Below are 70,951 nucleotides of genomic sequence, written 5' to 3'. Positions count from 1 at the left end.
TCCCTGTGGGTGGCTCCTGTCCTATATCTCATCTGACCTTCACAACAGCCTCGTGGGGTCGACGTTATTCTTACTCCCTAGTTTTCTTTTTTTTTTTTAATTTTTTTATTAATTTATTTTGATTTATCAACAATCACTTCCGTATACTTTTGAGTTTAAAATTTTTCTTCCCTCCCTTCCCCCCTTCTTCCCCACGACGGTGTGCAATCTGATTTAGGCTCTACATATACATTCCTATTAAACATATTTTCACATTAGTCATGTTGTAAAGAAGAATTAGAACCAATAGGAGGAACCACAAGAAAGAGGAAACAAAACAAAACAGAAGGAAAAAAAAGAGCAAATAGTATGCTTCGATCTGCATTCAAACTCGATACTTCTTTCTCTGGATGTGGATAGCATTTTCCATCATGAGACTTTTGGAGATGTCTTAGATCCTTGTATTGCTGGGAAGGGTTAAGTCTATCAATATTAGTCATTGCACAACGTGGCTGTTACTGTGTACAACATTCTCCTGGTTCTGCTCACTTCACTCAGCATCAGACCATACAAGTCTTTCTAGGTTTTTCTCAAGTCTGCTTGTTCATCATTTCTTACAGCACAATAGTATTCCATTACATTCATATACCACAACTTGTTCAGTCATTCACCAAGGGCATCCTCTCAATTTCCAATTCTTTGCCACCACAAAAGAGCTGCTATAAATATTTTTGTACATGTGAGTCCTTTTCCTATTTGTGTGACCTCCCTGGGATATAGCCCTAGAAGTGCTATTGCTGGGTCAAAGGGTATGCACATTTTTATAGCCCTTTGGGCTATAAAATTGCTCTCCAAAATGGTTGGATCATTTCACAACTCCACCAACAATGCATCAGTGTTCCAATTTTCCCACATCTTCTCCAACATTGATCATTTTCCTGTTTTGTCATGTTGGCCAATCTGATAGGTGTGATGTGGTACCTCAGAGTTGTTTTGATTTGCATTTCTCGACTCAATAGTGATTTAGAGCATTTTTTCACGTGACTATAGGTGGCTTTAATTTCTTCATCTGAGCCCTGCCTGTTCATATCCTTTGGCCATTTATCAATTGGGAAATGACTTGTATTCTTATAAATTTGACTTAGTTCTCTCTATTTTTTAGAAATGAGGCCCTTATCAGAGAGACTGTTTGTAAAAATTCTTTCCCAGTTTTCTACCTTTCTTCTAATCTTGGTTGCATTGGTTTTGTTTGTGCAAAAACTTTTCAATTTAATGTAATCAAAGTTATCCATTTTGCATTTCATAATATTTTCTATCTCCTGTTTGTCATGAATTCTTCTGTTCTCCATAAATCTGACAGGTAAAGTATTCCTTGCTCTCCCAGTTTGCTTATAGTATCCGCCTTTATATCTAAATCATGAACCCATTTTGACTTTATTTTGGTATAGAGTGTGAGATTTTGGTCTATGCCTAGTTTCTGCCATACCCTTTTCCAGTTTTCCCAGCAGTTTTTGTCAAATAGTGAGTTCTTATCCCAGAAGATGGGGTCTTTGGGTTTATTCTTACTTCCATTTTACAAGAAGAAACAGAGGCAAATAGACTAAGTGACTTGTCCAGGGGTCACACAGCTTGTAAATGTCTGGGGCAGGATTTGAACTCAGATCTTCCAGACTCCAGGTCCACCATTCAGGTGTATCTGAAGTACCATTTATGGGCCCAGCTGCCTTCAGTCCTTCCCACCTCATGAACCAAATGGTCCAAATCATTCTTTTCCAGCATTTTTCTTCTCTTCTGGATTCTTCCCATCTGGCTGTCAACATGCTCAAGTCTCTAGCTGAGAGGCAAGGTAGCCTCAGCCTTGTCATCTGTAAAATGGGGATTGTATTTTCTGTCGTACTCAACCTCGTCGAGCTATAGTTGAGGTTTGAATGAAGTAATGTCTGCAGAACACTTTGCAGACTTCAGATGTCTGCTGTTATGATGATGGTGACTCTTAGCTGTCTCTACAGGGCTCTCCCCCGACCTTTCTTCCCCCTCCAGCTACTGGCCCATTTCTTCCCTCCCCTAACCTTCAGGTCTTTTGAAAGAGTCGTCTACACTCCAAAGTTCTCCCTAGCCCTGGGGAGTTCCTCGTCCAAGCCTAACACTGCACCGAAACTGCTCGTCCCCCTTTTCCCTAATAATTACAACTTTTAAAAAAAATGTTATCTCGCATTTTCCCCTCACCTTTTTTTCTCAATAAGAGAATTCTCCTTGAAACAAAGAATAAGGAAGGAAGAGGGTAAAAGCCAGTTCAGACCGCAGGTGCTCGTGGTCTCGGTGCAGAGAAGGAGGGACGTTCTTGGAGGCCGTCTTCAGCGCGGCATGGTCGCTGTTGATGGGCCGTGGTTGGTGAGCGCTTCCCCACTGCCGGTCACTTGTCTTTGCTTAGGGCCTGTGGCTTCTCGAGCATCCCTCGGTGGTTCACGTTCTCCCTGGGCTCCTGACACTCATTTACAGCCTTGGTTCAGTTGCTCCCCCATTTGAAGGGTGCCTGGTTTCTCCCCCGACCATGAATATTTCAGGTTTGTGGGGACTTTCCTGCACTGACCTCTGGGATCGAAGCCGTGGTCAGTTTAGTCGCTTTCTCCGCGTGAATCCGCCCGCTCTTCAGCATTGTTTGGCTCATTCTCTGCTCGCCCAGAATGCCCGCGTCTTCTCCCACAGTGACCGTTCCCGTCTCGTCCCTCTCTGTCTCTCTTCTGGTTGGGAGGCCGAGCGTCCTTCATCTGGCCATCCACAGTCTGCCTTCCTCTTTGCTGCCCCCTTCCCCGCAGTCTCCTGTGTGCCAGGCACCATGCTGGGCCCTGAGAGTGCCCTCCCTGTAGGGGGAGACAGCATGGGCTTTCCAGCTCATTGTGTCTTTTTTGGAGCTTGTCTGGCTCAGTGCGCTGGAGGCGCTGAGGGGACGCCTGTGGTTCTTCTGCCTAGGACGTGGAGCCTTCATCCCCCGCAGCCCTGGCTGGGCTTCAGCCCTACACTGACTATGTGGTTGGCTCCGACCAGATTCTCCAGGAGGTAAGAGAGCCCCCGCCCCCTGGGCCTCCTGCCAAGGGTCGGGCCCCTTCCCCCGGGTGAGCAGGAGGCAGACTCGGCCTTGACTTCCGCTCCTCGGACTCTCTGTGTGCTGGAGGGAAGTCCCGTCTGGCCCCCCCGCTGAGGGGGGTGAAGGAGCGTCGGCCTTGGGGCCGAGGTGTTGACGCGTCCCACTTTTCTTTCAGTCGGAGGACTTCTTCACACTCATTGAGTCCCACGAGGGGAAGCCGTTGAAGCTGATGGTTTATAACGCTGAGACCGACTCGTGCCGTGAGGTGGTCGTGACTCCCAATGGCGCCTGGGGTGGAGAAGGCAGGTACTGTCCTGCCAGGGTCCTTCCAGCCTTGCAGACAGGGGTGGGCGAGGCCTTTGAGAGAGGGATCTTGGCTCATCTCCTTACTCGTCGTCACATGGGGCTGTCTTGTCGATAAAGTTACTGCGCCCTGATGCCAGGAAGTGGCAGGAACCCCACTCTTCATTTGACAGGCGCCACCAAGTTGCCATCCGCATCACGCGACTGCCTGGGCTGCTGATTCCCCAGAGGGAGGAGCAGGAGCTGTCTCCTAGTTCCCCAGCCTGGGGAGGGGAGGGGAGGAGAGCCAGGCTGAAAGCAGGAGGACATCCCTAGAGTCCGAGCCAGGCTAGCGAGAGCCCTCTGGGTCCCCAGAGAGCTCAGCCAAGGGCTGGCATCTTGGCGTGAAGTCTTGATTTGCAAACACCTCTTCTGGGCAAGTCATGGGTTCTAAAATCTGCTCAGGCCATGTGGCTAATTTCTAGCAGCACACATTGGACTGAATTAGGGTTCTGGATCTGGCATCAGCCCTGCTGACCAGGCGGGGAGAAGGCCCCTGTCCTAGAGGGAGGGGATGGGGGGACATGGACCATAGGGAAGAAGTCTTGGATTCCATTGTTATTTCTGGTGTCCCACAGTCTAGGATGTGGAATTGGATATGGCTATTTGCACCGGATCCCGACTGTCAGCCCAAAGAAACCCCTGGACACTACTCCGCCTGTGGCCCTCCCCACTGAAACCCTGTTGCCTGGCCTGGGCCAGGGAGGCTACACAGAGGTAGGAGAAGGGTCTGCCCGCCGGGGTCTGTCTGGTCAGGTGGGCAGCCACAGGGCTTCCTTGGTTTTCTCATTTGTCAGATGGATATTTTCTGTGGCGCATTGTATCAGTCGCCTGTAGGGTGGACCAACTTGTATTTTAGTGGGAGGGATGAGAGGGGGGCGCGGAGGACTTGCTGCCATTGGGGTGTTGATAGAGTGGCCAGGGAGACAAGCAGGGAGGTGGGGGAATCTTGGATTTTAGATTCAGAGAGTGAGTGGGGGCTTTGGAATGGCCCAAGTTCTCCTGGAGACTGAGGGCTGGCTTTCAGAACCTTTGAAGTTTCTTTCATTTATAGGACTATTTTAACAGACTTTAGGAATACACATTAGCAGTTTATTTTATGGTAAGGGCACCTCATGTCCTTTTACATTTTTTGATGTCCTTTTACATTTTTTAAACAAAATAATAACTGCAATTTATTCATTCTATGTCCACTTCCTTCTTTGTCTTTTTACTTAAAAAGTATTATGAACTTGTTAAACACAGACATTTCCATGCATGTTTTAGTTTGCCTTCCTCTAAGTCGTAATGATTTGGGTCATTTTCCCCATGGTTGTTGATACTCTATATATAGTCTTCTTTTGAGGCTCGCCTGTTCACATCTTTGACCATTTGTCTCTTGGGGAGTGGCTCTTGCTCTTATAGTATTTATATTAGTTCCCTCATATCTTGACTATCAGAACTTTATCAGGAATTTATTTGTAATTCTGTGTAGATTTTGTTGATGTAAAACCTTTTAATCCCTTGATACTTTTCAAATATTTCCTGAGGCATTATCTGATTTGATTCTCCTGCCACCCCAAGAGATAGGTAGGGCAAGTGGGCAAAACCGATTCTGCCCAAGTGATTTGCAGGAAGTTACGTAGCAGTGCCAAGTCCTTGGCAGAACCCGAAATGGGGCCTGCGTCTTCTGACGCAAGGCTAGTCTGGTGTCACTGTTACTTGGACTGTGCCTTTGGGACAGGAGTAGATAGAAGTGTGGGCAAGGAAAATGGAGGAGGGGGAGGGGACTCCCAAGGTACCCCAGGGGAAGCTGTAAACCCGGCTGACGGCCTAGCGTTGGTCATGTGCCGTTCTCTGCGGTGCGTGGCTTCACATTCTGTCCGCCCTGTCAGCACTGGATGGCTGTCTTTGTTGCAGGCTTTTCTGCCGGGGTTCTCCAGCGTGGGAGAGTCAGGTGAGACCTGAAAGTGCAGGGGGTGGGCTTCACCTGGCTGTGGGCGGAGGGGCGTTCTCCTTGCCTTGTCCACAGAGGTGGCCTCTGGTGACCCACCCAGAAAGGGCTGCTTTCCCTGCAAGCACCTCTGGGGGCTCCCACTGGGCTCCCCTTTGTTTTCTGTGATGGTCACTTTTACACTTGGATGCTTGTTGTTGTTATTGGCAGGGCCTGCTCTGAGGGGCTGAAGGGGTGGGGGCAGGGGCGTGGGCTAGTCTTTCTTGTGGTCATCACCGCCCCAGCATCGTTGTTCACCTCAAAGGACAAAAAAGGGACGATGGCCCCATGGAGGTTGCCATAGCTGTGGTCCCACCAGTAGGAAGCAAGACTCACGCTCTCTTGGGTTCTTGGTGATTTTTAGGCTTCGCTGCAGGCACCAGATTCCCCATTTGATGGGGCTGTGGACGTCCTCGATGTGGACCAGTCCTCAGCCTCAAGGACGGATGCTTATTCCATGGAGACGTCGCTTCAACCACCTCCCCCTGTCCAGCGAGTCATGGACCCAGGTATCTGTAAAGGAGACGGGGAGACACGAGTACTTCCTTCTTTTGAAAATAGTTTGTTGATGTATTAGCTTTTTATATCATCACCACTCCCCCCGTAAAGGGAACCCTTTATTACCACAATGCCAGCAGCAAATAGTGAAACAGAACTGAATGTTACGACAGTGTCTGACAACCGGGCAACACTCTCCCTGCATCGGGCGTTACTGTTATTGAGATGAAGGAAGGGTAGGCGATTTCTTGAAGAAATCTTGAAGATTTCTTCCTCGTGACACCCCTGAAGATGCTATGCCTCAGAGTGGCTTCTGAAAAAGAGGAGCATCTCAGATAAGGCCATCAGATACAGCTCTGTGTGGGAGGACTGCGTCTGAGAAAATACCCACCGATAGCAGCGCATCCGAGATGCCTCACCGTAGGCGGCCATCATGCTCAGTCAGTTTTTACAGATGGTGGCCTCCCCGTGGAGGGGTGGGGTGGGTGGTCGCCTTTCCAGAGTCCTCTTTTAGACCAGCCTGTGACCCCCAGTCCCCGTCCCCACTCCACCAGGCTGCCATGTTTATTTTCTCCCTCACTTACCGGGTTTAGAGCTGTTCCTGCCCAGCTCTGGGCTTCCGTGGCAGAGGAGGGATATTGCCGCCTTCTTTTCCATCATGTCCAGTTTCTGTCTTCTCACTCCCAGCAGCTTAGAAACACTCTCTTTCAGTGTCAGGAGTCCGGATGGTCTGGCTGGTCTGCAGTCAGGGCTCGTCATTGAGCTGGAGCGATGAAGCCCAGGTTCCCTCTTCCTTCCTGCTGAGTCCCTTAGTCAAGTCTAGACTGATAGGGAAATCAGCCGCATAGGAAAGAATTTCAGTGTTCAGGGGACAGTGTTTGGGAGGGAGGAGGCCCTCAGAAATGACTAAAGAAAGGTGAAGGCTCAGGAGAGGGCAGGGAAGTTGGAGGGAGGCTTGGGTCCAGTGGGGCCTCGAGTACTTGGATTGGGGGCAGTGTCTCCCATGGGTGTCTGAAGGAACGTGTTCCTCTTTCTCCCCAGGGTTTCTTGATGTTTCAGGTATCGCCCTTTTGGACACCACTGATGTCACACCCCTGCCCAACACAACTTCCTCTGTCTCCCTCCGCTCTTTGGGGGAGTCTGTGATAGGAACTGAGGGTGGCCTCCCCAGCACAGAGCCACTTGTATACAAAGGTGAGTGACCCCTGGAGCCTGGTAGAGCTACCCAAACTCCATTCCTTCCTGGTCGATAGGAAAGGGGTAGGAATTCTTTAACCGGCCCACAGGTGACGTGGAGGGCCATACCCATTGGAGGGTACTCCCTTGCTGCCCTGTCCATGGAACATGGGCCGTGGGCCTGAGCCATATGCCCTCTCATCGAGTCTGCCCAGTCAGCACCCACAGAATTTTGAGGGCTGCAAGGGACCTCAGTGGCCACGTGTAAAAAAGTTTGCCCAACTGCAAATGTGACAAGGAGCCTTTGCTTGGAAGCCTCTAGGGAGTAGAGCCCCTGCCTCCTGAGGCAGCTCCAGTGGTGTGCAGGGTCTTCCAGACCTCCCAATTCAGATGGCCTCTTGGTCGCTTTGACTTTGTGCTCTCTCTGGGGCCCAGCAGAATGAATCTCCTTCCTCTTCTGGGTGACGGCAGTGACTCCATCCCCACGTAGTCCTTTCTAGGCACAGAGCTACTCGGTTGATCCGTGTCTGGCATGGAGTGAGCCTTTTAAGGCCCTTCCCCAGCCTGTGTGCCCTCTGGTTTGCTCTCTACCATCACAGTGTCTTTCCTAACCTGGGGCGCCCAGAATGGTGCTCACGATGTGATCTGACCAGGGTGGAATAAAGGAGGATTCTCCCTCCCTTATCCTGGATACTCCGAGTCCTAGAACACTGCCCATGATGGCATTAGCCTTCTAGGCCACCAGGTCACCCTGTGGGCAGCTATCAAGTTTGTGGTTCACTAATCCCCCCAGGTCTTTTTTAGACAGACGGTTCTCTAGCAATGTTGTCCCCATCTTGGATTCATGGAAGTTAGATTTTTGGGATTCACATTTATCCCTCATTAATGTCATCTGATTGAATTTGGCCCCGCATTCTGTCTTGCCAAGGTCTTTTTGAATCCTGACTTTGTCACCAGTGTGTTAGCTATGGTTTCCAGTTTTTTGTTATCTGTGAACTGGATGAGTGTGCCCTCTGCCTTTATTCAGATCATTGACTGAAATGGTAAACAGCATGGTGCCAGCCAGGGATCCCTGGGACCTCCCATCAGAGATAGAGCATTGGTGACTGTTCTTTGGTGACTGGCCTTTCCTCCAGGTCCACTCCGCCTAACTGGCCTTGTCATCTGGTCCACAGCTCTCCATGTTTTCCATGAGAATTAAATGGAAGGATTCCTATCGAGTGCTTTGCTAAAGTCTAGATAAACTCTACTGAAAGCATCCTTCTGATCTGCGGCTTTAGTCAGCCTGTCCGGAAAGGGACATGGTCAGTCTGGCAGGACTTCTCCCTTTTCTGGATGTTCTCTAACCATCCCTCTACTAATAGGTTCTAGAATCTTGGCAGTAACTAAGAGTCAGGTCCAGCTTCGAGCTTGTAGATGGGGCCATGTGCCCTTCTGCAGTTCTTCAGGACGTGTTTGTTCTCCAGGATTGTTCCACGAGCTCTGATGGGGTGTGCACTCACAGCTGCCCCATCTTCTAGGAGCGAGGCTGTCGTTCACCTGCGACAGGACCGTGACAACGTCAGGGGCAGCTCGATGCTCTCGCCAGCCCCCTCCTTAGTTGTTTTGTTCTCTGGTGCCAGCGGTCACTCTCTTTAGCAGAGAACAGGAGAAACAAGAGCTGAGCTCTTCTCTCTGCTGTCGGTTCTCATCTGCCCACACGCCCAGAGCAGAGTTCCCGCCCCTTCTCGGGCAAACCTCTGTTCCCCAAAATATCCCAGAAGAGCCTTTCTTGTTGGCCCTAGCTCTCGTTCTCAGGCCCAGCTTATTCTGAACTCACTCTCTAGCATAGCAAGATGCATATTGGACTGTGCCAGCCTGTTGGGTCTACCTAGTGACCCCCATCTTGGCTTCTGCCTTCAGTGATGGAGCTTCCTCTGTATCTGCCTCAGGCTCTGTGGACAATTCCTCTCTTTCCTACTTTTTGAAGTTGTTTTTTGTGTCTTCAGACATTCATTATTGAGAGAGTCCCATCCCGTGGGCCGATTAAGTTTTACTGGAATTAATTACCATCTCTGCACTGACCATTCTCAGATCTACCTGGTCTCTCTGCTGACCTCCAATCTTGCTTTTCTGAGTGTCTTTCAGACATCTCAAAGTGGATGTCTAGTAGACATCTTAAACTCAACATGTGCAAAACAGAATTTATTATTTTTCCCCCAAATCCCTTTCTCCCCCGCTTCCCTGTTACTGTAGAGGGCAACACCACCCTCCCAGTCCCTTAGTCTCCCAATCTAGGAGCCAGCCCGGATTCCTCACCGTGTGCCCCCTGGCCCCTTATCCAATATGGTGGCAAGGCCCATTGATTGTACCTCTGAAACATCTCTCTTCTGACACTGCCACCCCTGTGCAGATCCCCGTCACCTTACGTGGACTATGGCAATAGCTGCTGGTGGGTCTGCCTGCTTAGGGTCTCTCCCCACTACAGTGCCTCCTCCACTCAGCTACTCAAGTGATTTTCCTAAAATGCAGGTCTGATCATGTTACCCCCCACCTCCCCTGCCCTCAGTAAACTCCAGTGGCTCCCTATTGCCTTTAGGACCAAGTAGAAAATGCTCAGTTTGGCATTCAGGGCTCTTCATGACCTGCCCCCTCCCACCTTTCCAGTCTTCTTACACCTTCCTTCCCAACACAGACTGTGGCCCAGTGATCCTGGTCTCCTGGCTGTTCCATGCACAAGACCCTCCATGGCTCGGCTCTGGGCATTCCCTCTGGCTGTTCCTGTCCCTGAACCGGTCTCCCTCCTCCACTCCTGACCTTCCCAGCTTTCTTTAAGTCCTGACTAAAATATCTTCTCCAGGAAGCCTCCCCCAACCCCTCTCAATTCTCATACCTTCTCTCTATTAATTATCTCCTGGATGGACCTCGCTTTGTCTATATTTGTTTACGTGTCTCCCCCATTAGATTGTAAGTTCCTTGAGGACACAGACTGTCTTCTGGCTCTTTTGGTATATCCAATGCTTAGCACAGTGCCTGGTACATAGTAGGAGCTTAATAAATGTTTACTGACTGATTTTATCTCTAGAATTTTAATCTTGAACCCTTCGAGATCTGTTCTCCTAAATCTCAGGTGCTTGTTAGACCCTTCCTAGCTTTCTTCTCCATCTCAGTCCTAAATTCTAACATGAAGTGGTGCCTCATGGTTTCCACCCCAGTAAACAGTTCCTCTGCCCTCCATTGGTGAGAATCGGGCACAGAACAGAAGTTCCCTTTTCTGGTCCCTGTACCTTTAGGAAGAAGTTATCATCAGGGCAAATCAAGTCATTGTTGGTGCCATGCTTGTTTTTTTTTCTTTTCTTTCTTTCTTTCTTTTTTTTTTTAAAAGGCAATTGGGGTTAAGTGACTTGCCCAGGGTCACACAGCTAGTAAGTGTCAAGTGTTTGGTCTGAGGCCGGGTTTGAACTCAGGTCCTCTTCACTTCAGGGCCGGTGCTCTCCACTGTGTCACCTAGCTGCCCCTTGGTTTTTTTTTTTCATAGAACAAGCATTTATTTCCTCTTCCCACCTGCCGTAGCTGCTCTTGCAGCGAAGTCCCCGTGACTGAAGCGTCCCAGCTCTGTGCCGGGCCTGCCATCTTGTTAGTCTTTAGGTCGGCACGGCTGCGATGCCCCAGGAGACTGTGTGCACTCGTCTGGTCTCTGCCTCCGTGGGTCTTCACCTAGTTGTCCTCTGCTCTGCACCCTCTGAGGATATGGTGCTCACCACCCTCTTCCCTCCTTTGTTTTTTTAATTTAACTGTTCTTTGAGATAAAGATCATCCTTCCAGAGGGTTAAGACGAGGCCTCCAGTCCCTGCTGCTTGCTGCCCATGCTGAGTAGGAAGCTGGAGGCCGGGGTTTGCCGTGGTGCGTTCCTGGATCTCGTCGGCTTCTGGGCATCTCGGCTCTTCTTCCATTTCAGCCGCTCTGCTTGGGCCTTTGGGGCCTTTTTCTTGGGCTTATGCAGGCAGAGCTAGAAGGAGCTTGGGAGGTTGAATTCACCCGCCTCGCCTCCCACCTCTCCCACTGCCCTCTTTTTTTTGCGGGGGGGGGTGAGGTCAATTTGTGGTTGGGGAATCCCTCCAGCGGTGCAGGTGGCCTTTGTACCTCCAGTGCCTGGGAGTGTGTAGGTGCTTAGTGACCTTGGCATTCTTAAAAGGCTGATGGAAACCACTGATCTAAGCTGACATCCAGAGGGCCAAAGGTAGGCCAACTGGCCGCTGGGGATTCTGACCACGCGGCTCCTCGCCCATAGCGGGTGCTTAGTGCGTGGCCAAGCAGAGAACAACCAGTGCCTCAGAACTCAGAGTTCTGAGGGTCAGTCTCTGAGATTCAGGCTGGAGTCACTGACGGTGCTCCAATTTTGACCTGCTGACCAGAGTCCACAGTGACCGTCCCAGGTACTTGTGGTCAGCGGGCCCTGCCCCATGTCTGACCTCCCAGTTAGGATATCTTTCTTAACTGTTGCTGCCATTTATACAGTGTCTTTTGTCTTTTCCTAATTAATTACCAAACTCACTGTCTTTCAGATGAAGCCACAGGGTTTGGGTCGGACCCTGAGGGCTCTGTACTGAATGGCTCGGGGCCACGTTTGCAGCAGCCAGATTCTGGCTCACCTGTGACCCTTCCCAACGACGTCTGCTCCAAGGCAGTGCTTGAGACCGATGAAGCCCCCGACCTTCTACCGGCCGAGGCCGACGTGCCACCTGTGGAGGAGAGCAGGGTGCGAGCTGAATCAGAGGGGGCAGGCACTGCTCTCAATTGACGCACCTGCACAGCTGGCCCCCCACCCCTGGAAGACTCCCCTTGGCTTCGCATCCTCCCGAATGTCCCCACGCCTGCCTGATTGAATACCAGTGACCTCTGGTGATCACAGTTCTTGCTGTGGATTGGGAGACTGTGTATGGTCAGGAGCCCATGGCTCCCAGGGCTGTCCACAGCCCCGACTTGGCTTCTCTGCTGACCTTCAGAGCCTTGGGCCTTAACAGGGCGTGAAGGACACGTGGACTTTGTGTAATCAGAGCCCCCTGACTGAGTTCCTGGATCTCTGGGGTAGGAAAACAAGTGGGAGAACCTTCCAGGCCCTTCCTGGGAGGCCCCCCTGAGCCACAGATAACAGGGAGCATTAGAAGCCTGGCTTAGCCCTGGTATCAGTTTTTTTCCACCATTGTGGCCCAGGAGGTGATTCTAAGCAGCTGGCCCATGTGAAGGGCCTGGACAAGGAAGCAGCAGGTTGCTGATGAGCTGTGGGGCCTTCAGGAGGCATGGGTTCAGGGGGAGATCCCAAGGGGCGTGAGGCTGCACCTCGCCCCAGGCACAAGGTTGCCCAGATGGGACTGTCATTAGGGGCTGCTTTTGTCTCACAAGGAGGCTTGCTGTCATTCAGTCTGGGTCTAGATTGATTATTTAGAGAGAGTAATAGAGGCAAAGCCCCCCCAGAGGGGATGGGCTGCACGTTGCAATCATGAGGCGCAGGGAAAGGGGAAGTGGCTGAGCCGCACTTCCGACCGGAGGGACCCTGGTGCAGGACGTGGGGTGGGGCTGGCCCACGCTGTCGGGGTGACCCCAGGGGGTATTCTCGGGACATGAAGGACATAGGGGTGGGATTTGGGGGAGGGATCAGTCCTTTGTTCTCCCCTGGTGTGAGAAGCACAAGCCAACTGGATGGATGATGGCCCCCCCCCTCCCCCCCCCCCCGGCGGGAGGCTCATGTTTTTGTGATTCCCACTTCTGGGGTGGAGTGTGTGTGGTGCTGGTTAACACTAATCTGATGCTGGGTGGGTTCCTTGGCCTTTCGATAAAGACGTTCAGTTTGCCAGGGACTGTGCTTGTTTTCTTCTTGGTTCTGGTGCACAAAATCCGCGGGGCCCGTGGGTGGGAGGGGAGATGGGACACAGGAGGGCATGGTCCCTGCGCTCACCCAGGGCAGAGTAAGCCAGGGGAGCCTCAGATGCCAAGCAGGCATGGGATGCGGGGAGGGAGATGGGGACGGAGCCAGGCCCGATAATGGGGAAGCTCATTTCCAGGGATGAGGCTCAGAGACGAGGATGAGAAGATGTTCAGGGAAGAGCACAGAGGTGTGGATTTATCTGAGGGGACGGCCCGGCGAGGCTCAACCTAAGCTCATCCTTGTCCAGGGAAGGTCGTGAGGCACTCTGTGGTCCACTCGATGAGGTCGCTGCAAAATGCTCAAGATCGTGGACTCCAGGTGGTCCAGCTCAAGCTGGCTGCCCGTGTGGGGGCCTTCTATGATGAAGTCACTTGGCCTCGACCTGCCCCAGTTTGCTGACAGCAGCACCTGCCTCTTAGCAGGGCTGGGAAGCTCGGATGAGATCCTGTTTGTCAGAGGCGCTTAGCATAGGGCTTACGGGGCACACGGTAGGTAGTTCTTTGCCCCTTCTCCCAAATACTTAATTGCTGTGGGTCCTCAGGCATGTTACTTTTCATGCCTGGGTCTGGACTTGGTCTTTAGGCTCCCCCAGGCTCTAAGTCAGGGACCCGACGATCTTAAGAATGGACCAGACATTTGAACTTGGACCCTAAACTGAAATGGAACCTTGCCTGAACACCGAGCTACTTAGTGGCAAAATGTGGGCCAGGACCCATTTCTTTCCTGGGGTCAGACCTCACCTCTGACTGTCACTAGCTGTATGGCCGGGGCACGTCTCAGTTCAGGTCCTCTGCAAGACGGGGATACAGACCGCCAGCTCAGGTGACGCTGCTGTGAACGTGTGCGATCCTCCGACGCTCTCGCTGCTTCCCGGATAGGCTGCTTTGTGACTGATGGTAACCCCCACAAGACACTTCCACGTGGAGATTTTGGGGAGGGGGGAGAACAGTCTTTTTTGATGCATATGGTAGAGATAGGTGTCGATCACTGCTGCCCGGCCTCCCCAGGCCTTGGCACGGGTGCCCTCCAAGGACACTCCTGTCTGAAGCCAAGCTCTCCACAGGGATGCGGTCACAGCCTTGACTGCTGTTGCCATCAGCCACAAATGCACCACTTGCACGTTCGTGAACTCTGACGTTCCTTCATCTGATCGCCATTTGTTATCGTCCCGTCCTGCCTGGCGGCCCCAGACTCTGCTCTTCACTCGCTGCGGCACCAAGTACACTCCTTGTCTCCGCCAGCAGACCGCGCCCCCTCTCATCCACACACAGCCGCCGGTCTTCGGTCTCCCCCACGCTCAGACAACCTTCACTTGCACCCGTTTGTCCCCCAGATGCTCCCTTTGGTGGCTAACCTTCGGAAGACCACTTCCTCTCCTTTCACTCTCTGCAGTTGCTTCTGGCCTTACCACCGATCCCCCAGTTACTAGCGGTCTCTTTAATTTTTCTCAGTCCTCATCCTTTCTGACCTCTCTGTGATCCTTCATCACCTTCTTCTCCATAGGTTTTGGTGACACTCTGGTCTCCTGGCTCTCCTGCCTCTGAGTTTCCTTTGGTGTATCTCCCTCCATACTTTCTCACAATTGGTACCTGGGGATTCAAGAATCATTTCTGTGCCAGTGACTTTCAGATCTATTTGTCCTGCCCTAATCTCTGCTGACCTCCAATCTGGCATCTCCAACTGCTTTTCAGATACCTCTGAAAAGCAGATGTCCAGTAGACGTGTCTAAAACCAAGCTCATCTTTCCTTCAAAAGCTGCCCACTTCCTCCCTTCCCTGTTACTGTCCAGGGAAGGCATCACCAGCCTCTCACTCATCCAGACTCGCAGCTTCATCGTCGCCTTCCACTGTTCATTGCCCCTCATGCCATCCATTGTTAGATCCTGATCATGCTAACTTAAACCTCCAACCCTGCCCCCTCATCACCTCACCTCTGCCTGCCTCAGGTCTCTCCTGCCTCTAGTCCGACCTTCCTTTACTCAGTGGCCAAAGCGTCAGGTCTGACTGTGCCACCTTCCCCTTCTCCCTATGACCTCGAGGATCAGATAGAACATCCCTTCACAACCTGGCCCCTTCCTCCTTTTCTAGGCCCCTCTGCATACTCTGGGATCCAGTGACGCCACTATCGTGGCTGTTGACCACGAACAAGACCCTGCATCTCTCTCAGATCTCAGCTAAGATCCCCTCGGTGCGTGTACTCTCTCTCACCTGCCTGTCGCTGCTCTGTACGTAGCCATTTGCATGGGGTCTCGCCTGTTAGATCATAAGCTCCTGGAAGGCAGGGGCTGTTTCTACCTTTGTGTCACTGGGCTGAACACAATTCCTGGCACACAGTTAAGTGCTTAAAAAAAACCAGCTTGTCTTTACTTTAGTCGGTTCCTCACATCCCACAACCTCCCCCTTCTAGATTTAACTGCCCTGATCAACAGATGGCAGATAATTCTAGCACCAACCTGAAATCAGGGAACTTAAAAGACACAAAACTGTTTAAAGGGGAAAATGGAGACAGTGAGTTAAAATAAATGCAACACAAATCTGAAATATTTTAACTAAAGCCTTTTATTCTATACAACTGTGAAATACAGATTATTTACCCTTTTGGCATTGCAGACTCTGTCAAACTTTCCTGAAATTGCATTACTGAGTTGGTTAGAAGGAAAAGGAAGGGAGGGAGGGGAATGAAAGAGAACCCTGGTGGAATTTAGGTCCATGAAAGTAACCAGGAAGCAGCGGCTGTAAGACTTCGGCCCCCATAGGATCTGGAAGAACTCCCTTCCAACAGGAGAGCGGCCCCTCCTGCCAAGAGGATTTAGGATCAGGAGCCAACTGACGACTTCCCATGGCATTTATTTTTTCCGTTTAATTCACAAACATTGCTAAAAATGTGCCACCACGGCACACGAGGCATCACACCGAATACCCCGAGGAGCACATCCGAGTGGCCTGGAGAGGGAGCACGGTGTGTCTGTTTAGCTCCTGCGAGGGCAGGAGGCATGAGCTGGCTGCTTTCCAAATGACGCCTGATGGGAGTGAGAGAGCTCAGTCCTTGCAGGAGTGTGAACCTGCACCTTGTGGCCCGAGTGGTCTGCTGCCCCACCCCCTTCCCCAACACCCTCCCCTCCCCCTCCCCTACAGGAGGGGCGGGGGCAAGGCCAGGAACAAACCACCCTCCAAAGGCACTTGTGCTTCTGGCTTGGGGCAGTTGGGGTGGACCTCGGATCTGTTCTGCATACAAACAGCCTTTGGGGAGAAGCCAAAGTTACGTTTTTTTTCCCTGCCAAAAGTTGAAATGTTTTTTCCCCAATAAGTTAACTCTATACAAGACCCAGATGACTGACCGTATGAAAGCTTTAGATCATTAGAAAGAACAGTGAAAAGAAGATCTAGGTATAACAACAAAAAATGCATATAAAACTCTGGAAAAACAAATAACTACTTTCAGATTATGAACATCAAATTAATCTGCTATGATATTTCTTTACTCCGACATAAATTCTAGGTGACATTTAAATGAAGCTAAAATTTCAGAATGCTCTTAAATTTTAACAAAGTTCGGGTTTCCACCTGGAGCTGTAACCTGAATTTCAGCTGGCGAGAGTTACAACTGGACACGGTGCAGGAAGGAAGAAACAAGACGGCTAAGTTTTAATTACATCCTGCTGAAAAGTGTGTTGACTCCATTATGAGGCCCAGCATCACTGGACTGACCCTGCAACCGTGTTTCTGGAGTGTTCTGACTCAGGATTTCTGAATTCCAACAGATCTTTCTACAGGAACACATCTGAAGTACAGTATTAAAAAACAAGTCTAATATTGACCCTCCATTTTGTAATTACATGGGCTGCCCTCAAGGGTGCAAAGGTGTTTCCCCATTTTAAAAAAAGATCTTGTCTTTAGTGAAAATGATTTGATTTTTTTTGAATGACCAGCTTGAAAGGTCATTGCAGGTGCTCTCTGAATGGAATGTGCTTTAAAAAAAAAGACGAGACATCGTGCAGGTCTGAATTACATTTGGAACACAGTGACAGATATGGCCCTCAAGTGTCTCCTAACAAGCATGAAGAGACGAAGATGAGTCCCTGGCAGGCGCTCCTCGCACCCCTCCCTCCACCTGCGCACGCTGCCTCCCTTGGGACAGACTGGAGTCTAGGCCGCAAAGACTGTGTTGCTATATTACATCTCTATTAGTCACTTCAGGTAAAGGGGTAATCTCGGTCCGTACCGAATCGATCCTTAGAAGTCTCGCTACTGTGGGGGTTCAGTGGGCTTCACTAGGTAGTACTACTCTCAGGACCACAAGAGGAAGGTCAGTAAATGAATACCCAGGAGTGTTCGCCCTCATGGCCTCACGTGGACTTCTGGCGGTAATGGAGGGTGAGGTCACCGCCACTCTTCCATATGAAGTGTTTTACTGTTCGAAGGTCCATATTTGGGTCCAAAACCTGAAAAGAATGAAACGGTGTTGAACCTGGGTGTCTGGCTCTCCAACTGGGCGGGGGTGGGGGATGGGCATCAGGGAAGGTGGTTGCAGCTCCAGCATCCCACAACACCCAGTACAGTGCCCTGACACATAATTAACGTTGGGTGGGGCAGCAGGCACGTGTTTGGTTCTATCTTGTGCTCTGATGAAGACGATGGAAGAGTCTGCGTTCTGTGCAGTGGCACCGACGTACCTTCCCCCAACTCTAGGGCCAGAGATGACAGAGGCTCCAAAGGGAGGCTGCCAGTGAGCTTGCCAGCACACCCGAGTGCCTCGAGCCTTGGGCCCCAGACCCCAGGGAGACTGATCATGCCCTTATGCTGCAAGGGACAGGAAAATCCAGAGCAAAAGCAGCCAGAGCTGCCTAAAGACCTTGGTGAGGAAGCATGCGGAAGGCAGCCCCGGCCAAACCAACCCCAGCTGCCTGCTTACTTCCCCATGCTTGTCAACGGCTTTGCCGTTCACCCACTCACTCATGCGTAAAAACCTCGGGTTTCCTCCCCCTGCCAAGAGACAGGACAGAAGGTAAGGAAACAAGCATTTATTAAGCACCTAGGCTGTACCAGGCACTGTGCTAGGCCCTTTAAAAACAGCATCTCATTTCATCCTCACAACAATCCTGGGAGGTAGGTGCTATTATTATCCCAATTTTACAGGTGAGGAAACTGAGGCAAACAGACATTAGTGACTTTCTCAGGGTTGTACAGCTAGTGAGTGTCTGCAGCTGGATTAGGACTCAGGACTTCTGGCTCCAGGCCCATGCTCCATCTATCCACTGCACCATCTCTCAAAGGAATCTCCCCGCCTCCAACATCTTTCACACCCATCAGATAGTCATCCCATCAGAGGTCTTTCACTGACTCCCCAATAAGCCAGATTCCTTATTGCACGTGGACGGAGGTGAGATGTGGCGGGAATACTGACAAGTCTGGAGGCCCTCTGCTCTCACCACACCCAACACGAAGCTCTCAACAATTTGGACACCTGAGGTCCCCCACTTACCTGCCTCTGCCCTAGGCCTGGCAAGCCCTCAGCCGCCTTAAGGCTTAAAGACATCTGTTTCCCTGGACCCTAAATTTGCCTTCTGAGCCCCAGAACAAGTTTTTTAAATCCCCTCCCTACCAACACTGAAGAGCGGCCCACTCATCCTGTTGGCCACGCTATCCTGCAGGGCAGGCCTCTTGGGGTTGGGAGCAGGGCTCAATTCACAACCCGAGTCCCCAGGCCCCAGGATCCACCATCTCTTAATCTCTCTCCCAGGGGAAAGGCCCAGACTGAGGTCCTCATGTCAACTCACTTGGTCCTGGCACAAGAGTTCAATTTTCTCCTCTGCCAGTAAGGCGATGTCCTCTTCTTTCTCCTGCTCTCCAGTTTTTTCATTATTTGATGAGCTGGTGGTCTGAGATTCACTGTCCAAATTTATGATTTTCTCGTAAACATGCTCCATCACCTTCCTGACTTGGAGCATGTCACTGGCAGACAGTCTATCTCTGGGAAGGGGAAGGGAAAGGTCATGTTGTCAGAAAGGTGAAAGGCAAAGAGAAAATTCATTTTCTACCAATCAACTTTTGGGGGGCTGGCTCCAGGAAAAGCAGACACCAGCAGGGAGGGAGGTCTTCCAAGGACTTTCCCAGGGGTCCCTGCTAAGACTCACGTACTGCCTTTCTGGGCTGTCTGTGACCTCATACAATTCACCCTCAAATGGACAACACGGGGAGACGGGTTCCTGGATCTCAAAAGCCCTGGAGAGTGACCTCCTTTACATCATGGCTTTGGTTAAAAATGGATCATGAGGGCACAATGAGGAACCCCAGCCCAGATTATTCTAGAAGAGACCCATAACTTTCAGCTTTCTAAGGGCAGCCTTCTTTTCTCTGACCACAAAACATTAAAGGAGCCTGTCCCAGCTAACAGGACTTAGGAAGACAAAAGGCCCAGCACTTCACTTACTTCTTTAAGGTTTTTGCCCCTGAAGATGAGTGAGGTTGGAGGTAGAAGGGAATTTTGTTGAATTTGGGCATATTTTTCTGAAAGAAAATATGATATTCATTACAATTGTATACTAATTATTATAAAAGAGAAAGCTACCTTGAAGCGCAGATTAAACTCACAGTTTTTAATTAAAATTTATTTTACAATTTGATATGATTTTCTCATAACAAAGTACCAGACCCCATAAATAGCCTTGAAAAAATTCATCAGAAAAGTGCAGAAGTTCATATCGGAATCAGAACAAAGACAGAAGTACCCCGATGGCGAGCACACGACAACACCAAAGTTATAAACACTTTTCTCCTCCGACACATACGGCAGTCTCTCAGAGTCCTTTAAAGAATCCCCACAATGTACATTTCATGTCATCTCAAAAGGGGAGCCTCTTTCTTGACCGGGGCTCGGTCCCCCAGTGAGACAAGAAGCCCCCATGACTCCCTCTGCTCTCCTCCTCCTCCTCCTCTCTAAGCAGCAGCAAGGCCCAGGGAAAGGAGCCAGCTCCCCCCTCCCCTTCCACGCAAGGTGGACAGTGTCCTCGTGCTGATGACCTCCTCACAGGGTGCTGCTACGAGCAAAGGGCTTCAAGGTGCTCGAGCGCTCGGCCGGCGGCTCTCGTGACTGTCTCTGAACAAGCTGGTGGACCCCCGCTGGTGCGGGACATGAAGCGGAGGGCTGCCTTCCACTCTGCAGACGTCTGGGCGCTGTAAGCCAAATTGCCCACACGCAGGGCCTGAACCGTGCCCTTTGTCTTCAGGCCTCTCAACTGGGTGGACAAAGCCCGAGCCCCGCAGAGCCCTCTGGTGTCCTCCTCCCAAGGAGTCGACCACAGGCCTAGAGGCAGCAGGAAAGCTGTCCCTTCAGGGCGGCTCCCATACACAGAGAGGAGACAAGAGCTGTCGAGAGCCAGATGGCTTTTTAAGGCTTGGGGGGCTTCTCGGGGCTGGAAATGCGCTTTTTAAAAGTTGTAAGAGATTAAATTCCATTTTGGTCCTGTCAGGAGGGAAGGCTGGCCCTCTGCAGGCCTGACAGTCACCATTACAATGCTCTTGGCTATTCAAGCCCTGAGCGGGCTTTCATTTCTTTCCTCAGTGTTCTTTAAGAGGACAAAGCAGAGAAGAGGCAGACACTTACATCCACAGTGATGTCAATCACCCACTGGGGCACTGTCTCGTTAAGCAGCATCGACTCAGTCTCCCCTCCAGAATCCCGACACAGCAACCTACACACATAGAGAGCAGCAGAGAGCCCAGTGACCCACTGGCCCTGCAGGAACCCAGAAACACGGTGCCAACTCCGACACAGGCACCCCCTCCGGGCCTCTGGGCTTGCAGCAGCAACAGGCCTCGGGCTGTGGGTCAAGACAGATGGCTGGGAAACAGAGCCTTGAGGAGCCTGAGGAAAGGCCATGGGGCAGGTCCTCCTCCCTCACAAAGCCCAGTGAGCTGCATCTCTGAGAGGAAGGCACAGCCTCTTTCTCCTTAAGGGCTCCACTCGCCATCTGGGTAATTTACAGAGAGGGGTCCTCTCCCACCTCCATCCCCTCCCCCCTCCCCCACCCACTGAGCTCATCCCCAGGCCCAGGCCCCAGGCAGATCCCAGCAGCCTCACCATGGGAGGGTGGAGCCTCCGACTCAAGGAGGGGGCCCAGGGCAGACATCACCTTGCTTCTTACCTGGCTGTACCACTTTGAGGCTCCTTGGACTCCTCCCCCCCGGTCCTCTTGTTAGGGATGTTCCTTGTTGCCCCCTCCCCCACAACTTTTGAACTCTCTTGGGTATGCTGTCTTTCCCTATTCGATTGTATGTTCCCTGAGGGCAGGGACTGTCTGTTTCTGTATCTGTATTCCCAGTATTATTTGCACAGTGCTTGGCACATAGTAGGTGCTTAATGTTTATTGACTACTGACTATTCCATCTCTGTGATGTGAAGAGAGGACCGGCGGGGAGCCCCGGAGGTTCCAGAGCGCTAACTGGAACCCAGCCACACACGAATGAGCATCTTCCTAAGTGGTTCCTCAGCTTCTGCTGCTCACTCCCAACATACCTGACTCCCGGCCCTGCCCGGCCCCTCCAATTCCTCTACCTGAACAGGGTACGGCCTCCAGCCTCGCCAAAGATCACTGGGGTGTGTGGAGGGACCTGGAAGTAGCCATTCCCCTTCTGGACTCGATTCTCCTGCTCGCCATTCACTGTGGGAAGATGCACATGAGATCCAGAGTCAGATCTGCAGTTGTCCTATCTTGTCCCAGGCAACCATGGGAGCCTCTTAACAACCAAAGTCAAAAAGCTCCAGCATCAGAAACACAGGGAAGAGCTGACTAAAGCCTAATTTGGGGAACCAGAAAGTCAGGCATTCTGGGAAGGCTCCCTGAGAATGCACCTCCTTTAAGAAGGGCCAAACCAAAGGGGCAGGGGCTTCCTCCCTCCCCCTCCCCATGCAGCAGCAGCAGGGGAGGTTCTGCCCCTTGGAGCCTTGCTCGGTCACTACTCAGCTGGTACGGGCCTAGGGAAGGACCTGAACCCAGAACGGCCTAATTCCACTCCACCACATCTGCCTCTCAGAGAAAGGGATGAAATACAACATTCTGAGCACCAAAGTGGCAATGTCAGTAGCTGTCGCTTGACAGGCCTGGAGCAAGACTGGCCAGCTATGGGACTGACCACAGCCCCTGCTTCTGTCTCTGCCGAATGTGTGAGGTGAGAAGGGGCCTTTGCTGAGAGGAGTGCTCTGAGGACTCCACACTGCTCTCCCCGCTCAGTCTCACCCTCTCACCCCCTGCCTTGCGTGTCTCGGCCTTGCAATCCCCCTGGCACCCTCATCCTGGTGCAGGAGCCCCCGGCTCCCCCACAAGCCCTGCTCGGTCTCACCCCCAGCCCCATGTGTCCTGGCCCTGCAATCCCCCTGGCACCCTCATTCTGGTGCACTGGAGCCCCCGGCTCCCCCACAAGCCCCACTCATTTCAAATGCTATTCTCTAGGGTGGGTCAAGAGATGGGAGCAGCTTGCTCCTTGCTCCCATGGTCATTTCCCTGCCCCTGGTCTGCTGTCTTTCCTCAACAGCCTCACTCTTCCCAAGTTCATAACCCTCTCCTAATCTTTTTCATGGACATCTACTGACTTTGTGCCATTCTCCAGACTAGGTGGCTGGGTGGCCCAGTGGATAGACTGAAGAACCAATCCAGGCTCAGACACTTACTGGGTAACCCTGGGCAAGTCATTTCACCTCTGTCTGCCTCAGTTTCCTCAACTGTAAAATGTGAATAATAATAGCGCCTCCCTCCTCCCAGCGTAGCTGCGAAGATCAAATGAAGTGTCTGGCACATAGTACGTGCTCCATAAATGCTTCTTCCCTCCAAACCTGCCCCTGCTTTTAACTTGGCTCTCTCTGTTGAATTAAGCAACAAGATGGTGGACTAGACATTTCCTCCAGTCACCGCAACCTCCCAAACTCCTCCAAAACAGAAATTATGTACCAAAGATAAAAGCAACTTCAGCTGTCTCCATGGTCCAAAAGAAAGTTAAAAAAAAAAAAAATTCCTCAAAATCCAGAACTGATGCTCACTGACTTGAGCTCACTCAGCTTCACCGTACTAGCAGACCCAAGGCCATGACACAGGCTCACATCAAAACCTACCCCTGCACCCCAGCCTCGCCCCCCTCTTTCCAGTGTCATGGAGGCCCCTGCTCCAGGCTGCAGAATGTTGCCCTGGCCTCAGTAGCCAGTTTGGCCACAGTCCTCACGGAGCAAAAGCCTGCCTGTGACTGCAACCCGGAAGCACCAATGCTGCCAAGCAAGCTCTGCCCATGCCAGAACTAAGGAACAGAGGGAGTGGGACAGGTTACCAGGACAGGACACCGTGTGTGGGTGGGCAGCTATGCAACACTCCACCATGACAGAAAGAGCAGAGCACCCAGCTGGGGCCAGTTCTGACCACCCAAAAGTCAGCTGGGGCAGAGGCCTAGGCTGGTAAACCACCATCCTCTAGAGGGGAGGGAGTCAGGAAGTGAGTGATGAAGAAAAGGATTTCAGGAAGTAGAAAACTCAAAGACCTTGAAGATAAACAGAAAAGTCAAAAGGAAAAACAGTAACAGCAGAAGGAAATATGGCCTCCAGACCTAGTAAGAGACCTCAGGCATCTATGAATGAATGCTGTAGAATAAAGGAATGATCAGGAATTTGAGGAGAACAGGAACCACGACATGCTGTTCCTGAGTGATTTAAAAGATCAATGAGAATCGGGAGAGCAGGATTTATGGCCCGCACAGCAACAACAGTGAACATGAATCTGCAGCAGCCCCCCGAGACCAACAAAAGAGAGAGCAACAGACTGAAAATGCAAATACACAGCCATGAAGGACAACCCAGAAAAAGAGAGGCAAAAAGTGAGATCATTAAAAGAAAATCTATTCACGATGCAGCAAAACCTACAGATCTCAAAGACAATCTAAGGATTGCAGTGCTCCTAGAAGAACCTAATAGGACAAAAAAGCCTAAACACCATAATGAAAGGAATAACAGAAGAGAATGCCCAGAACCTCTGAACACAGAAAATGAAATTCTAATGGAAAGAATTCACAGATCACCTCAAGAAAAAAACAAGAGACAGAGGCAATTACAAAAGATAAAACGGATCCTTTGGTTACATGAAGCTGAAAAGCTTCTGCAAAGACAAAATTAATGCACCCAGGATAGGAGGGAAAGTATTTGAATGGGGTAAAAACCTTTGTATCAAATTTCTCTGGCAAGGGTTTGGTATCTAAGACACACACACATTATATATGACTAAAAGCAATTCCCCAAGAGATAAATGGTCGAAGGATATGAATAAACAGTTCTCAAAAGAAGGAGTGTGCCGTATTCACAGCCATGTAAGAAAATGCTCCAAATCAACAGTAATAAGAGAAATGAAAATCAATACAACCCTGAGGTTTCACCGCACATCCTGCAAATTGGCAAAAATGACAAAAAATGGCAACAGTCAATGTCGGAGGGGTTGTGGGAAGATAGGCACATTAACACAGTGCTGCTGGAGCTGTGACAAGGCACAACCATTCTGGGAAACAATTTGGAATTATGCAAATAAAGTGACTAAAATATCCATATCCTTTGAACCAGAGACTCCATTACTGTGTTTATACTCCAAGGAAGCCATGGATAAGAAGAAAGTTCTTATATATACCTATGTGTGTGTGTGTGTGTATGTGTGTGTATATATATATATATATATACACACACACACACACATATATATATACACATATATATATACATATATATAAAAATATCAGCACTTGTGATAGCAAAGAATTGGAAACAAAGTTGATGCACATCAATTGGGGAATAGTTAAATACACTGTAGTACAAGAATGTAATGGAAAATTACAGAGCTGAAAGAAAGGATGTCTGTGATGAATACTGAGAAGCCTGTAAAGATCTCTATGAACAGATACACAGGGAAGCAAGCAGAGCCGAGGAAATGATATACACAGTAACTTCAACAATGTAAATTGGAAGAATGACCCATCAAAAATCAAAAGTAGATGTAACAAAATTACAAAGCTCAGTCAGGATTCAAATGAAGACATAGGAGAGGACACCCCAACCTGCCCCTTTGTGGAGGCAGGAGGCCTACAGGTGTTACATATTGCACGTGGTTTTGGACTTTTTCAGTGCATTGCTCAGTTGTACTTTTTTTCCTTTCTCAAAAAACAGGGAGGGAGAGAGGTACCTGGGATAACTATGGTGATGTACAAAACAGAAATCACTGAACTCCTGTGGCTCCTTATCGCCTCCAGGACACAATACAAAATGCTGTTTGGAATTTTTTAAAAATGTGACTGAGAAAGAGTTAACAAAATAAAAGTGCAACAGGAAAAACCAAAAGAAAGCTGATTCCCCCGGGGCAGTGGAGACATTTGGACTTCTCTCTCCACCTCTAATCACATCCCAAGTTCTGCTTAGTCTCCTTTTGCAAAGTTTCTCATGTCTCATTCCTCCTTTCCACTCCCAGTGTCACCTCCACATTACTTCTTGCCAGGACATCCCCTGTCTCCAGTCTGTTGCTTCTCCACTCTCTGTCTCCTCCCCTACCCCTAAACAAAACACACATCTGTCTCTCCTTCACAATCAAACTCCAATCAACTTTTCGTATTGATCTTCTTCATCCTCCTTTAAATTGTTCCCAAACTAGATGACCCTAAGCCTCCTTGGCGAGTCAATAATTCTGTGGCTCAAGGCTTCTTGAGAGCAGGGACAGTGCCTTATAACACTTAGAACAGGACTAGCACAGAGGAGGCTCAGGTAGGCAGCTGGTGCCACCACAGTGCACAGAGTGCAGGCCCTAGATCATAAGACCTGAATCCAAATCTGGCCACAGACACACTTAACTGTATGGTCCTGGGCAAGTCACTCCATTACTGCCTGCCTCGGTTTCCTCATCTGTAAGATGGGAATAATAATAGCACCTATATGGTTGTGAGGATACAACGTGGTTGTATTTGTTAAGTACTCAGCAAATCTTCAAATGCTCCATAAACGCTGCTGGCAGGGCTATTAACTATTATAGCAAGAACCAGAGAAGATGAGAGTCCTGGCCCTAGGCGGTGTCAGAGATCATGAGAGCCAGCTGACAGCCAGGCAGGCATTCTCTCCACACCAGCCCTGCCAGTGCTGGCCAGCCGGCCATTCTCCCCTGGACAATGGCACTCTGCTAAGCCACTGCTAAGACAATGGTGTTTCTGCTATGCCCCAATCTGCCTCTCAGTCGATTCCGTTCCCCCGTGGCCTTGCATGATCGATCCAAGCCCTCTTTCCCACAGGAAGGTCCTTTGGACCTTTGTAGACAACTGAACTGCCCTCTCTCCCTCCTTCCATCCAACTTGGTAGCTTAGGATTTCTTGTCCCTGCACTTGGTCCTCTTCTACTGGGTCTACTCCAGCTGATCAAGGTCCTTCCTAAAATATGGCATCCAGGACTGAAGCAAGTACTTCCAATGGGTCTGGTCAGAGTTCATTCCCTTTTATCACAACAGGCCTGTCACCTGCCCCCCTCTGGAGATTTCATGTCTATCAATGCAGTTTAAAACCAAATTGTTTCTTGAGTTGCCACGTCACCCTGGGGACTCAGAATGAGCTCGCAGCGTATGAGAACCCCCAGGTCTCCTTCACGTAAATGGCTACCCAGACCCTTGTTCGTATGCTGGCAGGGAGCCAGGAGACCCTTCGACTGTCTGCATGTTGACTAAAAGCAGGACAGCGGAAAAGGTCCTTGCTGATAGTATCATTGGCTCTTCTGTGGCAGGCTCTGACCATGAAGGAGGAACTAAGGCCAGCAGAAATCCACCCCCTCCTTCTGGACACATTATTTCTGCGAATGCAGCCCGAGGTTCTTTGGCTGCTCCATTAGACTTCTGATGAACACTGCCCTTGTGTAATCCACTAACCGCTGTGGTGTGGCCACGGGTGCCTCCCCCCTCCCCCCTTTTGTGTGAACCAGACATCTGGTCTGATTCGAGCCGTACCAGTCTCGCCTGGCCAGTCCTTTTTTTCACCTGGATCCTGTCCTCCAAATGTGTTAGCCCTTCTTGCCGGCTTTGGGTAATCTGTAAATTGGAGAAACATGCCATCTAGGCTTTCATTCAAGTCACTGATAATGTTGAACAGAATGGAAACAAGGATAAATCTTCCTAATAAAATCAAATGTTTAAACAACTAAAAATGAAAAGATGAAACTACTACCCAACAAATGAGGATTTACAGAATCTCAGGGCCAGAAAATGCCTCAGATAGCATTGGTGTGGGCAATGGAAAGGACAGCAGATTTAGAGTCAATAGACTAGGGTCCAAATCCAAGCTCCAACACTCACCATTTACTTTCTGTGTGACTTTCCCCCTTCTTCCTCCCTCTGGGCCTCACTTTATTGCTCTGGAGAATAAGGGGGTTGGATTGGCCAACCTCTAGGCTCTTGTACAGGTCTAGAACCACTGTGCAATCTTTACCTGAATCATAAATCCCCTCTACAATGTTCCTTCCCATGGTCACCCAGGTTTTGCTTGAGGACCTCCAGTAATGAAGAATTCACTGCTGATCAAGGGAACCAAGCTGTCATGCTCTTGGTAATGTCTAATTATTAGGAAGTCATTGCTTATATTGAGTTTAAACCTGTTTCTCTGGGTCTTCTACCCACAGGTCCTGGTCTTGACCTTTAGGGCCAAACAAAACCAATCTAATCTCGGTTCTCCACGACAGCCCATCCTTCCCACATTGAAGATCTCCATCAATACTCTGTACTCCTCATTTTTCAAGCCTTAATACTGTTAGGTTCTTCAGCTGGTCCCTTCATGGTCTGGGTCTGGATCCCTTCACATCCACACATCCTCCTCTTCCGGGCTTGGTTTCCAGAACGTGGCATTCGAGATGAAGGGTGTAGGACTGCAAGCTCTGGTTCTGGATATTCTGCCAAGTCACACATGGGTCTTCCTCATGTGTCCCTTGCTAACTCCTCCTGGCCTGCACTCTGAGGGTCTTCAGAGCTCTAGGGTCACCCCTTCTAGGATCTGAGGACCAGGAGCTCTGTCAACTCTGCTGGTAGCTGATGGGTGACTTTGGACATGTTCCTTCCCCTCTCTAGCTATCTCACCTCTAGATGGAGGTTGTGCTGTGTATGAGCTGGTTTCTAACTCTGTGTCTCAGTTTTCCATGTGTAAACTGGAACCATCCTATTTATAGTAAAGTGAAATTTTTCTTGGTAACTGTTGTGTCCTTGGGCAGTAAAGAGGTGAACTAAAGACAGGCTGGTTAAATATACTTTTCGCAATTTCTGTTCTTAAACTGTTCTGAAGTTAAAAGGGAGATAGATTCCCAGACAAATTCTGATGTTTTTAAATGGAAATGGATTGAACTTTATTGTTTTACAGACTGAAAAGAGAGTCAATTGAAAGGGCTTACTTTCAAGCTAAATGGTGGTTTTGCCCCAAAAATGGTTTTAAAGGGACTAAGATATACAGTAGAGTTCAGGAATGGTTTTGAAAGATACAAGTGCAAATGAGAATCCCAATTTCCAAATGTTTAGTACTTTTCTGTGGGCCCTGCCCTCTTGGTTATTTGTCTGGATGAAAAGTTACAAGTGTTCTCTTCTCCACTACCCTTGGGGCCACATCTTCTGTTCAAATATTAGAGTTCATTAAGGTCATATATAGATCCAGAGTAAGAAGGTATCTTAGAGGCTATATTTAGTTGAACCTTTTCATTTTACAGATGAGGAAACTGAGGCCCAAAAGGTTAAGTGACTTGCCCAGGGCCTCACAGGTATAACCAGGAGAGTATGTGGAAGTTCCTGACACTTTTCTTTGCAGCTAACTTTTGCCTTAGGGGGAGTTCTTGGTTGGGGTGACACAGAATCAAACCAAGGCAAGTTGGATCATGAAATCCTGAAGCTTTGAAAGGGACTTTAGAGGTTATCTATCTGGTACAACCTATTGATTTTTACACATGAAGAAAATGAGGTCATAAGTATCTATTACAAATTGTCCAAAGCTGTGCCGCCACTGGCCACATATTAGAAACTAAGCAGACATTCTTATTCCAATAGTTTCTGTAGTATATTGGCTTTGCTCTCATGCATCTAAGGCAGAAGAACATGAGATTCCACTGGCTTTGACCAACAATCTGCCCACCCCAAAAACTCGCCTTTGAGAGTAACTGAACTCCCAACATCCTCTCTCCCTAGAATACCCGTTAGAAAAGTGGGGCCATTGCCTGTCATGACACTGTCCTCCCAAGTGTGGAGTAAATATCAAAAGTCCCTAACTTCCCTCTAAGAACATCACTATGGAGAGCGATGGTGTCATGGGAATTTATCTGGGCTCTACAGAAGGAAGGGGAGAATACAACTGCTCAACCTAAAAAGACATCTGGAACGTGTCGTTCGTAAAGGACCATGGCTAACTTTAACAACCAAGTGAGAATGGACTTGGCCACTTTAGTGATGCCCCATTAAAGCAGTCCCTCTGAAAAAGCATATATGTGCACTTCAATAATATGTCAATATTCAAGACATCTGGGGAACTTTGTTAAAAACTGCTTTCAGAAGGCAGAGCCTACGCTCTTGAATGTCTTCTATGGGGACAAACTTTCATCCTTGGAGAAGAGGTTTGATTTTTTTGAAACAGCCCAGTTACATTACTCTAAGTCTTGGGAACATGGTGAGAGGACCAATATTTCGGTCAAAAGTGAGGTGCGATTATAAAGTGAGGAGACCAGTTTTCTTCTGGCTCATAAGCTGGACAGGAAGACAACATCCAAATGGCTTTCCAAAAACATTAGCTTCATACTTCATAAGCTATTTTATGTCTTTAGAAGCTCATTTTCGATTGGCCAAAATATTTAGATCATAAGGCAGAGACTGTCGGGTCTTCCATTTTTAAAAAACTGGCACAAAGGAAATATTTAACAAAACAGGTTTCAGCAAATGTTTTAAAACTGAAAAAGCAAAAAGCTTAGAAACCAAAGTCTTCATTCCTTGGACATACAGGCAATTTGATAAGTACCTGCCATGTATTGTCAAAACAGAAAAGTGAAAAACAAATACACTCTTCATATCACATGCCAAAGTTGCAGGGAATCTGTAGCTATGAAGATATGTCTGGGCTTAATGGAAAAACCAGTGGACTCCATGCTCTGGCCCCCATCACAAGTGGCTATGTGATCTCCTTGCTGCACAGCCAGCCTAGGTTTTCTCACTGAAGTCTCATGTACTCTGCTGGCACGACCTCAGAGAGCCACGGGGCACCTCTGGGCATGAGGCAGCTAAGCATGACACTCAAGAGATTCTCTGTATCACTGGGAGAAATCTTCAGAACAGTTATAACCTCTCTCTGTATCATTATGGCCATAACAACAACAGTAACTTACATTTACGTTGTGCTTTAGATGCATAACTACCCTAGCCATTATTTCCCCTGATTCTGCAATGCAGAAGTGACCCAGAAGCAGACCTAAGGTGCGTGGAAGAAGAAACTCTCTCATTTAATGTGAGCCTCTGGAAGGGGAATGAGCTGCCTGGGGAGGGCCCACGCCAAGAGAGGCTGTTTGGATGTTGGAGGGGGTTTCTGGTCAGGCCCAGATGGCCGTGGGGTCCTTTCCAACCTGGTGATTCCATGGCAACTGCATGAAGGTGTGATGAGGCTCAAAGGAGAATGTGACAAGGCTATTAATCCATAAAGCACAATGTAAATGGAAATTATTGGGGCATAACCAAGAGGTGAAAAGGGAGTAGAGGAATTGGGATAATTTTTCCGGGAGATATAGAAAACCTCCATGAAGTCCTGCTGCACCATTTGCTGGGGGTGCCCTTGGTTTTCAAAGGCTGGCCCAGCTCTAGCCAGAGCCCCATTGTTCCTGGATTGTCCTAGCTAATTTTGGAGGCTCTTCTCCTTAAGCCAAGTGACAGTAATTTAGGGAATCACTTATCACTAAGGTACAGAGAGCTGCGATCTGGTCTGTGGAGAGAGTACCCACACTGATGAAAATTCTGGCTCTTAGGAAATAAGTGCAGAAAACACTAACCATGGTTTATCTCATTTTCCTCTTCATCCATTGGATTAACATGGGTTCTGGGCCAATACTCTAGGAGAGCTTGCAGTAAAAGCCCTCCCAAGTTCACTGTAAAGAGAGTTCACATTATTCAAAAAACAAAAGAAGATAAGGATTATAAAACATAAATTATGTTCCCACCTATGTCACTGTGCAAATGCCAACAGAGCTGTGAGGCTGTTGATACAAGCCCTCCTCAGGGACCTCATTCATCCTGTGCTCCTGGAGGCAGCAGTGCCAGCCTCTGAAAGACCATGCCAGGGGAGGGACCCCCATGTGAGTCAGGCCCTGCCAGGTTGCAAATGTCTTGGAGACTGGGCCTGCTGTCCAAGGGCCACAGTAAGTAAAGAAAATGGAGAGCTTTATCATAAGCAGGCTAGTTGCTGGGGATTTCATTCTTAAACTGCAGTTATTTCAGTAAGAAACTTAAAATTTGAAGATATGCAGACAAAATTAACATTCTGAATAATCCTGAAAACTGTTTGATAATACAGGAAAAACTTATGTTACTAAAGCTTATATACTTGAATTGACTTTAGCCCATCATTATGAAAGTAACATGACTTTTGTCTGCTTTATCTTGGCCAAGAACGAGTTACTTTCAGCTGAACAGTAATGCTAAGTAGTGCTACTTTCATATACAGTCATTTAAAAGAAAATTAGCAACTGCTTCTTTTGAAGGGCTACTTCTGAATGAAATTGCCAAAAACCTCTCTCAGAAAAGCATTACAAGAGGCAGCTAGGTGGCGCAGTGCATAGAGCTCCGGCCTTGGAGTCAGGAGTACCTGAGTTCAAATCCAGCCTCAGACACTTAACACTTACTAGCTGTGTGACCCTGGGCAAGTCACTTAACCCCAACTGCCTCACCAACCCCGCCCCCCCCGCCCCCCCGCAAAAGAAAAGCATTACAAGACAACTTAAATTCTATACTCCTGTCCTTCCTGAATGAGGTCTCAGGCTTGGGAAGCCCCGGAAAAAGCAGAAGGAGCCCTTTATTGGAGCAGGGGTCCTCAGCCTTGCTCCATCACTAGGAGGATGGTTCTTAAAATTCCAGGGCAACCCATATAACAAAGAAAGTTAACAGCAACTCACATTTTGGATCTGACCCATCTGGGCTGCTAAAACCAGCATCTTTTGCTGAAACCCAAGCAGCAAAGCAGTCACTCTCATCCAGTGTAATTGTCAACATCTGTTAAGATAAGATCATCGGAAGGCATTTTTCTAACCTCGCTGTTTTTCCTTACGTGACAACCATGTATTTGGTTAAAAACAAATCAACTTTTAACCTGTTTTACATAATCTGATTAATCTACAATGTATTACTTACATTTGAAAGTTCTAACTTGTATGTTCATAGACTGTGTCATTGTTTATCTTTGGATCCCCAGTACCTAGGCAGTACCTTCCATGAATGTCTAGTGTATCAGACCATCCGTGTATCGGATGCTAAGCTTAGTGCACCATGTGGCTCGTAAGGACTGAAATAAACTCCCTTTAGACTCTTCAGTCCCCATCTCTCTGTCAGTAACAAAGCCCAACCGGCTCATCTATTTGAGAAAAATCACAACTGCCGCAGGATGTCCAGGCTGCCCAGCTTCCCACAATGTTTATAAACTTACCCCAGTTTTTAAATCAACTGAGAACCAATTTGGCACATACACCATTTTAAATCTTTTCTTAATTTCTTCTTCAAAATCCACTTTGCCAAGATCTTCAACTTTACATGCCTGCATTCCAAAAATTTTAAGAAAAGTAGAGCAATTACTGACTGGACTCAAGAACATCCAATTTTGAATATGCAGCCTGTGCTTTTACAAGATGTTTCTTTGGAGAAGAATGGAGTTTAAAATGCTTGCTAAAAAACAAAACAAACCATGGTAAATCATTCCAGTTTAAGGCATTCCTGTACAGTAACTAACCACTAGCCAAATTGTATCCCTTAAAACGTCTTTAAAAATGACCCTCCTCGGGGCAGCTAGGTGGCACAGTGGATAGAGCACCAGCCCTGGAGTCAGGAGGACCCAAATTCAAATTCAGTCTCAGATCTGACACTTGACACTTACTAGCTGAGTGACCTTGGGCAAGTCACTTAACCCCACTGCCTAGCAAAAATAAACAAACAAAAAATGACCCTCCTCTTTAATAAGCCTATAATATGTTGAACCCTGACATGGGCACAAAGTGATCTAGAGATTCCTTTGAGCAATCTCAATCAGAAACGTCCAAAACACATGGAAAAAGCCCAGGTCTCCACGTAGCAAGCTGTCACAAAGGCCAAGCACTCGGCTCCCACCCAGGTAAGTGCAGGACACAGGAGTCTCTCTTTGGGGGCTTCCTTGTTTTCACCTTTTACTTCTCACCATCATCTTCCTCTCCTCCTTTTTTTGCTGGTTCCTCTTCTCTGCCCTATTCTGTAAGTGTCCAAGGGTTTCTCAACTTCTCTACATCCTTTACTGTGCTCATCCCATCCACTGTACGTGGACTGGCTCCTAAAACCGATGCGTCTTTCCTCAGGTCTGGTCCATGTTTCCAGCTGCCTACCAGCCACGGCCACCCGCATGCAACACTGATATATTCTTTCTCCCAAACTTGCTCTTCCTCCTTCCTATTTCCATTAATGGAGTCACTCACCATTCTCTCACTCAACCAAGCTTGGAACCATAGCTCTTGACTCCTCCCTCCCTCCCTCTTTGTTCCCATATTCTACAGGTCCCTAAGGCCTAATGATTCCCTTGAATCCCCTACATCCAGCTCCGACCCCACTAGCTTACTCTCTGGTTATGAAGTCTCCAAGTTCCATGCCCTACCCCCCAACTTCCATCAAATCTGCGACTATCACCAATTTAATCATTTTGAAGCACTGTGTAATCTCTCCTTGATCAATAACCTTTCCTGAACTCCTTGACAGCTACAGAATGAAATCCAAACTTCTTATCCTGACATCTGTGGCCTCCATAGCCTGATCCTAATTGATCTTTCCAGTCAAACTGGCCCAAGCCTCCTTCCTCAGAAAGGCCTTACCCTTCCCCATTTCCCCACTTGTGATCTTCGTCTCCAATGCCCCTTCTTCTCTCACTTGCCTTTCCCAATCCAAAACCATCTTCTCTCTTCCTCCCACTAGCCCAAAGTGACATCTTTCTCCTAACCTCTGGCAGCACCCTGTCACACAGTAACATGTCTTGTCTTCCCAACTCTGGAGCTATATACTTTCCGAGGGGAAGGACCAAGTCACTTTATGATGCTGTAGTCCCTCCCCTGGACGAACATAAGAGTCCTCCTCAGAACACAAGCTACGCTAAGGAGGGACAGCTAACCGGAGGGAGGGGACAGGAAAATGACAAAAATTGGGAAATTCTTCTCCATGGTTTCTAGTTTTTCAGGACAGTGATGAGGGGCCATTCAGTGCTGGGGCAAACACCTCACTAGCCCCCGAGAGTAACACAACATTGAGGAGTGTAACTTTCAGTTACGTAAGAAATTTGCTCATGAGCAATGCTGCACCCTCACTCCCTAACAATGCCAGAGAAAATAATCCTGTGAGTACAATTAAATCACATACAGACATCATCTGGAACAACTGACTTAATTTTTTGTAATGAGGAGGACAAGCAGACCAGAACCAGCGTCTAATAGCTAATGTAGATCACACTCACCTTTAGTACATCCCAATATGCCACATTGTTGTTGGTGTCTTTGGTTAATAGATGCCTCTTATCATTAAGAATGTGGCACTGAATAATACTGGCACCTCCTAAGCAGGAAAAGAACAGAATTTGTTATCAAGGCCTTGGTGGCGTTGGCCTAAAGCCAATTACAGAAAAGTTGGCACATGCAGCATCCAAAGAACTCAAAGCAAAGCAGGCTTGGGGGCAGCCCCTTCAAAGGCAACTTCAAGCCCCCCAATTCCATTCCTATAGAAAAAGATTTTTTTAGGTCACCCCTGAAATTTCACATTGGGGTTAAGATGTCCTGGTGTGGACCCGTTTTTCCTTGAAGCACACTGGTAACTCAGCAGCAGTGGATGGCTGCAGAGGGCCTCCTGGGTGTTAACATGAAGGAGTTAAGTGAATTGTGGGTTTTCAACATTCAGGTGTATTTCAGAGGCAGGACTCCAGCTCAGGTCTGATACACTCAAGGCTGACCCTCTGTCTGCTGCATCACTCAGAAATGGTTTCATTTTGGCCTATGTCCAGGAATGGTTATTTGACCCATAGCCTTGTATTTCAAATTATAAATAATTTGGAGTTTGTGGCTTTATGTACAAACAATGAGAAATCCTATTTTGTTTCCTCTGTTAAAAGCTGTTGTTCAGCCATTCAAGTTGTATTCAACTTTTGGTGACCCCATTTGGAGTTTTCTTGGCAGACATACTGGAGTGGTTTGCCATTTCCTTCTCCAGTGGAATAGTAAGGCAAACAGAGGTTAAGTAATTTGCCTGTGGTCACATGACTAGTGAGTGTCTGAGGCCACATTTGAACTCAGGTCTTCCTGACTACAGGCCTAGTGTTCTATCCACTGAGCCATCTAGCTGCCTAAGTTTAAAATAGAAAACCTTAAGAGAAAAAAAAGTGTGTGGAATGCTTTAGTCAGAAACGATGCCTTAAACTTATCAGCAGACAGATCGAGAGAAAGAAACCTTGTAACTCTCCTAGGCTGCTCAAGAAATATTGACTAGAGCACTAGACAGTAGCCTCTTCTGGAGGCCGGACCAGGCCTATCTAGATCATCACCTCCTCTAGCACCTAAGATAGCTCTGACGACAGGAGGCTATAATACAAGAAACAAAAAGCCCTCTGATGGAAAAAAGAACAGCCCAGGGTGTCCAAAAAGAACTTTTGCTCATTGAAAAATATAAAGTGTCGATAGGGTAGGAGCTCCTTTCAACTGGGTGATGGGTACTGTGGCTATCATCCGTCAGAAATGCTAAAGATGACTGCTGATACATGGTCCTTGTGTAGAACACAGACCAACTGTTCTCACTGGGGGATAGACCAAGGTCTTCAAACACGGGCTGGAAGCCCACTTACCTAGAGGGGATTCCTACATGGGTCTGACTTGAATGAGATGGCCTCTGAGGGCCCTTTCAACTCTGTCTTCTGGGATCGTTCCCCAAGCAGCAGTGGCCTTCACTGGACTGTTCTCACACTCTTTCGTGTTTGTATAGCTATTTGGGACTTGGGAATCAAAGCACCAATGGAGGTGGAAGTCACTCAGACACCATTCCCAAGTCTTGACCACACCAGCTACAGAGAGGTGGACTTGTTTAAGTCCAGGACTCAATCTCACCTGTCTTGGCTTGGGCCAAATGTCAATGTTCCATCTCTGAACATCCTTGAGAGTGATATATAACATAGAGTGTGACTATTTTAAGAGCGCAAATACATGAAGTCAAAGACTATGGCTAAACAAACTCCAGTTTTTGACACCAAATAGCATTTTCTTAGAGGTTTCCCTTATATAAAAGACAAAGCATCTCATTTACCTTTCACTGAATTGGAATTTCTGCTAAGGAAAGGCTGGGTTACTCTTTGAAACAAAACCTTCATAATTACTTTAATGGTCCAATCTCCTTCTTTACCTTTAATAACTTGATCAGGCTGTGTACAAAGGGGTGCTATAGGATTGTTACAGTCATTGTCGTAATCTCCAGAAGCTCTAAAATTATGAATTCCCTTCAAAGTCTAAAAGAGTAAACAAAAATGAGATTACTTGATCATTTTACAAGACTGCTGGAAACGTGAGCATAATAATCCCCAATCCCTGGATCTTGGACAAGCTGTTGGTTTCTTGTGGTGATAAAAACCAAGAGGAAACACAGTCACAACCACAATTCTGAGTACCACACCCTGAAAATACAAAAGCACAAGGGAAAAAAACTAACAGAGAGATGGCGGCCTGATGGCACCATTGTACAATTTTAGAACTGTGTTACAGGCAATCTTCATCAGGAGAAAAAGGACAAAAATGAGGATGACTCTTCCACAGCCAGAATCTTTGACTTCATTATTGGACAGTTTAAAAGTTGCTGGGGCAGGCCTATTTTCCCAGCAGTGTTTTACCTCCCAGACCATTTTCCCTCTTTAAGGAACAGGGCAGCCAAGGCTTTTGCCTTCATTATCCATATTTCTCTCTAAGAGTATGACTCACATCCTTCCTGGTGGCAAGGAGGTGACCCTTTATCCAGGTAGTGCCAGTCCCTGGCCAGCTGGAAAGGCCTCAGGAGGCCTTTGTTTGGGGACCTGATGCTGCCACCCAAGGACCAGGCTAGTTACGCTTAAAAAGGCCCTCTTGGCTGGCCGCCAGAGTCAGCTACCAAACAGGGATGGCCCACAGCTTTTATTGACAGAGGCAGGACCTACAGTGGGTGAAGTTTCCACCCTATGAAGTAATGAAGCCCAAGTGTCCATGTTAAAACACTTCAGTCACAAGAAGATCGAAACTGTATTAAGTAAGAGTGCAAACATAATGAATGCAACAGAGCTTTTCGGTTCTGTTCTAGGTCAATCACGCTGCTCCTCAGGCTCACACAGAAAAAGAAAAAGCAACTGTCTGAATTTGGTCCACTCCACGTTGGGTTTAGAAAGACGAAGAGCCTTCCGAGTCTGCTGCTCAGGCAAGGACCAGCACACCTCCTGGGTTCAGAACGGAGCTTCCCTTCTACAAAGGCCACGGCTCTCACAATTCCTGCCTTCAACCCCAGCACGTGGTGCTTCTCAGAGCCACCTTTGGGGCACACGAGCAGACATGAACAAACGGCAGTATGTGCTTACATAGCTTAGCAACCAGAACAAAAAACTCACCCATTTATTCACTGAAGACTTTGTTGTTGCGACCCAAATTGCAGGTGGAGGATCAGCTGACCTATCAAGCTCCATCTGGAAGACACAAATCCCGAACGTGAGGACGGCTGGCCAGCCACATGTTCTCCAAAGCCCTTGGGGAGCTGGGACTTTCAAAGTTCAGATACCTTGGTCCCCCACCCCGATCCTTCTTCCCTTTATGGGGTACCATAGATGTGCTTCTTCATATGCAGCCATGGTAATATTATGCCATGAATGCCAAGCAAGACCAAGTTTCTAGATGTTTTTAAGCAGGCTGCCAACTGGGATGCCCACTGGAAGCTTCCCGGATATGGTGGGTCCCACTGACCGGGATTCTTCAGGAAAATGGGAAAGTGGCCAATTCAGTGAAAAGGAAGCCCATGGAAAGCCTTCTTTGAGGAGAGGTGCCTTAAATGTTGTTTTAAGCCCCTCTGGTGAAGGGTGGGTGCAGAGCCTAGGAGGAGGAGGCACTTTTGCTCAAGCACTTTCTCCCAGAACAGTAAATGTGGGGCAGCCTCAGGGGCCTTCACTCCTTTGAAGAGATTGGGGTTTATCTGTGACCTCTGAGATTTCACTGTAGACTCCAGACAAAGGCCAGCACAGATGGCTGAGGAGTCTGAGGGCTTCCATTTTTTCATCCAGAGCAGGGGTTCTTAACCTTTAGTATATCATGGACCTCTTGGGCAACCTGGAGAAGCCCTATGGACCCTTTCTCCCAGACTAGTATTTATTTTTTATTTTTAATTAATAATTTATTTTTTGTTTTCAACATTCACTTCCACAAGATTTTGAGTTCCAAATTTTCACCCCATCTCGCCCCTCCCCCTTCCCCAAGATGACATGCATTCTGAAGACCCCTTCCCCTAGTCTGCCTTCCCTTCTATCTCTCCCCCTCTTCTCTTATCCCCTTCCCCTTCTATTTTCCTGTAGGGCAGGATAGATTTCTGTACCCCGTTTCCTGTATTTCTTATTTCCCAGTTGCATGTGAAAACATTTTTTTTTAAACATGTGTTTTTAAAACTTTGGGTTCCAAATTTTTCCCTTCCTCCCTCTCCACCCTCATTGAAAAGGCAAGCAACTCAATATAGGCAGTTATGCAGAACATTTCCATAGCAGACATGCTGTGAAAAACTAACTCTATTTCCCGTAATCCTATCCCGCCCACCCATTTATTCTATTCTTTCTTTTGATCCTGTCCCTCCTCGGAAGTATTTGCTTCTGATTACCCCCTTTCCCAATCTGCCCTCCTCTCTATCATCCCCCTACTCTTTTGTCCCCTTCCCCTCCCTATTATCCTGTAGGATAAGACAGATTTTCATCCCCAATTGAGTCCAGACCAGTATTTAAATGCATAAAATAAAATACAATACATAGGATTACAAAAGAAACCCATTTTACTTACATACAACGATCAGGATATTTGTAAAAACAAGTTCACAGGTCCTAGCTAAGAACCCAAGACCAAAGAGAATTCCTGCCCTGTTTTGTGTCTCTACAGAGAGTTTCTTCTTCCCAACCAGCACCCAATCCCACTAGGATTCCGTTTTAAAGAGCTACTGCTTGTACAACCATCATCGCTATCACATTTTCACACAGAATGTCCTCTTACCTTGAGAACAGGGGCTTTCTCTTCACAAATCAAGACCCGTATATCGGGATTTCTCAAATCCGTACAGTAAATCTTTCGGTCTCTTCCTCCAGAATACACATGAGTAAAGGCTTCATTGACCTGTAAAGCCCACACTCCCTCATCATGTACTCGATAGGTTGCTATACATCTCTGTTGTCCAAGGGACCAGAGGCGGATAGTTCCATCAGAACTGCCAGAAAGGCACTAGATAAAACAGCACAACAAAGACTAGGTCAGGAGATGGCCCACTCCTCCCCATCCCCCATGAACCTTGAGAAAGGAGGGGATCACTAAGGTCTCTGTGTCCACCTCTAAAGCCCGTATTTGTGATCCTAAAGCTATTTAGAACGACACAGTTCAGATGAGACGCTGCAAAAGCCATCAGTCTTACTTTGTTTTCATTTTTAAAATGCTGAACAAATCAAATAAAGAAATAAAAACGTGGGGATTTGGTATGTGAATTGAGATTAAGTTTTTAAAATAGTCTAGAGTTGACTATATGTATTCATTTTGTTAAAAAAAAAACTACCATATCAGGGGGAAAATTTGAGATGAAATGTCTTTGGGACACCCCGAAGATTATCTTTAAAACTATTTTAACAGTCATGAAAAAGTTAACATTAATAATAATTTTGTTGTTCAGACATTTCAGTCACGTTCGACTCTTCATGACCCCATTTGGGATGTTCTTGGCAAAAATAGAGGAATAGTTTGCCATTTCCTTCTCCAGCTCATTCTGCAGATGAAGAATTGAGGCAAACAGGGTTAAGTGACTTGCCCAAGGTCACTCAGCTAGCAAGTGTCTGAGGCCAGATTTGAACTCATGAAGAGAAGTCTTCCTGACTCCAGCCCAACACCCAAGGTGCTCTGGCGCCACCTAGCGGCCCTTGAATAGTATGCGGATGAGCAAATTCGTCTGAGTACCTGAGTCCCATCTCTGTTGAGCAGCAAAGCTTTCACGTTGTCCGTGTGCCCTTTAAGTTTCATGAGCTTGGCACACGTTCTTGGATCCCAAACCCTCAAAACCTGTGAAATGCAAACAGAAAAGAAGGACACAAATGTAAACTGCACAAGACACCACATTTAAGACACAAAAAGCACAATCACAACCACATCACGAAAGCCTTTTAATGACCCATGTAACACACAGATGTACATATGTGCACACGCGCGCACACACACACAGACACACCGCCCCCCACACCCACCCACCCACTATGGAAGTGCAATCAGCCGGGTTCTTCTCTTGGTTCCCAACCACTCAGTCCCTTGACATAGATAATAAACCTGAGCGTCCCACTGACCTTCTCCGTGGACCCGGATACAATGATTGTTCCCAGCTGATTCATTGCAAGGCTATAAATGGAATCTTTGTTCCCACTCAGAGAAGAAGCTATTGGGGGACAGGGGGAGGAAGGGGGAAAACAGAACTAAATGTTACCAGTCACCAGGAGTTAGCCAAAACTCTAACTGTAAAGGGCAGTTCAATTTAGAAACCAATTACAATGTCATTTTTATAACTGGCTTTTAGGGAGAAACAAAAAGATCTAAAGAAAGATTCATTTTAATAAGCATCTTACCAGTTTCACTAAAAATTAATATTGTTAGAAAAACGTTCTTTTTAAAAACCTCAAAACATGACCAGTTGAAAATAATTCACTTGATCAAAAACCTATTTGCTGAGTCCGTGCCCGAAGCACAGCAGCCCTGCCTCATCAGAAATGGTTTGCTGCAGCTGGTTCTGTTTCCAGCAGACTAGTGACCCAAGTGAGAAACGCATTTGCCCCACACAGGCGCCAAGTTCAAGAAAATAATCAGTGAGACCAAAAACGGGAAGGCACAGCCTCAGGCCCTCCCCCTCTTCTTAGACAAAGTTGAATTTAAAGTACTACAAAGAGGAACAGTTTTTGAACCAATCCCAAAACTTGTCCTGTCTACTTCCCAAGTCATCCCATGTATTAATAAAACAAAGTCTTTACTGCCAATGGAAGTGGAAGGGTTTGATGAGAACCTCGTATCAGCTTGCTCAGGACTGGCCTATTGAGAGGTTCGTCACCAGGCTGGATGCACAGAGATGGTTTTGGGGCTGTGGCAACTTTCAAAGATTCTCTGGAGCACGGAGAGATTAGTCTATGCTGGCAGAGAAAGGCCTCCCCTGGAGGTAATCCCAGGGTCTTTCAGGATGGAGATAAGAAAAAGAGAAGCTCCCTGTGCCAGGTCACAGGCCTACGGAAGACCTAGAAAGATGCTGGCTCTGTCCTGGGGAACTTTAATAAGACATATGCACCATCACTAAAATGTGGAGGAGAGGAATTCCAGCTGGAGGCCAAGGGACCAAGCTGGAGAATGGGCATGGTGAACTGAATGAGGAAGTCTGCAGAAGAAGCTGTGGAGGGGGGCCTGCCAGAATGGGGCAATACCCTTGATTTGGGGGGCACTGCAGATGCACTGAGTACAAGGGTGATGTAGGAAGAACTGGGATTGCATTGACATCAGCACCAAAGGTATAGGTCGTGACCAGCTCTGGCCTACAGGAGCTGATGCTCTCAACGGGTCCAGCTCTATACCGAGGCAAGCAGTCAAGTTGGCACTGGGCTAAGTGCTTAGAGATGCAAAAAGAAACAAAAGACAATCCGTGCACTCGAGAAGCTCACAATCTACTGGGGAAGACAGCAAAGATGGAAAAACAAGCCACATACAGGATAAATAGGAGGCAATTAACAGAGGGAAGGCACTTGAGGTAAGAGGGGTTGAGGAAGGCTTCCTGTAGAAGATGAATTTTAGTTGGGAGCTCAGCAGTCTGAGCAGAGAAGGGAGAGCGTTTCAGGCTTGGGGAACAGTCAGAGAGAATGCTTGAGACATGGAGTGTGTTCTCTGTGGAACACTGGACCACAAAGGACTGGGTAGGGAGTACTGTGGACGAAGTCTGGTTCTGAATGAAAGGATCAAGCTAACCTGGCATCCTGCAATGACTCTGAAATGTGCTTCATGGGGCAAATCCAAACTGAACTCCTCAAGTCTCAACATTCAGAATGCTCCACCTCCCCCCTCCCCATCACTCCCATCTGGAGAAGGAACAAAGCAGCATCAGGCTTGAGTGTCCAAAGTGCTTGGACCAGTCCAGACTCCCTGAGCATTCCCTGGGTTGGCCTCCTGGATGACCACATTCGCTCTCTGATGGTCTTCCAAAGTTTATGCCCTAATGGGACGAGAGGGAAGGCTGGGGACCTACAGATGAAAAAGGGGAGTCTCATGACAACTGTGAACGTGCATGGCCATAGGCTGGAAATGCACTGAGTGACCAGTAATGATGTTTTTCGGCCTGCAGGAGCTCAATCTAAAAGAACGACACTTTCTTGAGGAAAGAGCAGTAGCTTCTGCAGCAGCGGCACAAGACAGAGGCAGAGGAGGCCAAGTGAAGGACCTGGTTCAAAGCAGGAGCTGCAGACGCTAAAATCTAAGCAGCAATGAGGCACAACTCTGAGGAGGAAGAACTAAGCCAGACCTTGCTCTTCACTGCAGTGTGAGTCATTCTGGGGCAGAGGAAGGCGCGACCTTCGAGCCACCAGGAGGGTCCCCACTGTTCGGTGTGCTCTCCACCCAAAAGTCATTCTCTGTGCCCCCTGACTATTTTCTGCCACTGTAACCATTATCGCAAAGACACAAAGGGCCTCATCACACTAAAAGTCACTTTGTACTCTGTCTGTTTCATGAGTTACATGGCCCAAGAACTGATCCCTTTCCTTAGTCAGTCAGGCTGGCTCTCCGACAAGACGGTCTTTGGTCTTTGCCCAGGTCTGTACTCAAAGACCTTTCGGCTCAGGAGAACTCATCAAAGCCGGCACCTTGCTTAGGTGCCCTTCAAGAACACGGGGTCACCTCCATGCTGTGATGAGGCATCAAGATAGAATATCTGTAAAAGTTTCCCATAACAATCTTTCAAGTACTTGGAGACACTGGTTACACTAAACCCTTAAGTCTACTCGTCTTCTGGCCAAATGGAGTCAATTTTATTTTAGGTAAGGGGCTCCCAAACTTTCCCAGTTCAAGGCACTCTTTGTGTCGTAGTAATTTTTCATGCACTCCCTATGAAGTATCAGGTATTAAGCAGTTAGGCAAAAAATTTAAACTATCCTGGGGCGCTCTCTGCATTCACCGTGGTGCCTCAACACATAGTTTGGAACCATGGCCTTCTGCCATCATTTCAGTTGACCTACTCTGCACACAATTCAGTTGTCAAAAGAATCACAGAATAGAAACCACATGTCTAAAAACTAAAGGGATTAGAATCTTTTCCAAGGTAACAAAATGAATTAGAAATCCTATTTTGAATTTCTAATCTATTTCTCACGTGAATAAGGGGCTGATGTAAGGACTTGATGTATGTAATAAAAGCCCCAACAAGTAACTGTATTTTAAGCTTCTAGCATGCAGAGGCTACCTACCTATAGGATCTGTGAAATTAGGTACTGGATTAGTGCTTCAGAGAGATGATGAGGGTAACCCATCATGAACTAGAAGGATTCCTAACTTTAAAAGGCTGCTTTGCACCTACCATAGGATTCATACACCCCACAGAACCTTTCCCTCTATCCCATAAGTATTTCCCACCTTGCCATTTGGCTAAGGGTTCTTAGCCACATATGCAACAATTTCTTCCAATCCCCAAAGTGGTCTATTTCCCATTTTCCTGATCCGCTATTATCACCATCAACAATCACTCATGTAACACTTCCTACATGAGAGGCACTACAGGGCTACAAAGAGGCATTAGATATGGTCTTGATTTCAATGCTCCCAGGCCAGCTGGAGTGTCAAGACTGGCGCTCTCGGGAAAAAGCACTGCAAGCCCGTCTGCAGGTGGACAAAGGCTTTCCCCAGTGCATTACTTGTAACAGTGTTGTTCGAGGCAGTCAGCGCTGTGAGAGTATTGACGTCCCAGAGGAAGATCTGTCTGTCCAGCCCAGCAGAAGCCACCAGTTCCTTTTCCTTGGCATAGGCTAAGGCCTTCACATAATCCTGCAGCAGAACAGAGAAGCCAATAAAAACGACGGGCAATAGTGAAAAGCACACGTGGCAATATGCCTACAGCTGCTTCTTACAGTCCAGACCAAAGACATGAGGAGAGCCCCCTGGAGGAGCTTTACCTTATGTGTCCTCAATGTTGACATGCAAAATCCCTTATGGGCATTCCACACTTTCACTGTTGTATCAGAGGAAGCGGATATTACTAGAAGAGGCAAAAAAACGGAAATGGGCAAAATATATTAGCAAGGCCTACACATGAAACTTATAACTATTCTGATCTTCTTTCAATAACACACTAAGAATAATGTAATGATATTCTAAAATGTCCATTAACACCAGCAAAATAAAAGGAAGGCTCTGAATCTCACGAGATGACATTTCATAGCATCAGTTACGTCTAAAAAATCGACTGCACGATTACAGGAGGAGGCAGGTAGGGCCAAGCACCAGCAGTTCATGTGAAAAAGACCAAAAGGTTTCAGGTGCCTGCAAGGCCAGTGTCACCAACAGTAGGACCTTGTCAGCCAAAAAGGCACTCTTAGGTTTCATGACTAGAAATAGAATTTTCAGAACAGGGAGATGATGGTTTCAAGTGCCTCAATGCTCAACCAGGATGCAGCAGAGAAAGTATGATGTCAAATTCTATGTGCTATATTTTGGGAGGGATTATGGAACACATCCAAGAGGGTGACCAGGATGGGGAGGGGTCTCAAATGATGCCACATTAAGGTTCATTTGCAAGAACTGGGGATGCTGAACTGTCGAAGAGAAGACAACAGGTGTCGAGGATAATACAACAGGTGTCTCTAAGTATCTTAAGGGGCTGCTACACAGCAGAGGGATTAGACCCATTCTGCATGGTTACCTCAGGGGACACATTTCAGCTCAATATAAGAAAGAATTTCCTAATCATCAGAACTGTCCAAACATGGAATGGGTGGTCTCATGATGCAATGAACTCCCTGTTGTTGGAGGTATTCGAGCAGAAGCCTGATGACCACTGGTGATTTGCACTTTTGAAAAGGGGTTGGATGAAGTGACCTTTAAGGTCCTTCCCAACTCTGAGATTCTATGATTTTTTTGGGGAAAGTTTTCACATAATAAAATTACTTCCCTGTCTCAGAAGACGCCCTGCAAAAATAACTGTTCTGCATGCAACAAATCTGCTACAACAAAACTCCAAACAAGCAACAAAATATCTTGATGAAATCAAAGCAAAAATGAATATAGAACTGTATCTTAATAATTTAAACTAGAATGCATAATAATATTTATAGGAGGAGCTGTAACAATTAACTGACACTTTGTAATTCCCCCTGCCATCAAGAAATACTTACATGTTTTCCCATTACAACAAAGTACAATATCGTTTACCCAATCGGTGTGGTGCTCCATGGATGCTATGTAGGGATCTTGCTGAAACGCAAACAAAAAAGAAATACGTCTTCAAACGACGTGTCCAGAGGAAACATTAAACAAGACCAGACTTTAACAAAAAAACTGGATTTGGATGAAAAGGACCAGATTAGGGAATTTGCGAGGCAGTTCTGTCCATACCTGCAACATATTTAACCTCTCCTAGAAGACCCAGTGTAGGGGAAGTATATGCACTTCACTAAAGGTATCATTCCCCCATGACTATGCTCTGAGTCTGGCCATCCAACTAATTTCTTTTAAAAAATGTTCCTTAAAAATTTATCATATATTGATTTTAAAATTTAAAAAATTTTTTTTGAGTTCAAATTCTCTCCCTCCCTCCAATCCCTCCCCATCCACTGAGAAGGCAAGCAATATATCAATTATACATATGAAGTATTATAAAACATATTTCTATATTAGCTGGGCTGCAAAAAAAAAAAGCAAGAAAAAAAGAAAGTGGAAACACTTGTACTACAATCTGTACTCAGAGTTAATCAGATCTCTCTCTGTGGATGGGCACCATTTTTCATCATGGGTCCTCTGGAATGGTCTTAGATCAGTCTTGATCAGAGCAGCTGAGTCTAGGGTGTATGGGGTATTAAGAGAGGACTAGCCTCTCTGGCGCCCACCTGATTCACCCAAGTCTCACACGCAGCGGTCATGCCCCAGTAAACAATCCAGCAGATGGGCTAAACCAGATTAAGGGTAACCGACAGGTTTCATCATCTGTTCAACAGTTATTTATTAAGAAATCTATGAAGTGGACCACGCTATGGGAGTGTCCAGGGTGAAGGAGATGCAGTCCCTGCCCCCTAGGAATAACCTTGTGACTGTAGACAATATTTCTGTGCATGAAAGACCTGTAGAACAACTTAAGGGTTAAATCACACAGTACAGGAACTGAAAGAGTAACTAAGAACGAAGGCTCAGCAGAAGAGATGGGACCGGGCAGAGGCTTTGAAGGGCAGGTAAAACATCCAACGAGGGAAAAGGCATGAGGGGCAGAGCGAGCAGATGCTCTCTGGGCAGGAAGGGTGGACACTGGCCTGAACAGGAATGGACAGGAGGCGTGGCCAACTCTTGGGCAAAGCAGCAAGCTTTGTGGCTTGGCTTATCCCTGCTTGTGCTTGTCTTGATTTTTTGTCTTCTCTGTTGATTCATGTTAAGCCACAGTCCAGTAACACTGGAAAGGGAAGAACCTTCTAAGAGCCTTGTGTTGACAAGAACCCAGTGTGGGAGGATTCACGCCACCAGACTCATCTCTTTAATAAAGACAGTCTGTGCTGTTCTAGCTAGCTCCCCAACCCCCAATTTCTAGGGTCAGAGCAGCCCTGCGTCAATCCCTTAGTAGCCAAAGAGAGTAAACAGATGACGCTCAGACACGAGACAAACCGAGGCCACGTGAAATGCCCAGAAGCTGTCCTGAGGTGAGGTGGCTAAGCTTCTACGGGCCTGGCCTTACCTTGTGCTGGCTGACGCTCCATATTCTAATGATGGAGTCTCTCCCAGCAGTGAAGAGTCGGTTTAGCGCTGAATCCAACTGAAGAGCGTTGACCCCATTCCGGTTACATTTCTCTACCTCATCTCTAATAACGTAAGACACCTGAAAGAGAGCCAACAGCCGGTCTTCAGGCAGTCCGGAAATACACGGGGAAACGAACACAGTCTACCAGGACCCACCTGACATACTGAAGCCAGCACGTGCTAACGACGTAAGTCTTGCTTTTAATGCACAAGACAAATTTCAATTTGGCTTTTATCCAATAAAGCTGACATGATGAGGTAAAGGACAGAATCCCTTTAAGGAGGTTTTTCGGGAGGGAACGTACACAGCTAGATGGTGTTTATAAAGAGCTCCACAGAGTTTGTATGGTGTGACTAATATCAATTTCTAGGCTTTCTACTTGTTTCTTCATTGCAGAATGGGGATTAAAAATAACACCCACTCTACAGAGTTGTTGCGAGGCTGCAACAAGCACACACGTGCCACATGCTCCACCAAGTCCAAAGCTGGGGCTGTTCCTGAGCACAACCTGCCAGGTTTTCTTTTCATTATTGATCTCAAAGATGCCAATGCCCACATGTGGCTGCCCTCCGAAATAAAAGGATATTCACATTTTCATTGCTTAGAAACACAACTGAAAGAGAAGGTCCAATCATGAAGCCCAACAGTACACCGTGCAGAGCCCTACACTGGGGCCTTGTTCCCACCATGGGACCTTGGGTATGTCATTTCACTTTGTCTGGGAGGAACCTGAACATCAGTCTAACACTCCTCCCATCTACATCTCTAGGATTCCAAAGAGGCCACCAGCCTATCCAACAGGACCATTAGATGTTTGCCTGGTGAGGAGTAGACTTTTGCAAGGTAAATAATAAAATTTCATTTATTTAAAAAATACTCTACCCAAAGAGAACACACAAATGGGAAAAGGACTTACATGTACAAAAATATTCATAGCAGCTCTTTTTGTGGTGGCAAAGAATTGGAAATTGAGAGGATGCCCATCAACTGGGGAATGGCTGAGCAAGTTGTGGTATATGAATGTGATGGAATACTATTGTGCTATAAGAAATGATGAACAGGCTGACTTCAGAAAAACCTGGAAAGACTTGTATGGTCTGATGCTGAGTGAAGTGAGCAGAAACAAGAGAACGTTGTATACAATAACAGCCACGTTGCATGATGACTAATATTGATACACTTAACCCTTCCTGGCAATACAAGGATCTAAGACATCTCCAGAGGCCCTGTGATGGAAAATGCTATCCACACCCAAAGAAAGAACTATGGAAGCCGAATTGCTAATTTTTTTCTCTTCTGTTGAGTTTTGTTTCCTCTTTCTGATGGTTCCTCCTATTGGTTTTAATTTCTACTTACAACATCATTAATGTGAAATTAAAAAAAATAAAATAGATATGAAAGAATAAAAAAAAATAAAAAAATAAAAAACACTCTAGAACTCAACTTCCATGAGCCAAGATGGTGGAGTAAGAAGTAAGCTCTCTCATCCTCCCTTACTGACCTCTGAAAGCCCAAAAAATATTGCCCCAGAAAAAACCCTAGCATAGCTGAGCCAGCAGAAAGATGGAGTGCAGCAGTCTTGTAGCCCAGGAAACTTGGCAGATTAATGGAAAGGTCCCTCTCACTCTGGGGGAGGGGGAGCAGTACAGGATGGGAGGCATCCCAGCAAGCCCCAGCTCAGCAAACCAGGGGGAGGATCCTGAGGCCCGGGGGGGGGGGGGGGGAAAACCCCACCCCCCCCCCCCCCCCCCCCCCCCCCACTGCCAAGAGCCTCAGCACAGGCAGGTAGACACCATCATGTGTGGACATGGACAATGGACAATGACCACAGATTCTCATTATGGGAACAGGAAAGATCAAGGCACAAATTCACAAGAGGACAACATTGTCAATATACCCACATCTGAAACCTCAAAGGGGAATATGAACTGGTCTCAGGTCCAAAAAGCCTTGGAAGAGCTCAAGAAGGATTTAAAAAGTCAAATAAGAGAGGTAAAAGAAAAACTGGGAAAGGAAATGAGAGGTATGCAAGAGAGAGTCAATAGCTTGGAAAAGGAAGAACAAAAAAACTGAGTGTAGAAAACAAGTCCTTAAAAAATACAATGGGCCAAATGGAAAAGGAAGTACAAAATCTAACAGAAGGAAACAATTTGTTAAAAATTAGAATTGGGCAAGTGGAAGCTAATGGCTCTATGAGATGTCAAGAACCAGTCAAAGAGAAACAAAAAAATGAAAAAATAGAAGAAAACATAAAACACCTCATTGGTAAAACAACCCACCTGGAAAATAGATCCAGGAGAGACAATTAAAAAGTATTGGTCTACCTGAAAACCATGATGAAAAAAAGAGCCTGGACAGCATCTTTCTGAAAATCATCAAGGAAAACTGCCCAGAGGTCCTGGAACCAGAAGGTAGATTAGTCATTGAAAGAATCCACCAATCACCCCTGAAAGAGATCCCAAGTTGAAAACTCCAAGGATACTGTAGCCAAATACCAAAATTACCAGGTCAAAGAGAAAATACTTCGAGCAGCCAGAAAGAAACAATATAAGTATCATGGAACCACAGTCAGGATCATGCAGGACCTTGCAGCTTCTACATTAAAAAATTAGAGGACATAGAATACGATATTCCGTAAGGCAAAGGAGCTTGGATTACAACCAAGGATCAACTACTCAGCGAAACTGAGCATAATCTTTCAGGGGAGGAAATGGACAGTCAATGAAATAGGGGACTTCCAAACCTTCCTGATGAAAAGACCAGAGCTCAACAGAAAATTTGATCTTCAAATACAAGACTCAAAAGAGGCATAAAAAGGTAAACAGGAAAGAAAAAAAACAACATGTTATTAATAAGGGCAAACTGTTTACATCCCTACAAGGGAAAATGACACTTGGAACTCTTGAGAACCGTATCTTTATTAGGACATTTAAAAGAGCATAGACAGAGGGTGTGGGTACAAGTTGACTTTGATGTGATAATAAAAAAATCTAATTAAGTGGTGAAAAGGATTTCTTCTGGGAGAAGAGGAAAGGAGGAGGAAGACAAGGGTAAATTATATCACATGAAAAGGCACAAAAACCTATTCCAGTAGAGGGGAAGAAGGGAAGGAGATGAGCACTGTTTGAACATTACTCTCATCAGATTTTGGCTCAAAGAGGGACTAACATAATCAGTTAGGTATAGAAATCTAATTTACCCTACAGGAAGTAGGAGGGGAAAGGGGAAAGAAAAGGGAGGGGGCTGATAGAAAGGAGGACAGACTGAGGGAGGCAGTGGTCAAAAGCAAAACTCTAGTGAGGAGGGAAAGGGAGAAAGGACACAGAAAAGCATAAAGAGGGGGGATATAGGATGGAGAGAAAGACACAGATAGTAATCATAACTGTGAATGTGAATTGGATGAACTCTCCCATAAATTGGAAGTAGACAGCAGAGTAGATTAAGAACCATAATATTACAATATGTTATTTAATTGGAAATGGAGGGAATGTTTATCAATTGGGGAATGGCTGAGCAAGTTGTGGTATATGAATGTGATAGAATACTACTGTGCTATAAGAAATGACGAGCAGGCAGACTTGAGAAAAACCTGGAAAGATTTATATGAACCAATGCTGAGTGAAGTGAGCAGAACCAGGAGAAAGTAGTACACAGCAACAGCCACATTGTGCGATGATTGACTTTGATAGACTTGGCTCTTCTCAGCAATGCAAGGATCTAAGACATTTCCAAAAGTCTCATGATGGAAAATGCTATTCACATCCAGAGAAATAACTATGGAGTTGGAATGCAGATCGAAGCATACTATTTGCTCTTTTTTTTCTCTTCTCTTCTGTTTTGTTTCTTCTTTCTTGTGGTTCCACCCATTAGTTCTAATTCTTTTTTACATCATGACTAATGTGAAAATATGTTTAATACAAATGTGTAAGTATCGCCTATATCAGATTGCACACCGTCTTGGAGAGGGGGGAGGAGAGGAAGGGGGAGAAAATTTAAAACTCAAAATCTTACGGAAGTGAATGTTGAAAATTAAAAATAAATTAATTTTTAAAAATTCATTAAAACAATTAAAAACACTCTAGAATCCATAATTTCCATTAGTTTATATAAACCTTGCTTTCAAATAGTCAAAACCAATCAAGTTTTATGCTGCATCTTGAATTATAGTAGGACAAAATCTAAAACCTCATCCTGGGAGCTTGGTGAATCACCCTCACGGGTAAATGTTTAGGTAACATCTGAGTAAAAGTCATAGTGACTTGGTTGTCCTTTCATCTGTCTTGGTGAGGAAGGAGGGTAGTAGCTGAGAAACGTTTGCTAAATGAGAAATGGTTGTTAAATGTAGCAGATAAAGGAATGTCACTGTGGGTCTATAATTCCTTCTCTGATGCAGTGATGTGGGATGGCACATAAAATGCACACTGTCCACTGGGGCCCACAAAAGCAGGGCCATGGGCATTTTTGGTAACTTGGTAAATTTTTAGAACTAGTAGGCAAAAATGGTTATATTATGATTGATATATTTGGTAATATTTTTGGCCAACATAGTGTAAGCTGAATAGAGCTCTCAAGCTTTCTTTCCTCACACTAAAGCAGTAATATCACAAAATAAGACGGAAATAGAAGTTTTTCTACTCATCTTAATTCCTCCACTGAGTGTTGTCATATGAATCAGCGCCACTAAGAATTTTATGCCAGAAGGTGAGGAAGGTGTGGAGAAAGGAAGGAGAGAAAAAAAGGAAGGGAAGAACAGAAAAAGGGGGAGGAAGAAAAATCAAGAGTGAAAGAAAGGAGAGCCCAGGGAATGAAGGAAGTCACTGCTTGAGATACGACTGGTGAAAGGATAAATGACAATAAAACCATGTATGGGTCCATGTGTGTTACTGACCTAGTCCACAAACATCCCAGTGGGAGACTGAGACTCTCAGAGTGGACAGGATGAAAGAAGCCAACCAGCCTCTGAATCACCTCGATAATCTCTTCTACCTGTGGCCATCCATTCTTCCTACACTTCCTTGGACAGAATAACCGATTTTGAGCTGGAAAAGACCGTGGACGTCACCATGCCCAACCCTGTCATTTTACAGATAAGGAAACACAGGTCAGGGTGACACAGTGAAGGAAGTGGTAGTTTTGGGTTCTGTGCACCTTCCATTGTAGCCCACTGCCTTCCCTATGGGAGGTAGGACACTCTACTTATGGACAGCTCTCATGGTTGGGAAGTGTTTAGTTAGAGGAGCTAAAATCAGCCTCTTTGCCACTTCTTGGCATGCCTCCTAGGGCTGCTCTGGACACAGAAGGCACAATCTAATGCTTCTTTCACACGGTAACCTTTCAAATATTTGTCCCTTTCTCTGCCCCATCCTTCAAGCCTTCTTTCCTAAACAGGTCCTTTCACATATCTTTTTAGGGCATGATTTCTAGTCCCATTTGCAGCTGGTTTCCTGACCTGCTCTAGCCTGTCAGGGTCCTTTCCTGAAATGGGGATGTGCTCTGGACAACCACCTCCTTCACTCTGAACACTATACTTCTATTAAAATCACACTAAGATCAAATTAGCTGTCTGGACTGTAACAATAACATTGTAGATTCCTACTGAATTTGCAATCTGTTAAAATCTCTAGGTCCTTTTTGCATAACCTGTGGTCCAGTCACATTCCCCCAGGTCTGTACTTGTCCCCTGGTGCTGACACCAAGCCCAGTTATGAGAGGGGTATCCGACCATATCCGACCATGTGGCCACTTCTTGGAGCTCTCTGCTACAGCAAAGAGGCTGAGAAATGCACGCATGTCACTCTTTTTTTTCCCCTCTAGAACAAGGGATCCTGACATGGAGTCTGCGATTCCATTCCTCTTTAATACTGAGGATAACTACTTCTCTATGCTTGGGGTTTCCCTTGCATCCCTTCATTACTTCATTTTGTGCATTCAATAACATGATTTGGAGAAGGCCTGCCTCCAGACTGCTCATGGGAGATAGAGAAGTTAGCAATATACACAAAGAAGGCTGAGTAAGAAGCCCCTGCCTCAGAATGTCAATCGGGGGAGCTGGTAGGGTAGACCTGAGGAGGAGAGGGAGGAACTAAATGAGAATTTGCCCAAATTCCCAAATGGGAATCACTCTTCCTTTCTGGGTGCTCTGTTTTAAGAATGAGGCCTCAAATGAGGCCTTCATTTGGCTGCCACATAACACGGTTGCCTCACACTGAGCTCACAGGCCACGACAGCACCAAGGACTTTTTCACATGATCTATGAACAGGCCACACACTCATGTTTTCCTTGACTTGTGTAGCCATTGTTTGCTGCCTCATCATGCCACCTCTGTGACCCTGGATTCACCAGCAGAGCACAAGTTATGACAGGTTCTTTCCCAAGATGAAAACACGATAGTCTATGTATGATGCCATGCGTGGTGAAGGAAAGAGACAGAGTTGGTCAGCAGCAGCAGACCATGGATAAGGCTAAGTGTGGAGAGACAGCTGGTTATCAGCAGCTGGCTGAGGATGAGGCTAGAGAAGTGTGTGTTGTGGGGGGGTTGGGGGGGAGGGTGTCGGTCACCACCAGCAGGCTGTGCAGCTTCTATCACTGCCAGCACACTGTGGATAAAGCCAAATGGAGAGAGGATTAGAGTAAGTCTTCACCAGCAGCCTGTGGATGAGGCTAGCTAAGTGTAGAGAGGGAGAAAACTGGTCATTACTAGCAGACTGCCCACTAGTGATCAACGGATTCTTTGATCATGACAGTCCAAGAACAAGTAAAAGGGAAAGTGGCCCAGAGTCCTGTGCAAACCCATTTCACTTCCATAATAATGGTAGCAAAGTAAATGGAATGGGAACAATTTTTAGAAGCTCTATGAACATTAATCTAACTGTTGAAACTCCAGATATGAGATTTTTCCTAATGACTGATGAATCTTGAGTCATACCACCCTTGATATTCCCATTACAAATGAAAACTAGACACAAAGATGTTGTAGCTCGATGGGAGGAGCTCACTCACAGGATCTCTTCAGAGGGAGGCACAAAAGCACTATTGGTATTATCTGTCCAGCACCATTTCAAGAAATTCGTGGTCTTGATGCTTTGCAGTTTTCATCATGAGCATAAGCAAAAGATGACCACAGAGACGCCTGATGCTTAGGGGCCAACCCCCTACCTAATCCTTTTGCTCAAGAGCTCAAAGAAGGGAAGACTTCATCTCTCTCTCTCTCTCTCTCTCTCTCTCTCTCTCTCTCTTTACTTTTTCAATTCTTTGCTGTCCCAAACTGACTGAAAGACATATGGAATCTAAGATTCTTTCACATCTTGTTTGCTGATTATTGAGAAAAAGGCTTTGGCAGAGCAAAACTCGGCCTTGAAGCTTCTCCTGCAGCAAGGCCTCTTTCATGAACATGTTAGGATCATACACTAACTGGCCTCTGACACTTACCAACTATATGACCCTGTGCAAGTCACTTAACCTCTGTCAGCCTTAGTTTTCCTTACCTGTAAAATGGGGATAACACTAGCACCAACCTCATAGGGTTGCTGTGAAGATCAAATGAAGTATTTTGTAAACCTTAAAGCCCTATATAAATTCTATCATCATCATCACCATCTGGGACTCCTTGCCAGTTGAGTCCATATAGTAAACTTTGATTATCAATATTAAGAATTCCCCAGTGTCGGGGCAGATGTCCTGGCCAGAGTCCAAATAGAAGGGGATTCTGTAGGGTGAGGCAGTCCACACGCTTTGGTTTGCAGATGGCATTGTACTGAGGGCAATAAGCTCAGGAACACCACAGAGCCCCCTAAATGAGATTCACAAGGATTCAAAAGAGTTCAGCCTAATAAGTCACACAAAAAAAACCAAGCGGATGAACAATGACCTTTGCCCAGGATGGGACAATGTAACTGGATGAAAAGCCCCGTGCCTTGAGTCCATCATCAGCACACGTCTTGCTTTCAATGATTCCAAGCTGTTCCCTGCGCAAAAGCCCCCTTTCAATTTAATTTCATAAACATTTATCAAGTGCTATTCTATGAAAGATACTCTCCTGGGCATGGAGAATACAAAGACAGATCCAGTCCTGGCTTCAAGTTTGTATTCTACTGGTTACCCCGCCCCCTCTCCCCCAAAAAGGCCAGATGACTTTAGGAAGAAGACAATAATAATAACGAGGGGGAGGAAGAAGGATGAGTTATCAGGAAAGGCTTTCGTGGAGATGGCACTTATAGGGGCCTTGAAGGACAATCAAGATTTGGGAGACAACATCCAATGCAGTGACAAAAATGAACAGAATTCGGTCAAAGACAAATTCTCCTGATATTAGCAAATATTTAATTAAACTCCTAAGGGCAAGAATACAACTACTAAATGGTCTGTTATTCAACAAATCGGCATTTTATTTTCTATTTCTTAAAGAATCATTGACTCCCATACGATGCCGGAAAGGACCTCAGATAATAAGTTCTGGTTCAAATTCTATATAGAGCATCAATGCTATGTACATTACCCCCTCCTAATGGCCAGTCAGTTTGAAGACTTCCAGGGACGGGAAACAATCTTCTATCCAGTGGTCACCTAAAACAAGGCTAATGATTTTTTCCATGTGACATCTTTTTATATACTGAAGAGAGATGTAAGTTTCTCTTCCTGAAGATAAACATCCCCAGTTCCTTCAACCAATCCTGGTATGGCACTGATTTCACCATCCTCATCATCCGTGACTAACCTCCAATAGCTCATTTTGCTTATCAATATTGTGTCCAGAATGAAGAGAATACTGGAGCTAGAGTCTGATTGGGACAAAGTAGAGTGGACTAAAGCTGCCCTTGTTTTAGGCTCCCTGCCACTACTAACACAACACGATGAGATTTCATTAGCTTTTTGAGGGCTGCCATGTCATAAAGTGGACTCACACGGCTGGGTCTGCACCAGCTGAGTGATGAGGCTACTTCCCCTTTGTGCACAGGACTTTCTACTTGTCCCTAGTCAATGTCAGCTCATAGCTTTAGGCAGTTATTCCAATTTAGTTTCCTTCCCCCCAATCAAACCGTGACTGAGTGCAGACTATTTTCTCTCTCCCTCTTTCACACCCCCACACACCCCCACACCCATACCCCCCCACACCCACTCATATACCCACACCCACCCACCCACACACATACCCCCCCACACCCACCCACACACATACCACCCCCCACCCCCACACCCACACCCCCAAACCCCTTTGCTAAGTGCTGGGCATGCAAAGACTGTGTGATAGCTGTGCATGTATCAGTTGCAGCCAAAGCATCAAACTATATAGAAATGAGTTATTGTATCCTGCCCCTGTGCCAAGTATGCAAGTATGGGCTGGAGCAAAAATGACTGGACAACAATTAACATGAAAAGGAACTGGAGGTTTTAGTGGACTGCCAATTCAATCTGAGTCCAAAGTATAGCATGCTGGCCAAAAAACCTCATTTGATCTTGGGCTCCATTAGCAGAAGTATCAAGTTCAGGATGAAGGAGGTGATACTCCTACTGCACTCGACCCTCCTCAAGTTCTATGTAGAGTATTGTTCCATGCTCTGGCTCCCACAATGACGAGACAAAGTTAGAGGGGCTCACAGAAGGGTGGTGAGCTTGGTGAAGGGACCCGAAACCACACCATACAGAAGAGAGTCAGTGGAGAGAATTGCATACGTTCGACTTGGAGAAGAAAAGACTCCAGGGGGTTTGAAAACTCAAGGTTTCAAATGTTGGAAGGACTGTCACACGGAAAAAGATTTTACCTTGTTCTGCTCAACCTTATAGGATAAAATGGGGCAGCTCGATGATGCGGTGGATAGAGCATCGGGCCTGGAGTCAGGAAGACCTGAATTCAAATTCAGCCTCAGACACCTCCTAGCTATGTGACTCTGGCCAAGTCACTTCATCCTGTTTGCCTCAAATTCCTCATCTGTAAAATGAGCTGGAGAAGGAAATGGCAAACCACTCCAGCATCTTTGCCAAGAAAACCCCAAATGGGGTCATAAAGAGTCGGACACAATCGAAAATGACAGAATAACTAATAGGACAAAAGCAGAGCACTACGGAGAAGATACAGAGGGAAATTTCAGCTAAATATGAGGGGAAACTTCCTAAAAATTGGTGCTATTCAAAAGTGGAATCTAGAAATCGTGAATTCTTTGTTTCTGAAGGTCTTCAGGAGGAACGTAGATGACTTCTTGGAGATTTCCTTACAACTCTTAAGATTCCACTGGTTTTAACTCAAGGACTTTACATTCTTTCTTTTTTTTTTTTTTGCAACTAGGGTTAAGTGACTTGCCCAAGGTCACACAGCTAGTAAGTATCAAGTGTTTGGTCTGAGGCCGGATTTGAACTCAAGTCCTCCTGACTTCAGGGCCTGTGCTCTATCCACTGCTCCACCTAGCTGCCCCTAGGACTTTACATTCTTTATCTTCATTAAATTTAACCTTTAAAATAAATTCTATCCACCATTCTAGTCTGCTGAAATATTTTTTTCCATCTCAATCATATCATTCAGTGAATGAGGTTTCCCCATTCAGTTTTGCATCATCTGCAAATGTGGTAAATATGCATCTTCTATCTTTATCAAGTCACTGATAAATATGTGGCCAAGCACAAAGATCTGGAGCATTTTAGGAGAGGTCTTTTTCTCAGCATAATCACTTGGGGAGCCCCCCTCCGCAGCCATTCCACCAATTCTAAAGCTATTGAACTCTACTGTTTTTCAGCCTCCATTTCTCCATCTCGTTCACAAGGGTATCATGGCATCATCAAATAACTTCTTGAAGCCTTGTGAACTATGTCTAGAGAAAAGTTCTTAACCTAGTGTCCCTTATCATTTAAAAAAAAATATTCTGATAACTGTATTTCGATATAATTCGTTTCATAGTAGACAGAATACTGGATCTGGAGGCAGGATGTGCTGGGCTCAAATTTGGTGTCAGACGAGTCAATTAATATTAACTGTTTGCTTCAGTTTCCATATCTATAAAGGGCAGCTACGGGATATAGTGGATAGAGTGCCAGTCTTGTAGTCAGGTAGACTCCTCTTCATGGGTTCAAATCTGGCTTCAGATACTTATTAGCTATGTGACCCTGGACAAGTCACTCAATCATGTTTGTTTGTTTCCTAATCTGGGGCAAACCACTCCAATATGTCTGCCAAAATGGGGTCCCAAAGAGTTGGATATGACTGAAAAACAACTAAATAACAACAAAAATGGAGATAATTATAGCACTTATCCTCCTACGGGTGATGTGAGGATCAAATTATCAACCTTAAATGAGCAGCTAAGTGGTACAGTGGATAAAGCAATGGCTCAGGAGTCAGGAGACATGCACCAGCTGTGTGACCTTGGACAAGTCATTTAACTTTGTTTGCCTCAATTTCCTCATCTGAAAAATGAGCTGGAGAAGGAAATGGCAAATCACTCCAGTGTATTTGCCACGAAAACTCCAAATGGGGTCATGAAGAGTTAGACACGATTGAAATGACTGAACAACCACCAACCACCACCAACTTTAAGCCCTATACAAAAGCTATTGTTATTCCTTTTTAATTCTATGTGTTTTATTTTATGTATTTAGAAACATTATACCGAGAAAGGATCCATTAACTGCCAGTGAGGCCCTAGACACAAAAAAAGGTGAAGAATCTCTGGCCTAGAGCATTACTCTTGAACAGTTTCTTGGGCAACACTTGTTCTTAACCAACCTAAGGTGGTTCAGTGTGCCGAATCTCTTTCTAATTAAACGCTCACAAACAAGTCACTTGAGAATGCAGCCGAGCATTTTTGACAGGAATCAAACTCCTCTAACACCTTAAGAAAATGGGGTTAATAGTTGTCCTCTCCCATTCTCCCTGACTTCTAAAAATTGCTGATTCTGGTTAAGCAGTAACCTCACGTTCCTTCAGTGTACTGGGATATAGATCTTCTCAGACAAGTGACTTGAACTCACTAAGGGCAAGGCAGGTTCTCCTATTTCCTTCTTTTATCTGAGGTTTCAATTTTCTACCAACCATTTTTTGTTCCACTTCTTTTAGCCTGAAGATCTTTCTCCATAACAGAGAAAGAGGAAACAAAATTGGAGCAGAGGAGTTAAGTCTTTCCTCTGTCCTTTATCTTACTGCCACAACAGAGCTAGAAACAGCTTCCTGCCCTGGCATCTGCTCATCCTAAGCCTTCAGCTTCTCTGGCCTTAAGTCTCTCTTTCAACCTGGTCATGCTTTTAACTGTCTGGTGTTAACTTGATGTTGCTTCCACATTCTGCACATCTTAAACATCTGAATTCATTGGTAAGTTCTCTGTGTAGTCAAAGGGGTCTCTTTTCAACACATCTCCCCCCCTCCCTCCCCCCATTTCCCTGCTCCATCTTCTCTGTGGGTATATAACATGTGTATATACATATAAACACACACATACGTAACCACACATAACCATAACTTGGTCCCTTATAACAGATGCTAGAGCTCTACTTCAAATGCCTCTATGTATGTGTAACAATAAGTTTGATGACCTTTGCTTTTCCCAGTCATTCCTGGAAATACCGTCTTCCCCCAATAACTCCATCATGGAACGGAATCCTCCCTTTCTTTCATAAAGAAAATCAATTAAGCAAAAACATCTCATGCAATGAGCATACCACTATGTCTTTCTCCATTTCTTCTTCATCAGAATCATGTGTGTTGGCTTAATCACAATTTAGTTCTGAAGGTCTCCCAATACTCTTTATGCCAACTTCCCTTTTCCTTTTCCAGATCACGCAAGTAAAGTAAGGATGACCATTCTCCCTGCTATTATTTGACATAGTTCTAGAAATGCTAGCAAGAGCAATAAGACAAAGAAATTAGAGAGGGATAAAGAAAGGCAAAGAAGAACTAAAACTATCTTGTATTTGCTGATGACATGATTGTTTAGAGAATCTTAGGAAATCAGTAAAGATGTTAATTAAAATAAGTTGGAGGCTACAAAATGAACCCATAAAAACAAGGCGTTTCTACATAATAACAAAATCCAAGATGCAATAATAGAAATGGGACATGCCATTTAAAATCACTACAAAATGCATAACATATTTGGAGATTAATCTAGCAAAGGACACAAAACACTTGTACACATTCAATTAGAAAGTGTTCTTTAAAGAAATAAAGAACTTAAATAGCTAGAGGAATAATCAGTGCTCATGGTTGGGCGGTGCCAATATGATAAAGATGAAAATGCTACCAAAGTTAGTGTGTCGTTTTAATGTAAGAGCAAATAAACTAGCAAAAGGATTCTCTATAGAACAGGATAAAAGAATTACAAAATGCATATGGGGAAGCAAAAGACTTAGAATATCAAGGAACATTCCTACAGAAAAAGTAGGAATGAAGGTGGACTAGCACTTCTAGACATCAAGTATACCATAAAATAACAATCATCAAAAATATCCGTATTGGTTAAAAAATAGAGAAAGTAGATCAATGATACAGATTAGACAAGGGAACACAAATATCAAAGAACACAATAGCCCAGCATTAGACAAACCCTAAAACACAGGTTTCTTACATAAGAACTTCCTATTTGATAAGAACTATTGGGAAAACTTGAAAGCTGTCGGGAAAGAATTAGGCTTTGACCAACAACTTAAACCACACCCCACATTCTAAATGGAAATGTGACCTGAACAGTAAAGCTCCTACCACAAAAAAAAAGTAGAAGAGAAGATCATATGCTTTTCACAGCTGTGGGTAGCAGATTATTCTTAACCAAACAAAAGATAAAAGATATTTTTGATTATAGGGAACTGAAAAGCTTATGCACAAACAAAATTAATGCATTTAGGATAAGAAGAAAAGTGGTTGAGTAGGAAAAAAATCTTTCTATCAAATTTATCTGATAAGGATTTGGTATAAAAGATACACCCTACAGCTAAGAGATAGCAATACAAAAGACCCAAAGCCATTCCACAATAGATCTCAAAAGAAGAAATGTAAACTATTAACAACCTCAGGAAAGAATGCTACAAATCATCAGTTCTAAGAGAAATGCAGATCAAAACAATCCTGAGCTTTCAACCTCACACCCAGCAGATTGGCAGAGATGACAAAAAATGGGAATTGTCAATGTGTCAGAAGCGTTGTGAAAAAATATGCACACTAGTACATTGCTGGTGGAGCTGTGAATTAGTACATACATTTTGGGGAACAAATACACAAATAAAGTGACTTAAATTGTCCATACCCTTTTTACTACTAGGCATATACCCAAAGTAGGTCCCTGATAAGAAAATCTTCATAGGCACCAAAATATTTATAGCAGCACTTGTTATAGTAGCAAAGAACTGGAAACAAAGTAGACACCCATCGATTAGGAAGTGACAAAACAAACTGGTATCTGAAGATAACTCAATATCACTGTGCTGTAAGAAATGAACACAAACAATACAGAGAAGCATGGCCTTACACGATCTGGTAAGAAGCGAAGTAAGCAGAGTCAAGAAAACTATCCACAACGACTACAATGTAAATGGCAATAACAACCCAAAGAGAAAGACCAGGATGGCCCCAGAGAAGAGAAATGAGGAGACGAGGGGGCCCCCAGGTCTGGACACAGCATACATTTTTTTTTGTTTTGTTTTTGGCTAGGCAATGGGGTTAAATGACTTGCCCAGGGTCACACAGCCAGTAGGTGTTATGTGTCTGAGGCCGGATTTGAACTTAGGTCCTCCTGAATCCAGGGCCGGTGCTCTATCCACTGCACCAGCATACATTTTAAGATGCTTTCCATAATCGGTTTTGTATTTTTTTTTCTCGCTCACTTTCTTCCTCCTTCCCCTCCTTCCTTCTTGGACTGACACCTGGTCGCTCAGCCTGCCCTCTCCTCTGACTGGAGGGCCAGCAACAAGTCAAACTCCTTCCAAAGCCTTCCTTTAGAGAGGGCAGAAAGTGGACTTTGAGGCTTGCTCCACCCTCTATGTGCTCTGCCTCATTTCAACTCCAAGGAATGAGGCTGGCCCTGTGCCAGTGCTGCTACCCTGACTGCCTGGTGTCCCCAACTACCTTTCCCGTCTCCTTTTGCACGTTGTCTCCTCCACCATTACACTGTAAGCCCTTTGAGAGCAAGCCTTGCTTTTTTCATTAATTGCAGCCCCAGGATTAGCATGGTGCCTGGCATAGAGCAGGCCCTTAATAACTTAATAAACATTTATTGGATTGGTTATGGGATGAGACCCTGGGAATGGATTGGGGAGAGACATAGGGAAACTCTAGGCAATGTGAAAAGATGGCATCAACAGAAATGTATCTAAATAGATTTCTTTAAAAAGCACAGGCCATGAGATCGTGTTTTTTCTTTGAAATGTGCTCTTCTAAATTCTGGGGTACATGTCAAGACTATGCCTGAATTTTTATCACTTACTTCCTTATATAATGTTTCTGTCATTTCACTAACTAGTTCCTTCTTTTTTTTTTTGTCAGAAAACAGATCCAGAATAACAATATTCTGGCTTACTTCCCTCTTCCTCTACCTTCTGAAAGATAAACTTATCAGCAAGACCCCTATCTAGGCTCCTCCTCTAGCAGAGAGGCTGAATGAAGTCCACTATCCCTCCCCATCCCCCATCCCAACCACATCTTGCCTCTCAGCCAACTATGGGATACCAAGTTCCTCCTTCTGGCCCCTTCACAGCCTTTGAAGAACTGACGAGCATTAATTGCATTACTGCCGTTTCATTTCTAAGGCACTACTGGTCCAAGTTCAGAGCCTCCTGTATTGATTGCAGTGTTCTAATGATTCAAGTTGAATTCCATTTTAAGAACTCCAAGGGACCATCCTCCAAATGCTCTTGTCCTGGAATACTTTTTACTGACTATAGCTGGTCAGGAGGTATATCTATCTTCTCTTCTCTCACTGCCCACAACCTTTTCCTTTCCCAGCAGGAAGGCGCTGGCATAACTGGCTACACTCCTGTTATATTTTCGAGGCTGGAGCACAGGGGTGCTTTGCACAAAACAAAGCCAAGTGTGGGAAACTGTTACCCACTATTGGCCAAAAGAACTCATTTTAGTGGAGAGTGATATGTAATTTAGACTGACACCCAAGTAATGTAAATGAGGAAAGGCAGAAATATAATCTAGTTCTCAATTTAGTCCCTGATGCCTGGAGTCTTTCAAAAAGAAGGTTTTACTGATAAGATGAACTTAGTAGCTCTCAAGTATTGATGACTTCTGAAAAATTCTAATCACATCAGTTGGATCAATGTTTGGAAGTTAATGGGAAACAGATTTCCACTCAACTTGAACAACACGCCAGGCCCTTCATTGGAGGGACAGCTGCCCCTGGGGTGGGAGGGAAGCTGGCCATTGCCCCACCTAAAGAACTTTTTTTTCAGCTTTATACTTGCTGTACTTCAGGCCTAGCCATCTCAACAAGGACAGCAGTGGTTAGCAGGAATATTTTGAGGATGGTCATATACCTCAAGAAAGATTATTTCATTATAAAAATTAAATTAAAAATTTGATGTAGTGTTCACCTAAGACACAAATCTCAATGAAGATCTTAAGGTAAAGGTTCGATGGTCACTTCTCAGATGTATCATAGAAAGGAGTCTAGTGGAGGTCCAGGTTGGATCGAAGAGCCCCTGAGATCCCTCCGAGCTCTAAGGTTTGGAGGTTCTAGGATCTAACAGGAATACTGTGGGGGAGATGGGAGATGACAGTGGCCATGCAGGTATGGGTTCAAATTCTGGCTATGTAACTTACATTTGCATGACCTTGAACAAGTCCTCTCATCTCACCTTTATTTCATTCATCTAGAAAATGAAAATTTACATGATCTACACCTAAGGATTGCTGTGAAGGGGGCAGCTGGGTGGCACAGTGGAGACAGCACCAGTCCTGGATTCAGGAGGACCTCAAATACTTACTAGCTATGAGACCCTGGACAAGTCACTCAATCCTCAGTGCCTCAAGCCCCCTTCACTCCCCCCAACTAATAATAATAATACCTGATGGGAATTCACTCTTTAGAGACCCAGAGAAAGGAAGTAATTGACTTAAGGTCAATACAAGGAACACGACATTGCTCCAGCTCCAGGAAGCATCCTTCCCCTAAATCTGGCTGGTATAAAACCTGAGTTAGGCCTTTCATCTGGTATTTTTCAGATGATCTGGATGACAATACAGCTTTTTCCTGTAAAAGCATGATACTTTTGGAGGCAGGGCCTAGCTGGAGACCTACACAGTAAGTGCTCTCTTATGGATTTGCTTTCTTATTGAGGTAACCACAGGTTTGCGTGTGAGCTGCTGCCGGCCAACTGTTAAGAGTCTCCAGAACTTCAAACCTCCTTTCCTCTTTCCACCAGCTCTAGAACCATGAACAAAGCAACCCGATCATCATTTCTGGATGGAGTGTGTCAATCTACTGCTCTACGTTCCTATTCACCATCCCTGTAACATTCTGTACCACAGTGTCCCTCCCTGGCCATCACTCCCTCATGTGGGGTCTTGCAGTTAGAACATAAATTCCCTGAGGTGAGGGACTGTCTTTGTTTTTTCTACCAATGTCCCCAGAACTTAGCACAGACATTAGCAACTAGTAAGTATTTAATAAATGCTCTTTCATTCAATTAACTCGCCCAACTAAAGATGATTTGTAGATGCTCTTTCAGGCAACTCCAGACCTGGCTCATAAGGACCGAGCCATTACTCAGTGGGATCTACTTCTGCCTGGTCACACACAGACCCAATGATTTCAACGGTATAGTGAACTCCAAGACGGGAAATTTCTTCTAAGTCAGAACCTTCTCTGAAACATAGTCACAGAGCTGCCCAGAGTGCTGCCTAGTCTTGGGTCACATCTTCCTGGCTTAGAGGCTGGCTCTCCAGCCACCCTGAATGATCTATAGTCCTTGCTCCTGGCTGTATCCCAAGACTGTTCTGGACCCTCCTCTTCTCTCTCTCTCTCTTTTTTTGTTTTTTTTTGGGCAATTGGGGTTAAGTGACTTGCCCAGGGTCACACAGCTAGTAAGTGTCAAGTGTTTGGTCTGAGGCTGCATTTGAACTCAGGTCCTCCTGACTTCAGGGCTGGTGCTCTATCTACTGCGCCACCTAGCTGCCCCCCTCCTCTTCTCTTTCTCGAGCTCTGCAGCCATCTACAGAGGCTTTCTGTCTGTAATTTGCACAGGATGCTGTCTTCTGTCTCTTTGCTGTCTACTCCCCATCCCTGAAGGGTGCCCCCCCTACCTATGTGGATTCCTGGCATCCCTAGCTTCCTTCAAACCTTGTCTGAAGATCTTTCTACATCAGAGTTGCCAAACGCCGGGCCCAAAGGTTGCAGGGTACATGTGGCCTATAAGACACCTGAGCATGGCTCAAACCAGATTAAAATGTAATTGGAAAATATTGAGCAAAATAAAGAAAAACGCAATAAAACGATAATATATTTTAAAACAAAGTCAATCTGCAGCCTACATCCTTATGTGCCGACCTGTGGGGGGTTGTCTCTACTTGAGTTTGACACCACTCTTCTACGTGACCCCGCCCCCATTATTTTGCATATATTTATCCATAAGGTCCTTGAGGACAAAGATTGCTTCTTTTTTGTCTTTGTATCCCTAGGGCCTGACACACAGTTGGTGCTTAATAAATACTATGTTCAGTCATTTTAGTGATGATTAATTCTCTCCTGAGACAAAACCCATTTGGTAACAGGATAAGGTATTGTTTCCAGTGAACATGAGATACCAAACTCTGTTAGTGGGTGCCTGCAATATATCTAGCACCTTGATTTCAATTGGTTAGAAATAGAATTTTTTTAAAGCAAGCCAGCTGTGGCACTTCCAAGACCCATAGAGACAACAAACAAGACTAGATAACAGAATGTTAAAAAAAAAAAATGAAAACCCAGTAAGAGGCCTGCTAGCAAATCAACTAGTGACTAAATGGAACCTTCTTGGTACAGGCATCAACTAGACCAAAACATTCTCAATGAAAAGTAACTAACATCATTTTTTCTCCCCCACATCCCATATGACACTCACTGTTTCCTACCACTCCCAAAATGACTGTTTAATTAACGCCCCATAAAAGTTTTGTTTTACTGAATGCTTTTGAGGTAAAAAAAAAATAATATAAGTCAAGAATAATGGTGATAACCTTTTTTTGTACATTAAATTTTGTCCAAAGTTATGATTTTTTGCCAAGCATCAATAGTAGCTACATACACATATTCTCAACCTAAAATAGCCTCCATATTAATTATACTAAACAAAGCTAGCACATACTTACATTTTTAGCAAAATGCTATTGGATTCCAAAAGCAGGCATATGTGCAGACATATTTAGAGTTAATGAGATGTCACAGAAGTTTAATATAATATCACAACTAGAGGAAAAACTCCCCTCCATTATAATGGTACCTGTGTCTAAAGATAAACTTAGATGAATCCTATCTTTTAAGAAAGAGTTCTTTTACTTCTCTTGTTAAATAACCACTGACCTGAGCTTCTCTCAGGCGTTACCTGAGACTCTTAAGAGAAATAGCCCCAAGGATTTATCTGCAGGGTGATATGTTAGCTGAGTTCCCGATTTCTGCTGTGAGAGAGTGATCCCAGCCCACTTCAAACATGCCAAGATGCGATACATTAGGTAAACCAAGTTACTGTCCAAGTTACAGCCCCGGTAGGGCTGATGTTCAGCATTCGGGAAGAACATGTGTTCACCTGTTGTTCTGCTATTTCACTAAGAGTTTCTTTTTTAATCAGGGATCCTTGTCCGTTAAACACTACGATGCCTATATCGCGAGGGATGCCAAAATAACCCACCCTGCCTGACCCCATGGAGCCAGAGGCATTCCTGACAGAAAGAACTAACTCTATGAAGAGGAAGTAGGGATGGCTGACTGGGTTGGTTGCAGCGAGGACGGCGTACAGGTGGAATGATGCCTTCAGTGCCCTGCCTTGGCTCTCAATGGCTGTTACAATAAAGCAGAGAACGGGGTGCGAGGTAAGATCACCAGCCACCCCGAGGCACACATGGCAAGTGGGCTGGAGAAGCCTAATGCCTCGGTGTGATATGTCACCTAACTTTAGAAATTAAAACACATTTCCATATTTCATGGACTTACTGAGATTAAGCGAGACTCAAGCTGGAACTACTTCCTATGAGAAGAGAAGCTTACAAAAAAACCAAAAAAGCAAAGGGGATGCCCCCCCCCCAACGGTTTGCATGAATTGTCCAAAGGCCACATCCCCCAATGAAAACAGGAAATCTGTTCACGAGTAAAAGTTGCAGCCTGTGTCCCAGGCTAAAGCTTCTTTGGCTCCGGGTCTTAGCAGAGGGAACACAAGCCATCTGCGGGCACTGGCACAACAAAGGGGACCAGGTGCACCTCCAGGTCCTCCCCGTTACCCCCAAGATCTGAGAGAACGCCGCCCGCTGGGCACGAGCACGGGGAGACCCAGCCACACACCGAGCCGGGGACGCCGGGCAGGACCAGGCGGCCTCCGGGACAGCGGGGGGGTCGCTGAGGGGCGCGGCCCGGCCGGGGGAGGGGCCCACACGCGGACGGTCGCCCCGCTCACGGGGGGGGGGGGATCCTCGGGGGTGACAGTGGCCCCCCACCCCGGCCCCACGGGCGGGGCCGTTTGCGCGAGCAGCCCCCGGGGAAGCGGAAGTGACCGGCTCTCGTCGCCTCCTCCAGGCCGGGGTCGGTGACCTCCGGGGCGCCCCCGGGTCTGAGGCTGCGGGCGCGAGCCACGACCACGGTCACGGGCGGCCGCGGCCCCGCAGCCCAACGGGCTGGAGGACGGACAGGAGGGGGGCCTCAGGCCTCGGCCGCTCGGATCCCCCCCCAGACCCTTCAGACCCCCTGCGGGCGCGCCAGGGCCGCTGGGCCCAGGCCGGCCTGATTCCGCTCCCGCCTCCCCCCACCTTCCGTCCCCCGCGGCGGTCTCGGCGCTGGGTCGGTGGGGCCCGGCCCGCGGGGCTCGGGAGGCGCCCGGGCTGGGGTGGGGCGGCCCCTGGAGGCCCCCGCGCTCCGCCCCCGGCACCCCTCACCTGCACTTTCCGCCGCCCCGCCGTGTTCTGCCTGTGATGCGCCGCCATCTTGCATGTTGACACTCTCGCGTCACTTCCGGAAAGGACGGCGGATGTCCCGCCTCCTTTCCTGGGCGGCCCCTCGGGGGTCAGGCTCCCTCTTGAGGGCAGCCGCCGGCAGAGGGCGTGAGAGGGCGAGGGGATCAGCGAGGGCCGCGGCCTGGGGGCGGGGCCAGGGCGGGGGGAGGAACCGCGGGGGCGGGGCCCTGCGGTGGTTGTAGGGCTGGGGGCGGGGCCAGGGCGCGGCCGACTGGGAGGCGGAGCGGGAGGGGCGGGGGCAGCGCCGGTCCAAAGGGGAGCGGGGCGGGGGGAGGAAGCAAAGGGGAAGGGGGCGGGCGTCCCCAGCGGGGACCCGAGGGGGCGGGGGCCCAGGTGTCGGGGAGAGGGTGGGAGGGGGCGCGGTAGTGCGGGGGAGTGGGAGAACGTGCGACCGTTCTGGGGGGGCGGGGGGGGCGCAGGGGGCCGGTGGGGGGGGGGGGGGCGGAGCCGGTGGGGGGGGGGGGGGGGGGGGGGGGGGGGCGGGAGGCCAGGGGGGGCGGGACCTTAAGAGGGTCCAAATTGAGAACTTTTGGATGGGCTAGAGGATGGAAAGGAGTGAAGGGGAGGGACCCCTAGACTGGGGGGAGCTGGAGGAAGAAGGAGACCTTCCGAGACCTTCAGGTTTGGGTGGAGGCAGAGAGGTCTGGGGTAAGGGGAGTGGGGTTGGGGACTTAGAGGAGGGGCTAGAAGATGAGCTTTTACGTACAGAGGGTACGGGGGTGGTGTGAGATGGAAGCTGGGGAGCGAAGTTTAGGGGAAAGGAAGGAGGAGACTTTCACGGTGGGGTGGGGAGCTCTTGGGACCTTTAGGCTGAGGGAGAAGAGGAGAGATGGTTAGGCTGGAGCCGGGGGAAGGCTCATGAGACCTTGAGGTTGGGAAGGGAAAAAGGCCTTTGAGCAGGAAGGGGGGTGGGGAGAGGGAGGACAGGGGGGAGGACTAAGGAGGGATCGCCCCCCAGGGGAAGGGGAGGAGAGGCCGAGGTGGAAACCTGCGGTCAGTGTGCTTGAAGGAGGCGTTCCTTCCTGGGCACCTCGGGGCATTGCCCTTTCGCCTTTGTGAGGCATCCATCCTCAGCCTGACGCCAGGGCTGTGCGTAAATGGATGTCACAAAGGGACCGAGGGAATGCTGACTGGCCCTGAGGGGGGCAAATTTGGGGTCCTGGGTAGCTAATCTATCACGTCTCTGGACCTGTATATAGTGTGGGCTTAGCATCCTGCTGGAAATAAGTCTGCCCTTGGGCAGTTCAGAGTTGGGAAAGACTTCTAAGGCAGCGCACTAGAATAAACTAGGTAAATTCCTAAACACACTAGGTATACTCCTGAGGGCAGGGACCACCGCCCTTCCCCCCCACCTCCAACTGTGTTTCTCAATGTCAGCTCAATCCAATGTGAAATAATTAGAGAAAACTACAAGCCTTATTCTCTGCTTCTATTTATGGAGAGCTGGATACGAAAGGATTTAGAGCTGAAAGGGGCCTTCGGGGCATCTAATCCAGCTCTCTGATTTTACAGCTGGTGCCATCGAGGGCAGAATGGCAATGGCTTGCCCTTCCTCTTTGTGTGATGTCACTCCTTACTAAAGTACTTGGCAGTGGGTACACAAGCCAGCCTCTCAGGGCACTTGGAACTTGCCCTCGCCTGAGAGCTCTGGACCTCAGGTTTTACCAGTTTGCTCTGATCCTCTTTGTGAAGTTAGGCAGTCGGTATGTGTTTATTAAACAATCACTAAGTGCCAGGAAGGGATCGGAAACCAAAGGGAACATTCCCTGCCCCAAATCACTGTCTTCGTTTTGTCTGTAAGGTCCTTCTTTTTAACTGAGCATGTTGTGTCCTCCTAACCTAGAAAAAGGGGCAGTAGATGGTGCAACGGGTAGAGCTGGGCTTGGAGTAAAGAGGACCTGGGTTCAGATGTGACCCCAGACACTTGGTAGCTGTGTAACCCAGGGCAAGTCCCTTAACACAGTTTGCCTCAGTTTTCTCATCTGTGAAGTGCGTTGGAGAAGAAAATGGTGCACCACTCCAGTGTCTTTGCCAAGAAAACTCCAAATGGGGTGGTGAGGAGTTGGACATGATTTGAAATGTGTGAATAACAACAATAAGAACCTAGAAGAATGTTAGCTGGGGGTGGGGTGTGTGCCTGACACATAGTAGGCTTTTAATACATGTTTGCAGATTCATTGATTGAGGGACAAGAATGGCTCTGAGGTTACATCTATGATCCCGGGGATGATTAGCATGGGTTGAGCCATTTTCCCAGTGACAGATAGTTGCTGTCTAGGTAGGTAGCCACATTCTACATGTTTTTTCTTTTGTGAGTGACCATCTATTTGTCAAGGAACCTTTTTTCTCTATGCGACTTGACTGGAAATTGCAGCTGGAGAAAAATCATTGAATT

At 46.7% G+C, this 70,951-nt stretch overlaps 2 protein-coding genes across 4 annotated transcripts in view; one reads left to right on the top strand and one right to left on the bottom strand.

The window, feature by feature from the left end:
- Positions 1-12,879, top strand: part of GORASP1 (golgi reassembly stacking protein 1) — a 23,897-nt gene extending 11,018 nt beyond the window's left edge. For both annotated transcript variants that reach the window (XM_027835936.1, XM_027835937.1), the window contains 6 exons: positions 2,950-3,036; positions 3,240-3,370; positions 3,985-4,123; positions 5,743-5,887; positions 6,918-7,070; positions 11,597-12,879. In XM_027835936.1, coding sequence (XP_027691737.1) covers positions 2,950-3,036; positions 3,240-3,370; positions 3,985-4,123; positions 5,743-5,887; positions 6,918-7,070; positions 11,597-11,832 — 891 coding nt within the window. In that variant the 3' untranslated portion in view covers positions 11,833-12,879. The remainder of the gene's footprint in view (positions 1-2,949; positions 3,037-3,239; positions 3,371-3,984; positions 4,124-5,742; positions 5,888-6,917; positions 7,071-11,596) is intronic.
- Positions 12,880-15,497: 2,618 nt separating this feature from the next.
- On the bottom strand, positions 15,498-68,546 carry WDR48 (WD repeat domain 48). 2 transcript variants are annotated; one of them, XM_027835815.1, is made up of 20 exons: positions 68,479-68,546; positions 47,381-47,521; positions 45,837-45,915; positions 44,619-44,701; positions 44,361-44,490; positions 40,776-40,864; positions 40,396-40,497; positions 39,451-39,675; positions 37,821-37,895; positions 36,599-36,701; positions 34,674-34,771; positions 32,640-32,747; positions 32,113-32,209; positions 30,994-31,089; positions 26,948-27,028; positions 21,511-21,616; positions 20,560-20,647; positions 19,387-19,463; positions 18,734-18,926; positions 15,498-17,398 (listed from the first exon to the last, which is right to left on the bottom strand). In XM_027835815.1, exons 1-20 carry the CDS (start codon positions 68,524-68,526, stop codon positions 17,303-17,305), a joined length of 2,115 nt encoding a protein of 704 aa, XP_027691616.1. In that variant the 5' UTR covers positions 68,527-68,546; the 3' UTR covers positions 15,498-17,302. The 2 variants fall into 2 exon arrangements, with proteins under 2 accessions (XP_027691616.1, XP_027691617.1); XM_027835816.1 differs by lacking the exon at positions 26,948-27,028.
- Positions 68,547-70,951: the final 2,405 nt, after the last annotated feature.

The sequence above is a fragment of the Vombatus ursinus genome, unplaced genomic scaffold, assembly GCF_900497805.2.
Source record: "Vombatus ursinus unplaced genomic scaffold, bare-nosed wombat genome assembly UNPS02014817.1, whole genome shotgun sequence".
Taxonomy (NCBI): Eukaryota; Metazoa; Chordata; class Mammalia; order Diprotodontia; family Vombatidae; genus Vombatus; species Vombatus ursinus.
The sequence above is the reverse complement of the archived record's forward strand: the minus strand, read 5'-3'. Positions and strand labels throughout refer to the sequence as shown.

Coding starts and splice junctions, on each gene's coding strand:
- WDR48 (XM_027835815.1), bottom strand. CDS start 68,526: ATGGCGGCGCATCACAGGCAGAACACGGCGGGGCGGCGGAAAGTGCAG. Junction 47,522..68,478: donor CGGGGCGGCGGAAAGTGCAG/GTGAGGGGTGCC, acceptor GCTCTCTTTCAG/GTGTCTTACGTTATTAGAGA. Junction 17,399..18,733: donor AACTCTTGTGCCAGGACCAA/GTGAGTTGACAT, acceptor CATTCTTTTCAG/GTTTTGGACCCAAATATGGA.